Source organism: Oryctolagus cuniculus, chromosome 17, assembly GCF_051225735.1.
Source record: "Oryctolagus cuniculus isolate XC-2025 breed Fujian yellow rabbit chromosome 17, ASM5122573v1, whole genome shotgun sequence".
Lineage (NCBI taxonomy): Eukaryota > Metazoa > Chordata > Mammalia > Lagomorpha > Leporidae > Oryctolagus > Oryctolagus cuniculus.
This window is the reverse complement of record NC_142883.1, coordinates 69,070,382-69,142,470: the sequence shown is the minus strand read 5'-3', so window position 1 is coordinate 69,142,470 and position 72,089 is coordinate 69,070,382. Positions and strand designations below refer to the sequence as shown.

At 42.0% G+C, this 72,089-nt stretch overlaps 1 long non-coding RNA gene and 1 pseudogene across 4 annotated transcripts; both read left to right on the top strand.

Moving 5' to 3' along the window:
- Positions 1-349: 349 nt before the first annotated feature.
- Positions 350-2,653, top strand: LOC127486344 (GDNF family receptor alpha-2 pseudogene; annotated as a pseudogene).
- Positions 2,654-20,848: 18,195 nt separating this feature from the next.
- Positions 20,849-44,563, top strand: LOC138847944 (uncharacterized). Of its 4 annotated transcripts, none has more exons than XR_016223948.1 (4): positions 20,849-20,996; positions 30,595-30,772; positions 36,642-36,719; positions 44,294-44,563. It is a non-coding gene; the product is annotated as an uncharacterized LOC138847944 (long non-coding RNA). The 4 variants fall into 4 exon arrangements; XR_016223947.1 differs by having other exon boundaries at positions 36,655-36,719; positions 44,298-44,562; XR_016223946.1 differs by having other exon boundaries at positions 36,655-36,719; positions 44,294-44,561.
- The last annotated feature ends 27,526 nt before the right edge of the window (positions 44,564-72,089 follow it).

Below are 72,089 nucleotides of genomic sequence, written 5' to 3'. Positions count from 1 at the left end.
GGACAAGATTTTAAAAACTGGGTACTTAAAATTGGTAACAAAATAGAAATTGTCATTTTGTTGATGATATCATATTGTTGTAATTGGCTGTCCCTAGGATACTGATGATTCACACAAGTGATAACAGTAAATTAAAACAAAATAGAACAAAATAAAGGCATCTGCTGCCACGGGGCAGGGTGGGGACCGGGAGGAGGAGGAGGGTGCAGAGGCTCGGGTGGGTGGGTTTGCGCCCCAGCAGGATGGGTGGGGGGGAGCCAGTGAGTTTCCCGCCCAGGCACCAGGGAGAAAGCCAAAAAAAAAAAAAAAAAAAAAACCCAAAAACAAAAAACCTGTGGGATTTATTTAACGTGATCTTGGCAAACGCCTTCTGCCTCTTCTTAGCCAAGACCCTCCACTCTTCGGCCAGCCCTTTCTCCCTGCAGGGCCCGAGCTCCACCGCTGGCGCCCTGGTGACTGTGTCCAGGCGACTGAGCTGTGCGGAGCGGAATCCGACTGCAGCTCCAGCTACCGCACACTGTGGCAGTGCCTGGCGGGCCGCGACCGCAACCCCGGGCTGGCCCACAAGGAGTGCCAGGCGGCCCCGGAGGCGCTGCAGGAGAGCCCGCTGTGAGACGGCCGCTGCAAGTGGGGCATGAAGGAGCTGCAGTGCCTGCAGATCTACTGGAGCCTCCACCCGGGGCTGACCGAGGGGGAGGAGTTTTAGGAGGCCTCTCCCTGCCAGCCGGTCACCTCTCACCTCTCCGACGTCTTCAGGCTTGCCTCCTCTTCTCAGGGACAGGGGCAGACCCGGCGGTCAGCGCCAAGAGCAACCAGGCCAGCAACCTGAACGGCAACTGCAAGAAGCTGCGCTCCTCCTACATCTCCATCCTCAACCCAGGAGCTCGCACACGGAGCTCTGCAGCTGTTGCCAGTGCCACAAGGCCCTGTGCCTGTTCTTCAACTGCGTGCCCAGCAAGTACACCTACCACATGCTCCTCTGCTCCTGCCGAGACCAGGCGTGTGCGAGCGCCGCCACCAGACCATCCTGCCCAGCTGCTCCTACGAGGACAAGGAGTGCCTACCTGTCTGGACCTGCGTGCCCTGAGCCGCACCGACCACCTGTGCCAGTCCAGGCTGGCCAACTTCCACACCAACTGTCGAGCCTGCTACCGGACACTCACCTGCTGCCCAGGGGACAGTTAACAAGTGTGTCTGGGCTCCTACGCGGGCATGGTTGGCTAAGACATGACACCCCACTACATGGACTCCAGCCCCACTGGTGTGGTGCAGCTGCCGCAGCGGGGGAACACAGAGGAAGACTGTGAGAGGTTCCTGAGGGACTTCACTGAGAACCTGCACCTCTGGAATGCCATCCAGGCCTTCAGCAATGGCACAGATGTGAGCATGTCCCCAAAGGGCCCCTCTTTCCTGGCCACGTAGGCCCTCGGGTGGAGAAGATGCCTTCTCTGCCGGATGACCTGGGTGACAGCACTGGCCTGGGCATGAGTGCCATGACCACCTGCCCTTCTGTCCAGGAGCAGGGGCTGAAGGCCAGGAGCTCCAGAGTTGGGCCTGTCCTTCACGGAGCTGATGACAGACATCATCCCAGGAAGCAGCAAGGTGATCAAACCCAACTCAGGCCTCAGCCGAGCCAGGCCGTCAGCTGCCTTGACCGCACTCCCCCTCCTCATGCTCACCTGGTCCTTGTAGACCCCACCCCGGGGAACTGTGTCCACAAGGCTTCTGGAAGCACCTCTGACAAGAACTCCTGCCTGACACAGCAGACACAGAAACACACGAGACAACCACACACACCTTGCAAACAAAACAAAACAAAATAGGACAAAAGCGAGTCTTGTCTCTGAGCCTGTCTCCTCCCAGGTTTCTTCTCTGGAGAAGTTTTTCTAAGCTGGACAGACAAGCAGGGTGGCAGCCTCCATCATCGGCTGGAGTTTTCTTCTCTGGACCCCTTTGAAGCAAGAGACCAAGACCCCTGCTGCCAGGGGGACTGTGACTGTGCCTGCTGCAGTCTGAGGCAGGGCAGCCCATGCTGGACACCTGCCAGGGGCAATGGGCACTGGGAACCTGTGGGTCCCATCTGCCCCTCCTCTTAGCTTCAGGAGTGTTGACTGCTTCTGTGCCCTCAGCAGGATGGTGGGCCAGAGTCTGGCATGGGTAGGGGACCCCTGCAGAAGGGGTGATGTACCCTGAGCTCCCTGGGAGGCACGGATGGCAGAGAGCCCAGCCCAGCTCACCTGGGGCACCAGCTCCAGGGTGGAGGTGGGGGCTTCTTCCTCCTTGGTGGCAAGAGTTTTAGGGTCAGAGAGAAATGAGGCTTTGTTGGTGCTGGGTGGGTGGGTGTGGTCTCGCTGGAGAGGGGCAGCAGGATCCGGCGGTGGGTGCAGGTCTCCAGCAGTTGTCTGCATGCCCCTCTCATGCCCATGCCCCCCTCCATCTCTGAGACCTAAGTCAGCTGTACATACAGTCTTTCCAAATGTGTGTATATGCACATCACATCCGTGTGTCCTGTGGTTCCCTGTTTTTTTCCTTTTTTTTAAGAAATGGACCTATCGAAATAATACCCCTTCCACTCCTCCCTCCCAAGATGAATGAAAAGGTGTTATTCTAAAGTTTACTTTTTAATAACGTTGTCTACAATGGGAACAGACAGCCCCTGGCCACTCCACTCCCTCTGAGTGCCTGGCTGCTGTCAGCCCAGCTGGGGCTGGGGCCCCTGGTCTGCATTTGTGGTTAATTAAGCAAAAGGCGCCAATAAAAAAAAGAATACATGTGTTACAATTATATGCTAATTACTGTAATTAGTGCAGGAGCAATGGTAGAGTAAGAGCCAATAAAAGCAATTTGCTACACAATGTTCCGTTACAATTAAATAATAATTAGATAATTACAAAAAGCTAAAAAAGTTAAACCAAGTAAACATCAGGGCAGTTACCAGGATAATATCTGTGGTATTCTCTTGTGTTGACTGATGCTACCAAAAATCTCAGTACCAGTGATAAATTCGGAGTTCCCTAAAACCACAAAATAGTTTAAAAATGTGTGATTCTCATAGCATGAACAAATACTTTGGTGATAAACCATTCAGAAATACTGTGTACATGAAGGATTCCAAGACAACTTAGACATTTTTCAGAGGGCTAATAATCTTACAATGAGAAAGCCAATGCAGCTGTCTATGGGCTCTTGATGCTAGATCAAGATACACTAAGAAAATGAAATTATAGAAATTATATGTAGGTAATATCTTTGAATTCAAAGACAGAAATGGATGGGTGTAATTTTTATAATAAAATGATGTTGTGATAACCATGAGTGATTAAAGTATTTTGGCAGAAACAATAAATGCCTAGAAATATAATCAAAATCATATAAAAAATTGCAGAAACTAAAATCCAGAACAGGTCTTGCCCTTTCCAGAGTGATCTTAAAGGAACAACATGAGCACTATTAAATTTCAATATCAGTAGGAAAGTAATCCCATAAAAAATCCAAAAAGGGTGAAAAGCATCCTTGAAACAAAGAGTACTCTGGCCTAGATGTCTCTGAGAAGTTTTGAAGATAGAAATTGCTTGTTCCAGAATCTGGAGTGAATTGACAGCACAATGAAAAAGCTAACAAACATGGTCACATGCTCAGGGTGCTAGCACTGGTATGCACTATGATTTGATGATATAATTGGGAAATATTCAGAAACTCAAATACAGGGCCAGCGCCACAGCTCACTAGACTAATCCTCCACCTGCAGCGCCAGCACCCCGTGTTCTAGTCCTGGTTGGGGCACTGGATTCTGTCCTGGTTGTTCCTCTTCCAGTCCAACTCTCTTCTGTGGCCCGGGAGTGCAGTGGAGGATGGCTCAGGTCCTTGGGCCCTGCACCCACATAGGAGACCATGAGGAAGCACCTGGCTCCTGGCTTTGGATCGGCACAGCGGACCAGCCTTAGTGGCTACTTGGGGGTTGAACCAAAGGAAAAAGGAAGACCTTTCTTTCTGTCTCTCCCCCCCCTCTCTCTCACTGTCTAACTCTGCCTGTAAAAAAAAAAATAATAAATAAAAAATAAACTCAAATACAAAGTAAAACTTAAAAACCTTTTACTTATTAGATATAAATTACATTGTGGTTACTGAGGGTAGAAATGCTATTTTGTAGGAGTAATAATAAAGTGATAAACACATAAAAGAGAATTTGTTAAAAAATAGTTCATTCAATTACCTTTAAAGTGGAAAATAAGGGGACAAAGTGAATGGAAATAAAGCAAAGGTCTTGGAAATTACCTGGAGCTTCATAGAAAGCAATATTCATATTTACAGCTACACTTTGAGCATTCAACATGGCAGTTTAATTTATAATTCTCTAGAATTTCAGCCAAACTAAAATAATATAACCTCTGGGAACTAAGAAATATTGAATGGGTCAAGATGACTCTAAGAATCTGGGGACATGAAATAATTGCAAAGACACTTTAGATTATTTCCATCAAGTCCATGTGACAAAGATAAAGCCCCCCAATAAGTCCTGGGATTAATAATAGCAGTTCTGATTCACAATCAGATACTAATGAAAAAAATAGGTCACACAAGTGCATTAAAAACAATGATAAAGCCGGCGCCGCGGCTCACTAGACTAATCCTCCGCCTAGCGGCGCCGGCACACCGGGTTCTAGTCCCGGTCGGGGCGCCGGATTCTGTCCCGGTTGCCCCTCTTCCAGGCCAGCTCTCTGCTGTGGCCCGGGAGTGCAGTGGAGGATGGCCCAGGTGCTTGGGCCCTGCACCCCATGGGAGACCTGGAAAAGCACCTGGCTCCTGGCTCCTGCCATCGGATCAGCGTGGTGCACCGGCCGCAGCGCGCCGGCCGCGGCGGCCATTGGAGGGTGAACCAACGGCAAAGGAAGACCTTTCTCTCTGTCTCTCTCTCTCACTGTCCACTCTACCTGTCAAAAATAATAAATAAATAAAAATAAAAAAATAAAAACAATGATAAGTAAAATAATGCATATTTAATAATATATAGGTTAAATAATAGTATGATCAGCAGATATGAAGATCCTTGTGGATTAAGAGTCTCAAATTATTTTACTCCCAGAAAATTTTTAAAATCATAGATTTTTGAAAATTTAAGTTTTCATGAAATTGATTAAGCCACAATAAAAGTTTACCATGGTTATCTATGGTTCTATGTACTAGGATTGACTTATACTACACATCATTGATGTATACATATTATAGAAATAAAAGTGACCTTTCTACTTTTTACTTGTTAAACCTTATGATAGTGGTGCATTATACTTGTAATTATACAGTAAATTTAAAGTATTTTATTGCAAAAGTTAAAGAAAAAAGGAAAAGAAAGCGAGAGGATTAAGGGAGGGAGGGTGAAGTATGGTGGTCTTCTTAGAACTGTATCTATGAAATACATTAGATCTATTTTTAAGGGTTTATTTATTTATTTGAAAGTCAGAGTTACACAGAGAGAGGAGAGGCAGAGAGAGAGAGATAGAGATAGATAGATAGAGAGAGAGGTCTCCCATCTGATGGTTCACGCCCCAGTTGGCTACAACTGCCAGAGCTGTGCTGATCTGAAATCAGGAGCCAGGATCTTCCTCTGGGTCTCCCATGTGGGTGCAGGGGCCCAAGGACTTGCACCCTCTTCTACTGCTTTCCCAGGCCATAGCAGAGAGCCAGATAAAAGTGGAGCAGCCGGGTCTTGAACCAGCACCCACATGGGATGCCAGCGCTTCAGGCCAGGAAGTTAACCCGCTGCGCCACAACATCAGTCCCTGAAATCTATTTTCTAATATTAATAAAACATAAAAAATTAAAAAGGAATATGCATGTGAGTATATAACCTATATTCTGATGATGGGAAATAGCAGTAAGCAACAATGTAGCAGCAATAATAGCAAGACAAACACAAGAGAATTGGGTGAAGCAATATGTATTAGATAAACATAAAACTTGAGAAATAACAGAAAAAAGTCAACAATAAGTAAAGAAAATACCATGTCAGTTACCAGAAAAGAGTCAAAAGTTTATCACCATGAAAGGGAGAATGATAATATGTGCCCATATATATATATGTATATACACACACACACACATGTGGAGAATCATTACCCTTGACTAAGGTGGCTCTGAGGCACTGTGAATGTGAAGGTTTCCAGGATAGCTTATAAAATGTTGGAGCTGATGATGACCTCACAATAAAAATTTATGTTGTCATGACTACAGGTTCACAGGGCTGGAATTGGTCTAGATTAGAATATTTTGAAGAAAAGTGAGCTCAATGATTTTGAAGATCAAACAAAATCCTACATTTCTACACTGAAATTGTATTTCAATTTACATGAATGTCCATAAGGCTAAAATGCAATCTCCTCCTAATGAGGGAGATGAAATCAGCCATAGATTGTGCTCAGATACTATGAACATATTTGATTGGACACCTTCCTAATTTATAGAACTGATGGCCTAAAACTGATACAGAAAACTAAGGTAGCCTGAAGCTTCTGTGCAAAGACTGACATAAATTAGTTTATTGACAATTTACTCAGGTAGTAGTTACAAATTCAAATATAATATGAAAAACAGACAAATGTGTAATTTCAACACACATTGTATTTTGATAATTGTGTTTATCAATGAAAATTTCAGTAGAAGCAGAAATAGGATCACAAAGAGATGTAATGGATATAGATAAATAGTTTTTAAACACCTTTAAAAATACAGAAAATTTGCAGTCTCTTAAGTCACGGAAATGCTAAGCAGTTTAATTCAATAATATTTTGAAAATTGTATTAGTATAAATGGATTTTTCATGTATTTCATAGCTACAAATCTGATGATAACCATATTTCCCTTCCCCCTCCCTCCATCCATTCACTTCCTTCTTTGTTTTCTTTAATTTTTTCAAAGACAAAATTTAATTCCACTCTTTAATCACAGGTTAAATTCACTACTGACTTTACTATTCAACAAGTAAAAAGTGAAAGACTAAAGTTCCACAGGAGTATAAAAAAGGAATAAAAACAATAATTATATACTAAGATGTCAGTTTCATTTCTGTACATTTTTGGTATTCTATGTTAATTGACACATATCAGAAAATATATGATATTTGTCTTTTCTGGACTGGCTTATTTCACTAAGCATAATGATTTCCAATTGCAACCATTTTGCTGCGTAAGACAGAATTTCATTCTTTTTTTGCTGAGTAGTATTCCATATTGTGTGTGTGTGTGTGTGTGTGTGTGTGTGTATCACATTTTCTTTATCCAGTTATCAGCTGGTGGTCTGAAACCTAAGATAAAACAATGTCTTAATCTAGTGATTGGGAATTTTAAAGTGATTGGCCAATTATGAGTCTTTAGAAATAAAGAAAATGTAAAACCAGTGTGCCCCACGAATGTCAAAGATCTCCATGATGAGAATTACAAAACATTAAAGAATAAAATAGAAGAATATACAAAAAATGGACAAATCTTCCATGTTCCTGGATTGGAAGAATCAATATCATCAACACATCAATACTTCTGAAAGGAATTTACAGGTTCAATGGGATATCAATCAAAATACAAAGAAAATTCTTCTTAGATAAAGGAAAAATGATGCTAGGGCTGGTGCTGTGGTGCACCATGTGGGCTCAGGTTTGGGTCCTGGCTGCTCCACTTCTGGTCCAGCTCTATGCTGTGGCCTGGGAAAGCAGTGAAGGATGTCCCTGGTTCTTGGGCTCCTGAACTCATATAGGAGACTTGGAGGTGGCTCCTGGGAGTCCTGGCTTTGTATCGGCATGGCTCTGGCCATTGCAGCCATCTGGGGAATGGGACAGTGGATGGAGGGCCTCTCTCTCTCTCTCTCTCTCTGCCTCTGCCTGTCATTCTTTCAAATAAATAAGTAGGCCGGCGCCGCAGCTCACTAGGCTAATCCTCTGCCTTGCAGCGCCGGCACACCGGGTTCTAGTCCTGGTCAGGGCACTGGATTCTGTCCCGGTTGCCCCTCTTCCAGGCCAGCTCTCTGCTGTGGCCAGGGAGTGCAGTGGAGGATGGCCCAGGTGCTTGGGCCCTGCACCCCATGGGAGACCAGGAAAAGCACCTGGCTCCTGGCTTCAGATCAGCGCGGTGCGCTGGCCGCGGCAGCCATTGGAGGGTGAACTAACGGCAAAGGAAGACCTTTTTCTCTGTCTCTCTCTCTCACTGTCCACTCTGCCTGTAAATAAATAAATAAATAAGTAAGTAAATAATTTAAAAATTATGCTGACATTCAAATGGAAACACAGGAGACCCCAAATAGCTAAAGCAATCTTATACAAGAAAAACAAAGCCAGAGGCATCACAACACAGATTTCAAGACATACTACAGGGCAGTTATTTTCAAAACAGCCTGATATTGGTACAAAAACATATGCATAGACCAGTGGAACAGAATAGAAATGCCACAAATCAATCCAAACATCTACAACCAACCTATCTTTGACAAAGGAGCTAAAATCAACCCTGGAGGAAGGACAGTATCATCAACAAATGGTGCTGGGAAAACTGAATTTTCACATGCAGAAGTATGAAGCAATACCCCTACTGTGTGGAGCAACTCGAACTAGACTAAGTTACTCGAATTAAGACTTATTCTATGCATCTGCTCTCCCACAATATGGCGCTGGGAGAGGAGTAAACAACTTCTACGCAGCTGCCTCTCGCCAACTTGAGTGATGAGCTTCAGGAGCTGATCCTGCTCCTGATTGGAGGAGAGCAGCGTACTCGGCGTGTGGGTAGCAGAGTTGGGATTGGTGGAAGAGGACTATAAAGGAGGAGAGAGACAACATGCACCAGGAACATCTAACGGGAACATCCGGATAACATCTGAGCAGCCCCCGAGAGAGCCGGCTGGCTGTGTGCCGCTACCCCGCGGAAGTGGGGAAAGTGGCAGGGGAGCCCGCCCCTCCACGGAGGTGGAGGGATGGCAGCCAACCCGGGAAGAACCAGCAGCAAACCCAGGGAGGGCCAAGCAGACAAAAGAACAGCGCAGGGTTTAGTGTCATTCCTCCACGAAGAGGGGGAGCGACACCCTACCTTACAATTTATGCAAAAATCCACTCAAAATTGGTTAAATTCCTAAATCTAAGACATAAAACCATCAAATTATTTGAGAACATTGGGGAAATCCAGCAAGACATTAGCATAGGCAAAGAGTTCATGGAAAAGATCTCAGAGGCATAGGTGATCCAAGCTAAAATTGACAAATGGGATTCTATCAAATTGAGAAGCCTCTGTACTGCAAAACGAATAATCAGCAAAGTGAAGAGGCAACCAACAGAATGAGAGGAATTATTTGCAAGCCATGCAACTGATAAAGGATTAATAACCAGACTATATGAAGAGATCAAGAAACTCCACAACAATAAAACAGACAACCCATTTAAGAAATGAGCAAGGGACTAAACAGAGATTTTTCAAAACAGGAAACCTAAATAGCCAACAAGCACATGAAAAAATGCTCAGGATTACTAGCCCTCAAAGAAATGCAAATCAAAACCACAATGAGGTTTACCTCACTCCACTTAGAATGACTTTCACACAAAAATCATCAAACTTCAAATGCTGGCAAGGATGTGGGGAAAAGGCACCCTAATCCATTGTTGGTGGGCATGCAAGACAGTATGGAGAACCCTCAGAAATCTAAATAGTCCTATCATAAGTCAAAGCCATCCCACTCCTGGGAATTTACCAAAGAGAAATGAAATCAGCATATGAAAAAGTTATCTGCACCCCCATGTTTATTGCAGTTCAATAGCTAAGACATGGAAACAACCCAAATGCCCATCAACTGAAGACTGGATAAAGAAATTATGGAATATGTATGCCATGGATACTACACAACAGTAAAAAAAAGTGAAATCCAGTCATTCACAACAAAATGGATGAGTCTGGAAAACATCAAACTTAGTGAAATAAGCCAGTCCCAAAGGGACAAATACCATATGTTCTCCCTGAACTGTGATATCTAATAGAGAACCTGAAAGGCTCTCTCTCGAGTGAAATTGACGCTTTGAGAAGCAGTGACTTGAACAGCCCTTATCTCGACTGTTTAGGAACAGTGTTTATTTTTCATGCTATTTGTCAAACTCTTTACTTAGCACAGAGTTAAACTGTGTGTATAAAGTCAATTGAAAATAGATCTCGGCCAGTCGGGGCTGCAGCTGAGGTGGAAGCTGAGGAGGAGGGCGATCCCCCAGCAGCAGGTACCGCCCAGAGGCTCTGCCCGGTCCCGGTCTTGGCGCGGCCTGCACTCCCTCCCTCGGGGATCGCCATGCCTGTGGCGTTTCTGGCAGCGCTCAAGGCAACGCGGGCGCCCGGTCAGGAGCCACCTGTGCGGCTGCGTCCACTGGTGCTCGCGCGCCCGGCGTCCCTGCGACCCACGGCGGGTGGCGTGGCCGGCGTGGCCCCGGCCACAGCGACGGGTGTGGTTCCTCTGGCGGCGGGGCGTCCCTCGTGGCCAGCGCGTGAGGGGGGCATGGACCGGCGCCGGGCCGGCGTCTCTGGGGCCGCAGGGGAGTGGCGGCGAGGCACCCAGGGGAGTGTCCGGCGGGGCGGGCTCGCGGAGCCGCGGCGCGGTGGCCTCTCCGTGCGGCGTGCGGCGGTGTGGGGGTCCCAGTGCTGTGTTCCGGAGGTCACGTGTGGGAGCCGGGCCTCTGGAGCGGTGGGGGTGCCTTTGCGGGGTGACCGACAGCGGTCGGGGCTCCGAGATCCTCGGGGAGCTCCCCCGCGTTTGACCTCACCTGGCGCTCTTGCAGGTGGCTGGCCCGACTCGGGGACGCTGGGGACTTGTGTCAGGCGTGCCCGTGATGTCTGCTGGCGTGGGGAACCCCGCAGTGGGAGGGTTTGTGGACTCCTGGGACGCAGCCTGTCGCCTCGTGGCCGGCCCGGAGGTGCAGTGCCATAACGAACCGTGTTCGGGGAAACCGAACCCGTGCGGCAGGTGCCTGCCGCAGGCCGTGCCTCGGGAGAGCGTGCGTGCCCAGAGGGCTGGATTCAGGCAGAGGTGGAGCGGGCGTCTTGCAGGAGTAGCCTGGCTGCTCCCAGGAGCACGCTGGATTCCCAGCTCCCTGACTATTGGCCAGAGCCCACCGGAAGTGTTCCAGGGGGCCGGGCGGGACCCAGGGGTCCCTTTCTTTGTTGGTGCCTCTGGGATTGCCATAAAGGACGCCCTCCAGGAGCTTGAGGGTAAGGTTGCGCAGGCCCTGAGTCTGTGAGAGTTTGCTGGGGCAGGGAGGCACCGTGAATTCTCTACAGGGTAACCCCCTGTCCGGTATGTGCTGCGTGGACGAGCATCTTTTCTTAACGTGGGGCGGGTGTTAAGCTCCAGCCTGACCCTGCTTGCAGTCCCCACCTCCTCCTGCAGCAGGCGACCGGGGTTAGCAGCTTGGCTTGGGTCCCCTCCGTTCTGTTTTCACGTGCCATTCACGCGTGTGCCCAGGACAGGTGGGTCTCCCGGCGCTCTCCTGCCTGCGTTTCCACGGGCTCAGTTTTCTATCGCTGTGGGCAGGTCTGTGCTGAGCAGAGCCTTTTGCTGCCTTTGCTCTGGTTCTCCTCTCCCTTTGAAAGCTTCACATGAAAAACAAAAACAAAAACAACTGTTGCAGATAATGTCAGATAGCGCTCTCGCTTTTAAAAAAGACTTATTCATGTGAAAGGCCCAGTGACAGAAAGAAAGGAAGATCCTACCCTCTGGTTCGCTCCCCAAATTGCTGCAACAGCCAGATCTGGGCCAGGCTGAAGTCAGGATCTTCCATGCAGGTCTCCTCCGTGGGAGGCAGGGGCCCAAGCACTTGGGCCATCACCTGCTGCCTCCCAGGATGCATTAGCAGGGAGCTGGGGCTCTCACCTGGGCACTCCCATATGGGATGCGGGTAGGGTATTCCAGGTGGTGGCTTACTCCAGAGCTGTTCCTATGGCTTCACTTCTGAGTGCCCACCCGAGCTGTCCTCAATAATCTTTTCATGTGGGGTTGTCTTTTTTTCTTATTGGTTAATAGCAGTGTTTTTTCTTTTTATGCATTTGAGAGTCTAAGCCTTTGTGAATTAAAAATCAAAATTATTATATATATATATTAGAGGGAGAGGGAGGAAGGTAAGAAAGGAGAGGAGAGGAGGAGAGAGAGAGAGGGAAAAAGAGAGAGAAATTTCTCAGCCGCTGCTCCGCTGTCCAGATGCCCACAACAGCCTGGGCTGGGCCAGGCTGAAGCCAGGAGGATCTGGGAACTCAGTCCAAGTCTCCCACGTGGATGGCAGGGACTCAGGTCCTCCACCTCCCATGGTGCACAGCAGCAGGGAGCTGGAATTTGAACTGCAGTGTGGGAAGTGGGTGTCCCCAGTGGTGTCTTACCTGTTGGGCCACACGCTGCCCCTCCCCCCACCTGCTGTGGAATTTGTGTTGATTGTAGCTATCTGATGGCCTAGGACATCCTGTTCCTTGGCTGTGCAGGATACCAATTTATGTTAGTGCCTGTCCAGCTCAGTGATTGTGACCTCGGAAAAGAAATGGAAGGGGCCGGCGTGGCTTCGGTAAAGCCTCCGCCTGTAGTGCCAGCATCCCATATGGGCGCCGGCTGCTCTACTTCCAATCCAGCTCTCTGCTATGGCCTGGGAAAGCAGTAGAAGATGGCCCAAGTCCTTGGGCCCCTGCACCCATGGGGGAGACCCAGAAGAAGCTCCTGGCTTCAGATGGGTCCAGCCCTGGCCATTGTGGCCATTTGGGGAGTGAACCAACAGATGAAAGCTGGATCTCTCTCCCTGCCTCTACCTCTCTGTAATTCTGCCTTCCAAATAAATAATCTATTAAAAAAAGAAAATAAAAGGAAAGAAAAAGAGAAAGAATAGCAGAAAAAAATAGATCGCAGTAAAAAATAACAATAGGAATAGGAGAGGGAGGACGAAGAGGGGTGGGTAGGAAGGGTCACCATATTCCTAAAGTTGTAATTATGAAGTGTATTAAGTTTGTAACTATAAAGTAGTTCTACATACTTTCCATAGACTTACTTATAATGGTACAGTTTAAAAACTCACTATGAGACCACAAATCTCCTTAAGCTGGGAGGTAAAAATACTATCTTAAGTGTTAACGTGATCATACAGATAGGATTAAGCATCTGGTAACAATCATAGATAGAATTAAAAAGGAGAGTGCTCCAACATGGGAAGCAGTCCACACAGCAGACTAATAGAATGACAGTTGCTTTAAGTAGCACTCAAACTTCAGAATCAGACCTTAAAGCATTCTGGTCAGGCTGAAAAGTCCACAAGAGCATTTCAGGCACAGAAAGACACAATACTGTGGCAAAAAATGTCCTATATGAAGGATCTCCGTGGGTGAGACCCCAGTGGAAAGAAGTGGTCATCAAAGAACTAAGTACTTTTCTCTGAATGGAGGAGGGAACTTCCACTTTGCTTTTGCCCCTGTCTAAATATTGATAATATTCTTGTAATTTTATGTTTTTAACTACATGGCATCTGTTCTTTTAATATTAATAAAATAAATTATTAAAAATATATACTTCATTCTGTTGAGTTTGACTAGGTATCTCATTGAGGTTTTAATTTGCATTTCACTGATGACCAATTATGGTGAGCATTTTTATGTGTTTTATTTTTAAGATGTTTATTGTTATTTATTTGAAAGCAAGAGTTAGGTTTTCCAGCTGCTGGTTCTATCCTCAGATGGCCAAAATGACCAGGGCTGGTCTAGGTCAAAACTAGGATCCAGGAGCCAGCAGCCAGGAGCCAGGAACCTTATCTGGGATTCCCATGTAGGTGGCAGAGTGAAAGGACTTGGACATTTTTTAGCTGCTTTTCCCAAGCCATTAGTAGGGAGCTGCATTGGAAGTGGAGCAGCCAGGTCATGAATTGGTGCTCATATGAGATGCTCCATTATTGGCAAAGACGTTACCTGCTGTGTCACAATGCTGGCCCCTGATGTGCTCTTATTTGTATGTGTTCTTTTATGAAGTGCGTTCAAAAAATTTTTTATTGGCTTGTTTTATTGTTGAGTTATAAACATCTGTATGTAAGTTGTATGAAGATGTATGCATTGCAAATTTCTGCTCTGTGTGACTTTACTGTTTTTTCCTAAGAAAGTATTTATTATCATGTTGTGCTCAACATTAGATAATATGTAAAAATGCAACTGAGAAAGGAATATCAAAGAACTGTGCTTTCTCTTTGAACCAGACATGAGTAATAATGAGATGGTAAATTCTAAGCAGAGAAGTATTTGGTTCATTGTGTTTTTTATATATTTTCCTTTGTTTCAGTTTGCTGTAATAAACTTCATATCTGTTTCTTTGTATACTATCATTCAATTTAATTATCACATATCATTAGGCAGCCTTTAAAAATTTTTCTATTAACTATAAAGAATATACTCAATAAAGAATTCTTTATCATTTTGTTTTAGAAGAAAAGCATCACATATTAGGAAACTTTATTGTTAAATCAAATAGACATAGTTTTCATTTACCCACCCATGAATATCAAATGCACTCAATTGGTAAATCACACAGAGATCACAAAGGGAATACAATTTTCATGTAAAATGGTTGCTAGCTATAGCTATCATAATTCCGCAGTAATAGTTATCAAGACAACGTACATTAAGAAAACAAAAACTCAGAGCTAATTATCTATAGTGAACCAAAAGAAATTTTGAAATGGAATTATTTGATTTAAAGTAAATGCACCTGCTATGAATTTATAAAAATAACTTTAATTTTAAATGGAATAAAATAGAATTAGTTAACCGTGACTTGTTTCAAAGGGGAAACAAATACAGGGATTGATTTACTTGGTGAGAAAGGCACATAACAATTCAATTAAAAATCTGATCCAACATCAGCTGATTCCTTTCTGACTCCAGAGTAGTTAATTCCTATATATCCTAACCACTGCAGTTTTCTCCTCTCCTCTCCTCCATATCTGAGGTTATGAGTTTTGCAGTTTATATAGACTAGGTAGGAAATTTCTCTTCTGTTCCTCTTAAAAATGCTTATTTAAAAAGATAACCTGAGGTAATTAACAAGCAAACATAAGCAGTTTTTATCCACTCCATTAAAACATAGACACTGCTCACACTTTTGTCACCAAATTATGGTGAAGTGCATAGATAGCCAATACATTCAATTTTCAACAGTACTCAAAATCCCAACAATATGCCTTATGACAAACTGTTAACATTAGTAAAAATAAAATTTCAGCAATTATAACCTATAAAATCAAACAATAATGGGAAGAGTAATGAATTAATTCCAGATACTGTCCTTGTTTGATGTGCCTGGTACCCTAAGAGCATTTTAATCACAGATCTAGAAAAGCCATTTCTAAACTAAGTGTCAAATTTTACATTGTTTTGGTATTAAATATGCTATTAACATGCTGTCTTTAGCACATTGGATTGAACAGTATATCCTGATTAGGCTGCCATTTTTGATGCTATTTTTTCTAAGGTTTTGTCCAGTATAGTAAATTATTTTGAGACATTAAAATAATTCTGCTGAAAATAATGTAACATAACAAAAATTCTTTTTTTAAAAAAAATTTATTTGACAGGTAGAGTTATAGACAGTGAGAGAGAGAGAGACAGTGAGAAAAGTCTTCCTTCCATTAGTTCACCCCCCAAATGGCTGCTAGGGCTGGCGCTGTGCCTACCTGAAGCCAGGAGGTAGGTGTTTCTTCCTGGTCTCCCATGTGAGCGCAGGCACTGAAGCACTTGAGCCATCCTCCACTGTCCTCCCAGGCCACAGCAGAGAGCTGGACTGGAAGAGGAGCAACCGGGACTAGAACCCGGTACCCATATGGGATGCCGGCATTGCAAGGTGGAGGATTAACTAAGTGAGCCACGGGCTGGACCCCAAAACTTCTCTGACCTTGCTCCACCGTGATAGATTTTAGTGAAACTGCAGTGACCGAGTTAAAAAATGTTCAACCAAGTTGTTTTTATGAGAATTATGTTCGCATATTCACTCATGCAAAAATTCAAGATAGTGTAATAGAAACAATAGTTAAACATAAACATTGTGGCTGTATGCATCTCCCTTTATATTATGTATTTAGAAACTGTTAAAAAAAATCTTAGGTACTAGCAGTTGTGACAAAACTAGGCAAACTGTGTAGTTGAACCATTGAAAAGGCCCTTATTACAAGATAGTTACATGACCTTTTCAGGAGTGTGCTTTTATTTAAAGAGATTAATAAAGTGAATAGCTGTTAAAAAAAAATCCAGAAAAGCCCAAATTTTACATTGTGCCTAATTGCATTTATACATCAGGGTTAATGAAATCTAGTTCCTGTCTACACAGATTTAATCTAATCATCCATATTACATATTGTTTTAATAGTCATGTTAAAAAACTACTCTTTATGAAGTAGGGTCAATTATTGAAACTTAAATATTATTTTTTTAGAGGCTGGTGCTATGGCATAGTGGGCTAAGCCTCTGCCTGCAGCACTGGAATCCCTTTTGGGTGCCGGTTCAAGTCCTGACTGTTCTACTTCTGATCCAGCTCTCTGCTATGGCCTGGGAAAGCAGTGGAAGATGGCCCAAATCCTTGGGCTCCTGCACCCACATGGGAGACCCGGAAGAAGCTCCTGGATCCTGGCTTTGGATTGGCATTGCAGCCAGTTGGGGAGTGAACCAGCAGAATTGCAGACCTCTCTCTCTGCATCTTCTTTTCTCTCTGTGTAACTCTGCCTTTCAAATAAGCAAATCTTTTTTTTTTTTTTTGTAAGGGAAAGGGTTTATTGGGGAAAACCCAGCAGACCAGAGGGAAGGGGTGAAGAAGGAAAAAGAGAGTAAGAGAGAGAGAAGAGAGAGGAGCAAGAAAGAGGAGAGAGAGTGGGAGAGAGACAGTGAGGACAAGAGGAGCTGAGAGAGGAAGAGGAGAGAGTGTGAGAGAGAGAAAGGAGAAGAGAGCAATAAACATATCTTAAAAATTATTTTTTAAAATTTATTAATTTATTTGAAAGGCAGAGTTACAGAGAGTTATAGGCATAGAGAGAGAAACAATGGTCTTCCAGTTCACTCCCCAAATGTCTGTAACAGCTGAAGTTGGGCCAATCTGAAATCAGGATCCAGGAGTTTCTTCTGGGTCTCCCATGCAGATGCAGGGGCATGCACTTGGTCCATCTTTGACTGCTTTCCCAGGCCATAGCAGAGAGCTAGATCAGAAGAGGAGCAGCAGGACTTGAACCACCACCAATATTGGATTCTGACACTGCAGGAGGAGGCTTACTGAATTGTTTTAACAAGGGTATCAAACATCAGGGATGAGTTCAAGTTAAAATTCACTGAAGAATGGAAGCATCTAAAAGGCTAGTCACTTCACATGCCCATCAAGATACTTGAATAATTTGGAGAGTTGCACAGCAACAAACAAGAAAATGAAGAGCACCAATAACCAGTCCTACAGATTCCTTCTCTTTGAGCTCATTTTTTGAGGTCTTGGCAAAGCTGCTACCCCTGATGACATTCTTGCTATGCTTCTCTTTGACCATAGGGATCCACTTTCCATGGACTGTCTTCATGGAGTTAGCACCTGCCTCGACCAGCCATTGCATTGTGTTGCTTGCTCCCCCTATAAAGCCTCTGTGAGACTCTGCTTCAAGTGGCCCTGCCACCAGAGCTGGAGGTTCTTGGGCAGTGTGCTAGCTATGCCATCAGGGTCTGGCAGCCTACTCAGCAGCAGTGCAAAGCAGCACCTAGGGGGAAGACACAGTGGTGGGAACGTTCTCAGGTGACGCTGTCTTTCTGACTGTTGCCTGAAGCATGGATGAAGAAGGAAGGCATTGCAATGCAAGAACATAAAAGTGCAACCTGTTGCCTGCAACTTGCCTGTTTGTTTTTAAAGTATTTGAAATAAAAGAAAATTAAATTCTGATGAATGTAAAACAAAAACCAAGTAAACCAGAATACATCCAGATTCCTCATAGGAGATTTGGTAAACATTATTGAAAATATAAACAAGTGGCAATAATCAATGACAAGACAAAACAAAATAAAATTGGTTTAAGTATAATGCTATATATTATGTTATGATTATTAAGGGTAGAAATGGATAACTTAGCCCTTGATTGTTAGAGAACAATGGTTTTCTTTTTTGTTTTTGTCCTTTACTTCTTTTTTTCTTCATACTAATCAGTAAACTCTCTGCTCGGTGTAGGGTTAACTTTATGAGTCTACAAATTAACTAAAAATTTATCTCTAAAAAGTAAGAATAGGAAAGGAAGAGGGTGAAGGAAGAAAGGCAGGAGTCTGGGTGGGGAGGGACAAGTATTGTATTCCCAAATCTGTATGTATTAAATGTATTAAGTTGTATTCCTCAAACAAAATAAATGAAAAATTAAACAAGAAATGGTAACTTAGTAGTTTTGATTATAAAGTTCCAAGAAGATAGAGATCATGTTTGAAAAATACTCCTAAGTAATCTCTTCCAATACAATTTGGAAATATTACAGTATCTTAAGTCTGTACAAGTTCAAGCTATTTGTAGAAAAACTGTAAAACAGTATTATCAGAGTTTCAATCTAATGTATGGAAAATTTTGACATCAACATGATTTTGAGAAATATATGTACATCAAAGTTACTCTGAGTAAGATGAGTCTGCAATAATGACAAATATGGCCACATAGTTTAAAGGTAAACATTCTCTTGCTTGCATATATGTATGCAATATGCATTTTAAAAGTTAAAAATACAAGATAAAAAAAGTATTCCACCAGAATATGCAGGAGATTGATGACTGCATAACAACAATAGCAACAAAATGAAAACCAGGATGGCCATGTTAGAGTCTGAAAAAGCCCACTGCCCGAGGAACGACTCCAAGAGACTTTTCTCTCATGCAACCAGCAAAGGGTTAAAGATTTATTGATTATCCAGCATGCTGGGGCTGTCTGATCATACATGAACAGAGCAGCCCCGAATAACCAAAGATTTGGGTTTATAAAGGCAAAAACCGCAAAACTGGGAAGGGGGGGAATACATGGTTGCTATGCATGGTTGCTATACACAGTTGCTAAAATCAAAAGAGAGTACATAAAATCAAAAGAGAGTATATGGTTACTGGGGTCAACATAACCTAAAACCTAAGTGAAATTAATATTTATCATAATCTTGACAATATCAGTTACAATATTACAATTAGCAATTAGGACTTGACATTAATGTAAGACACAGACAAATCACATCTTTATTATTAGCCCAGGTAACCCAGGTGCAACCTTTCTACTTTTAAGCTTGAGCAATCATGCTAGGGGGTTTTTGTGCTCTGCCAAGGGTGATGTAGTGCACTGCTATTGTCCGACTATTTGAGATCATGGTTGCAAACCAGAGTCTCACGGTGGGGGGGTGCTTTCTCAGAATGGAGTCTCAAGTGCTCCAAAATGGAGTCCCTACTGTCAAGGTGCTACTTCACTCTGTCATATTTTTACAGCTGTACCAGGAAGGTTTAAACCTGTAAGCTTAAGCTTAACTTTTTACACCTGCACATATACAATTTTAACTCTTCAGCCACAGTTTACCCATGGTAGGATATTAAGAAAAGAAAGATTACTAATTATATACACATATGACAGTGACAAACTCAGAATCAAAATGGAAAATAAATAAGGGACATTAATTTTATTATTCACATTGTAGTTTGATTACCATAGGTGAGATGAATAATATGGTATGAATATTAACAGACAGACACAAATATACACGGAAATATTTGAAAAGTATGCCTAACATTACAGGCACTAACATACAAGAAAATGGTAATGGTGAGGAACTAAATGAAAATATTGTGGCTATTACTAGAATAATGTAAAAGATGATACCAGTGTTTCAATGTAAATAACAAAATTTCAAGTCAATAATTAATTTTGAATAATGTAAGAATAAAGTAAAATTAATATGTGCCTATAAAAAGATCCTCATATACCTGGTTATAGGGAGCTGTGTACAATAAAATCACTATAGCAAACGACAGAATTTTGAGTTACTTGATGATGTCACAATGATAGTGCCTAACAATAAATCAACAGGTTGCTTATAGTGTTGGCATAAACTAGGTTAGTGATGATATACCTAGGTAATAGTAATAATTCAAAGACAAAGTGAAATTTGAAAAGGGATGAACTCGTAAGGTATTTATTTTTTAAAAAAAAGATTTATTTATTTATTTGAAAGAGTTACACAGAAAGAGGAGAGGCAGAAAGAGAGAGAGAGGTCTTCCATCCGATGGTTCACTCCCCAATTGGCCACAATGGCTGGAGCTGTACTGACCCGAAGCCAGGAGCTAGGAGCTTCTTCCAGGTCTCCAACGTGGGTGCAGGGGCCCAACAACTTGGGCCATCTTCTACTGCTTTCCCAGGCCGTAGTAGAGAGCTGGATTGGAAGAGAAGCAGCTGGGACTCAAACCGACACCCATAAGGGAGGCAAGCGCTTCAGGCCAGGGTGTTAACCTGCTGCACCAGGTCGCTCCCCGTCTTCGTGGAGGAACGACACAGGACCCTGCGCTGTTCTTTCGTCTGCTCGGCCTTCCCCGGGTTTGCTGCTGGTTCTTCCCGGGTTGGCTACTATCCCTTCCACCTCCGTGGAAGGGCAGTTCCCCCTGGCCACATTCCCCACTTCCGCAGGGGAGCGGCACACCGCCGGCCGGCTTTCTCGGGGGCTGCACAGGTTCCCTTAGATGTTCCCCATAGATGTTCCTGGTGCATGCCGTCTCTCTCCTCCTTTATAGTCCTCCTCCGCCAATCCTAACTCGGCTGCCCACACGCCGAGTACGCTGCTCTCCTCCAATCAGGAGCAAGTCCTACAGTTTATTAGTTGAACTGGAGGCAGCTGTGCAGAAGCTGTTTACTTCTCTCCCAGCGCCATATTGTGGGAGAGCAGATGCATAGAATAAGTCCTAATTCGAGTAACTTAGTCTAGTCCGGATTGCTCCCCACAGCACCACAGTGCCAGCCCCAAGGTATTTATTTTAATTGTTTTTTTTAAAAGAGTTATTTTATTTTCTTGAAAAGCTGAGTGGGAGGGAGGGAGGGAGAGAGAAAGACAGAGGAGAGAGAGCAATATCTTTAATTTCTTGGTTCACTCCCCAAAATGAGCACAAAGCCTCTATTGGGTCAGGGGGAAGTCAAGAGCCTGGAACTCTCTCTGGGTTTCCCACATGGGTGGCAGGGTCCCAAGCGCTTGGGCCACCTTCCATAGGAGTGAAATGGATTGGAAGTGGAACAGCCAAGAATCAACGTGTGCTCAGATGGGATGCTGGCATCACAGAGAGCAGTTTAACTTTCTGCCCCACAGCACTAGCCACTGTATTTTGATTAAAATGAATGAGTGATTTGACATAATCACTTATGAGGTGAGAAGCACAAATACAGGTTTCCAGTGAAAAAGAGTCCATGTAATTTTCACTTAAAGAGAATATAAAGATAATGCCAGACTTAGATGTAAAATCTAAGGCATTCATTCTCACAGAAGTGGTACAGTTGATATATAAGAATGAGGGCCTCTTCCTGTTTTGCACCCTACATGCCTTACTTGGCTCATGTTAGTCTGAGTCTTCATCATAAAAATTATTCTGCCAGTGAGTCATAGCTGTGCCCTAACCAACAGATATCAACAGATATGAACCTTAACCCTGGGAAAGACTCTTTCTTGGGTATTCTACCTCAGTCATCCTTATATCTGCCAATCTAATGACATTTAAATGACCTGTCTTTATTAGTCAGCAATTGTTTGTAAGTGTATTTGTATTACAGATAATTTTATATAAAACTTTCTCAGTTCAAGTTACTAGTGTTTTCTCTCTCTTCATTAGATATTGATTGTTACAGAATTCATCCAAGGAACTAGGCCTATATAGATGGAATATAGGGATTAGTTTGGCCCTGTATTTTAACCATCCCTTAATTCTTTGTTGCAAAGATCTGTTCCATTCTTTTTACTAATCCTTTGGACTTAACTATAGTGCAGAGTCTGTGACAATGGGATTTTGGTATTAGAAGTCTGTGACCTGCAGTGACATAAAAATGAAACAAGTTGTGGTAGATTCTGATGTAGTGGCAAGTAAAACACATGACTTGGAAGCCAAATAGTGGCTATGTTTGATTATGGCCATAATGATCATTCACAAGGACTCTTGTATAGGTGGATTCATTTGCCTGTTGGGCACATACAAAAAAATATTGACAGGGGCTGGCACTGTGACATAGTAAGGTCACTGCCTGTAGCGCCAGCATCCTTCACGGGTGCCAGTTTGAGTCCCAGCTGCTCTACTTACAATACAGCACTCTGCTATACCCTGGAAAATTTGTAGAAGATGGACTAAGACCATGGGCCCCTGCACCTACACGGGAGACCAGGAAAAAGCCCTTGGCTTCTGCCTTTGGATTGGCTCTGTTCCTGCTATTGTGACCATTTGGGAAATGAACCAGCAGGGAGAAGACTCTCTCTCTCTCTCCCTCTCCCTCTATCTCTCTCTCTTTTTTTTTCTCTGCCTCTGCTGCTCTGTAACTCAGACTTTCAAGTAAATAAATCTTTAAAAATATAAAACAAACATTGACAAGTTCACACTCTAAACTCAGCTTAAGCCACAGCCTGAGAAACAGAAATTTTTCATTAAAATTTTAGAAGAGTCTCCCATTTTCTGTAGTCACTGGATTGAAATTGCTACACACACACACACACACACACACACAAAATTAACAGGTTTCTGAATTATGATGACAGTTGAATTCCCAACCTTCCATGTTTTGCATTTGAAATTTATGGAGACTGTTGGTAAAGAGTGAGATATTGGCATTTGTAAATAGCACATCTTGTTTGGACCCGGATGATACTCACCGTATAAAACCATCCAATCACTTAGGGATCCTCTTACCAGAAGTAATTTACAGTCCAGAGTCCAAGAGAATAGCTTTCCTCTGAAAACTCAAGCATCATCTGGAGTGGTATCTTCAAAAAGGGATTATCATTGGCTTTCTGGCCCAATAGAACCATTCTGTTGCAACTAGATCTATTGGTGTGCAATGTAGCATAATACAGGATGCAGGCACATATTGTGACCCAGGATGAAGTAACTTCTTTACTATAGTTGTTATCCAGGGAAATCATAAAAGTGCACACTGGCTGGCTTACATAATAGAAATCTGTTTTTTCACAGTACTGGTAGTTAGAAGTCCAAGATAAAAGTATCAACAGGTCTGGTTCCTTCCAAGGCCTCCTTCTTTGATTTGAAGATGGTCACATTCTTGCTGTATGTTCACTTGTTCTTTCCTTTGTGTGTGAACATACCTGTTCCTTTTGTCCAAATATCTTTCTTTTGTAAAAACATCAGTCCTTGGAGGAGAGTTCACTGAAATAGGCTCACGTATATCATTCATTCCTTTAATGGTCTTATTACCAAATAAATTTATATTCAAGGTACTAGGGTTTAGCTTCTTCAAATTATGAATTTTTAGGGTATACTTTCTCCCCTAACACACACAAAGAAGAACTGTGGGAGCAGAGTGATAACTGTTGTAATTGAACATTTTTGTGCTATTTAACTTTTACAAATGTGTTGATGGAATCAAACAGGAATTGAGTGATAATATCAGAGAGTATAAAACAGGAACAAACAAACTTAAATGAAATTCCAATGAAAAACAACCACACTGAATGGGGGAAAACATATCCAAGTAAACTTTTATATGTTATTGTGATTATGATACCTCAGTATAAAGACAGATAAAACTATAAATAGACAATGAGTTCTACTATGTTTAATTTCCACAGAAGTATGGATTAGCATCCTGCTACTACATGTGTATATATTCTAGAATTGATGAAATTATAAGATTAAGATTAAAATATGATTTAGACTAAAATAAGTGCTGTAATCCTTTCACCTACATCTTATTTTCTGGATATTCTTCATTGCAAGGAAACAGGTTTATAGTGCAATGATTTCTTCCAGACTGGAAGAAAGAGACTAGTATTTAGAAGTGACATTGGAACATTTAATCATGCCAATAAAATGGAAATGATTAGATTAATGGAGAGAATTCAAAAGGATACAGAAAGCAGCTTGAATGGCTACCACTGGTCAAATACAGGGGTCGAGTATTTAAATAGTAGCACATTTTAATTTGTTAAGTAAAATAAAATTCTATGAGCTTCTATTGTTATAAAAGTGAATAAATAGGTGTGGGAGAAGGGATCACTTTTATTAAAGTTGGACTACTACTGTTATCAGGTTAAGCTGCTGCCCGCAATGCAGCATCCCATATGGGTACAGATGGGAATCTTGGCTGCTCTACTTCTAATCAAGCTCCCTAATGATGTGCGTAGGAATACAGTAGAATGGCCATGTACCTGGGCCCCTGCACTCATATGACAGACCCATATGAGGCTCCTGGCTTCTGGTTATGGCCTCACTCAGCCCTGGCTTTTGTGTCCATTTGAAGAGTGAACCAGCAGTTGGAAGTCTCCTCTTACTCTCCCCTCTATGTAACTGTGCCTTTCAGATAAAGTAAATCAATCTTTTAAAAAATAAATTATAATAACAACCAGTTAATACTAACAAAATAATGGGATTTGTAAAAACAGTCATTTAGAAAACATGCTGGTAATAACAGAGCCAAACAATAATTATCAATAAATACTAAAATGGGTGGATGAAATTTTCCTCATAATTTAATTACAGTTTCAAAGTATCTCACCACAATTTATTACAAATAGACAACTACCAATTTCACAGTAGAGAAACATGGTAGATATCACCTTAAGAAATTATGAAATTAACATCTCCAAAGATAGAGCAAGTCAGCATCATGTATCTCCTGACCCAATGTGCTGAGAAGGACACAATATCACTTCTGGGGTGGTTTTGCCACAAAATCACAACCTGAATGTGGTGTAGAGAATCACAAGGCAAATCAAAGTTAACTGGCTTATCCAGTTAATGAAAGAAAAAGAAAGACAACAATTCTTCCAGGTTGAAAAAGGTTAGAAATATGGTAAATAAATTCAATGTGTGATGCTAAACGGGAACAGGTGTGGTACATAGAAGAGAGTAAACTGCTGTAAAGGACATTACTGGGATGAGTGGAAAACTCAAATATAGAGTTTGGGGATAAGTAACACTAGTATCAAACTGTTATAGTTTCTTAATTACTGTATTATGAATTAAGAGAATACTCTTGTTCTTAGAAAATGTTATATAGTGAACTGTTTAAGGGGAAAGTTTGCAATTTATTTCCAAACAATAGAGATACAACAAGTATAGTATGTGTTTGTGTGTGATGTGCATGTAGAGAGAACAAGCAATTTCAGGGATTAACTTGTAAATCTGAGTAAAGAGTATCTAAGAACACTTGATACTATTCTTATAATTTATTAAAGTTTCATTAAAATTTTAAAGTTACAGAAACAATGCACACTCTTAAATCATTCTCATGTTAAATTTTATGAAACTAAATGGGAATACATACTAGATAAAAATGAATTGAAAATGAGAACAATATATATCAAAAATTGAAAAAAGAAATGATTGATAAAAGAATAATAAAATTAAACACCTCTAAATAAAGAAAACCAGGGCCAGTGCTGTGGCATAAAAGGTTTCACTGCCACCTGAAGTGTGAGCATCCCTAATGAGTGCTGATTCATGACCTGGCTGCTTCACTTCTGATCCAGCTCCTTGATAATGTGCCTGAGAAGGCAGCTGATGGCCCAAGTCCTTGGGCCACTGCCCCCAAGTAGCAAACCTGTGAGAAGCTTGCCTGGCCTGGCCATAGCCATTGCAGCCATTTGGGGAATGAACCAGCAAGATGAAAGATCTCTTAATTCCTCCCTCCCTTTCTCTCTCTCTCAACTCTGCCTTTGAAATAAATATTTAAAAAAATAAGATTAATAAATCCAATTTGAATATGATTCTGCGATGAAAGTATCAAAAAAGTGGAAAATTAGCTAAGATAAAAAAGTAGAAAATAAAAAAGTAAGGCTCAGTAACCCAAAGCTAGCTTTTGAGAAGAAAGAATACCACTGAAGAACCTGTAAAATATATGCAAACACATGGAGACAGAACAGCACACTCCTGAAGGAACATGAGTCACAGAAGAAATCAAAAGGGAAATAAACAATTCTGGAGACCAAGACAAAAATACAACATATCAAAACCTATGGATGTAGCAAAAGCAGTGTTTAAAGGGAAGTTCATAGCAATTAAAGCCTACATCAAGAATTTAGAAAGGCATCAAATAAAAAATCTATCAAAAAACAATAACAAAGCAAACCCCAAATTAGGAGGAGGAAAGAAATAATTAAAATTACAGGAGAAATCAGCACATGTGAAACAAAAAGAAAACCCTAAAAAACTCAGTCAAAATTTTTTTTAACAGGCAGAGTGGACAGAGATAGAGAGAGACAGGGAGAAAAGTCTTTCTTTACCATTGGTTCACCCTCCAATGGCTGCTGAGGTCAGCATTCTGATCCAAAGCCAGGAGCCAGGTGCTTCTCCTGGTCTCCCATGCGGGTGCAGGGTCTGAGGACTTGGGCCATCCTCCACTGCACTCCCGGGCCACAGCGGAGAGCTGGACTGGAAGAGGGGCAACTGGGACAGAGTCCAGCACCCCGACCGGGACTAGAACCCAGTGTGCCTGTGCCACATGCAGAGGATTAGCCTATTGAGCCACGGTGCTGGACGTCAAATATTTTTTGAAAATAAAAAAAATTGATACACCATTGGCAGAACTAACCAAAAAAGAGGGGTAAGATTCAAATCTATAAAATCGGAGATGAAAAAGAAGTAAGAATGGACATCAGTGAAATAAAAAGAATCATCAGGAGATACAAATATATGTCAACACACTGAGAAATCTAAAAGAAATGACTGGACTCCTGGACATATAAAACCTACCAAAATTGAGATATGAAATCATGGGAACCTAAACAGAATAACAATCAAGACAGAGATTGAATTTTTTAATCACTGTTGATTTTTTCTTTGATTTCTCAAGTTTAGTGCACATGAAATACACATTAGTTTGTCCAGTTCCCTTGTATATATTTGTCAGGCTATTATTGCTCCTACATGATTGTGCACTGCTAATTCCAGTAATCAAGATATAGGTTATATATTAAGCATATTTCTTTTCAATGCTTATCTTTTTTATATAAAGATTTATTTATTTACTTGAAAGTCAGATTTACACAGAGAGAGAAGGAGAGGCAGAGAGAGAGAGAGAGAGAGGGGTCTTCCATCTGCTGGTTCACTCTCCAGATGGCCACAACAGCCAGAGCTGCACTGATCTGAATCCAGGAGCCAGAAGCCTCTTCCAGGTCTTCCATATGGGTGCAGGGGCCCAAGCACTTGGGCAATCCTCTACTGATTTCTTAGGTCATAGCAGAGAGCCAGATTGGAAGTGCAGCAGCCAGGACCTGAACCGGCACCCATATGGGAAGCCAGCACTGCAGGTCGTGGCTTTACCCCCTATGCCACAGTGACAGCCTTCCATTGTTTATCTTTTATTTCTATGTCATGTATACATCAATGATGTTGTAGTGTAAGCCAATCTTAGTACAGAGAACAAAAGCCCAATATAGTTAACTTTTTCATTGTGTCTTCATCAATTGGATTAAAATTCTGTAAATTTTCTTTTTTAAAAATATTTTATTTATTTATTTGAGAGGTAGAGTTACAGACAGTCAGAGGGAGTGAGAGATAAAAGTCTTCCATCCACTGGTTCACTCCCTAAATGGCCACAAAGGCTGGAGTTGAGCTGATCCAAAGCCAGGAACCAGGAGCTTCTTCCAGGTCTCTTATGTGGGTGCAGGGTCCCAAGCACTTGGGCCATCTTCTACTGCTTTCCCAAGCCATCAGTAGGGAGCTGGGTTGGAAGTAGAGCAGCTGGAACTCAAATTGGTACTGATACAGGATGCCAGCACCTCAGGCCTAGCACCAAACCCTAGAGTCTGATTTTTAAAAGGTGAGAGAAGCTGGTGTGTAAGGGTACCCACTACATAATATCAACCATAGCACATGTGGAACAGGCAAAGCCATGGAGATACGAAAAGACCAGGAGTTCCCAGGGTTGCACTGGCAGAGCCCGGGGGTGCCCAGATCAGTGATGCCATCATCCTGTGTGGTCCTGTATGGGTACACCTGTTGCTGTTTGCTTTTCAAAGCCCATAGAGCATGCAGCACCAAGCAGGATGTGCAGATGGACCATGGACATGGCCATTATCAGGTTTGGGTGCTGGCTTAGCAGCAGCAGCAAGCATACACTCTTAATCATGACAACTGGGAAACTGGGCAGTGCAAACACCCCTTTTTACGCAATTTTTAAGCCTCTGGAAGTTGCTGGGGAAGTTTGTTAATTTAAAAGACCAACATAATGAAGCCTGTTGAGTCTGTTGAGCCCAGGGTGTCAGGTGCACATTGCTGGTGATGCTGCCATTCTACATGAGCTCCTTCTGGATGAAACAGCCTCCAGCAGTTCCTATTGGTGCTGCTGTTCCAGGGCTCTCCATGTGGCCAGCTCACCCCATGGAGCTCATATTTCCTCCACTCGGAGTGTCCATTTCCCTCTACACCATCCCCAGTTCTGGCAGTCTCATCAATCCACAGACTCCCTGTTCTCTGCAGGTGTCTCAATCAGAGGACAGCATGGCTCACTGTCCTGCGTTAGGTGTGGTCTAGGCCTGCATCCACACTTGAACAAGTTCATGTCCTTAGAGGAGATTGTGTCCTTCCCTGTGTTGTGTGTGTGTGTGGTGCAGGGGAGGCTGAGTGATGACCGCAGCAGACAGCAGACATCACTGAATACGAGGACGACTCCTGTGGGCAAGGCAGCTGAGAACAGCACAGGCAGTGAGGAGAGGCCTCAGGACACTGGTGCATTTACAGATCAAAGACAGACGAGAACCAAATGCTCCCTGGTGCAGCATGCAAGATGCTTTCTCATTGGGCTTTAGGTGTCCACAGGTCACCTGTGCTCATTGTGCCTTTAACACACAGTCACCCTGTGACTGGCATTGAGTTATGGGATCTCACACTCCATGGGTGTGGTGGGCTGTGTGCCCTCACACACAAAGCTTAGTTTACTGACTCAAAATCATTGATAAAGTCACTCAATCCACATCCACTGAAGATTGGACAAGCTTTCCTTCCCTTTCATTTGCCGTAAGTGATGGCTGTCTCACTATAGTTCCAGCACAGTGGCCCCAGTCTCCTGTAAAATGTTCTTGGGACCCATGCCCCTCACCGTGACAGGGAGCTCTGGGGAGGGTCTGAGACCTGGCACCAGAACTCACTGGGGAATCTCTGCCTGGAGCTCAGTCCCTGCTGCTGAAAACATGTAAGGAAGGCAGGGCTCCCTGGAGATGAGAGCTGAGACTCCATGCCTGCCAGTTTCTCCAAAAATCCCATGGGCTCTAATTACTTAAAGCCTAGCACATCAATTCCTCTAATAAGAGGAATAAAGCAAGAGACATTCTAACATTATTGTCACCATTGTACATCTTTTTTTTTTAACTCTGGGTGAAAGTTAAATCTCCTCTTGTCCATGGATGTTTCTGAAATTGTGGAAACTGACAATGTAAAATCACAGGTCACTCTTGTAAGGAGACCAGGACAGGAAGCTGCTCCACATTCCCCCCACCTGGCCTGGGTCAGAGGGAGGTGGCCTAATTCCCTACAGTCAGAGGGAGGTGGCCCAACACCTGCATCTGAGCAGGGACTGACCAGCCTCTCCAGCCTGAGCCCTGCTCCATGCCTGCCTCTGTCCTGAGAGGAGATTCTGGGTCAGTCACAATTAGTTTTCATTGAAAGATCCCTTTCTTCCAACATCACCGTGCCAAGGGATTCTTATTTTTGTTTTGTTTTGTTTCATTTGTTTGAAAAGTAGAGTAACAGAGAGAAAGAGTTCTTCCATCTGCTGATTCACTCCCCAAATGGCTACACCAGTTGAGTCTAAGCCAGGAACCTGGAACTCCATCTGGGTCTCCTATGTGAGTTCCAGGTTCCCAAATACTTGGGCCATCTTCTGCTGCCTTCCCATGTGCACTAGCAGAGAGCTGCCTCAGAAGTACAGCGTCCTGGACTCCAACTGGCACTCCCATATGGGATACCAGTGTTTCAGGTGATGGCTCAACACGCTGTCTACAACACTAGCCCCAAGATTTTTTGCTCCTAAAATTCCCTTTCTTCTCCAGTTATCATAGATGTGAAGCTTTGGGCAGAACATGAACTGGCAGAGGTATAGTGAGAAAAACAGCAGAGGATGAGGGAGCAGTTCTGGCAGCCTGGCTTCCCTGCCATCTTTTCTGACAGCCATTGCTGTTTGCTGCATCGACACCGGAGGAGATGGCTGCAAGTCTATAGAAAAGGCAATCAAAAGATGGGTTTACCTGGGTGCAGAAAATGTTTGAAATCCAAGCTTAGAGGGCGTCAAACCATCCATGGAAATGTGTTATGAAGAACCGTGTCTGCAACAAGACCTATGTGAGGGTCAGTGACAGTGACCACAACTGACCCTGCTGGTTGTGTCCTCTCAACCTTGTCCGTGTCTCTTTCCTTGCAGGGCAGCAGGCTTCCTCTCCCTGAACACACTCTGCAAGGGGGCGGCTGTGCCAGGGAACCTGGTCTTTGGCTCCCTAGTGGGCATTGCCAAGGATTCCCCATCCTGCTGGTGTCCACTGCAACCATCTGAGGGGACTCATGGGACTGCACCTGCTGGACACAGAGAACCAGGTCCTGATGTGAGTGGAAAGCTGCATTTCATCACATTTAGTGAGGTGACCCAGTGCCTGACACCACTCTGGCTGTGACCAGAAACCTCACTGCATCTCCTCCTTCCCCTGCCATGTGACCACACAGGTGTCCTCTGTCCTCTTCTCCTTCACTGGCTGCTCCTGCCTCCCAAACACCAGGATGCTCACTGGAGGGTCCTGGCCACTCCACCCCTGAGGCTCTGCTCAGACATGGCAGAGTCAGCCCTGGGTCAATTTAGCACAGTATATAAGCTAGCCACTTATTCATTACTATGTTTGTGCTGAGAGGGTTATTTTCCCCCAACAGAATGATGTTTCCTGTCTACTGCCAGGACAGCCAGCAATTCCTGTTGTGACAGCAGGGCTCTTCAGAGAAAGCCACTTGGGCCCAACCGAGGCTGGGTGGGGCTTTTTCAGGCAAGCTGGTTCAGAGGAAGGTCAGGCTTAGCCAGAATCTGCAGGAGCTGCCTTAGCCGGGTGTGTCAGAACATCCAAGGAAGCTTCTGAGAAGTGGGAGGAATGAGGGCTGTGCAGTCATCCGGGGCCAGGACCTGTCATTCAGACAGCTGGAAAATCAGATCATCGAGAGAGGCCTGCCTTGATTTCCCGACCTCACTGCAGCCAGGGTCTCCCCAGAGGGCAGTCAGGGAAGGACGCTGCCTCACAAAGCTGAGTGCCTCTCCCAAAAGCCTGGGTCCCCAAGCCAACTCTGGGCCAGAGGCTGTGGTGCAGATGGGAGAAGCTCACACCCAGAGTCTTGTGGAAATACAGAATGGCACCCAGCCCCCACCCAACCCTGTTTTGGTGAAAGTCACCTGTAGCCTCTCGGCCAGTGTCCCCAGACACATCCTGTCCCTGTAGCTTCCTCTGGGCTGGCACCCCCATCCCTGTGCTCCCAGCTCTGTGCAGCCACAGCCCCCAGGGGGACAGACAGGAGCAGAGACAGCATCTCTGCTCAGCCCCCAGCTGCTCTGCTTACCTCTGGAGTCTGCCTGGAGCACATGACCTCCTACTGCCAGATCTGGCTTGTGTGCACACTGTTGAATCTGAAGCTCCCTCTGCCACTTGCAGAATGAACAGGAGTAGGGGAGGGGTGGGGTGGAGAACTGCTATTTAAACCTTAGTCCTGGGGCTGGCACTGTGGCATAGTGGGTAAAGTTGCTGCCTACAGTGCTGGCATTCCACATGGGCACCAGCTCGAGACCGGCTGCTCTACTTCCAATCCAGCTCTCTGCTGTGGCCTAGGAAAGCAGTCCTTGGGCTCCTGCACCTGCGTGGGAGACTTGGAGGAAGCTCCTGGCTCCTGGTTCCAGATCAGCCCAGTCCAGGCATTGTAGTCATTTGGGGAGTGAACCAGTAGATGGAAGACTTCTCTCTCTCTCTAGGGCTCTACCTCTCTGTGTAACTCTGTCTTTCAAAGAAATAAAAAAAAACCTTTAAAACAGCAAAAGCTTTAGTCCTCTCTAAGCCTTTGGAGGTGACCCTTTCTGCTTAGTGTAACTTGGTTACAGCCAGGGCCTCTACTACCACCCACACTGTCACAGAGGCCCCACCCCTTCCTTCAGGCCATGCAGGTACCCAGACCCTATGGGAAGCCTCTTCCACCACTATGAGTCATCAGTCACCTTCTTCCCTAATGCAGGCCTGGAGGGGAGGGGAGGTGAAGAAAGTGTGGGGAGGTGAGGCTCCCAGTGCAGGACATCAGGAAATTGAAACCAAGAACTGAGAAAATGACAGGAAAGAGGGACACCTGTCATGACTGGACAGGATCTATGAAGACAGCAATGAGCAGCTTAAGAAACCAGCCTTTCACTCCCCCTCCTCCTGTCATTGCTGACCAGAGGCTGCCGTGAAGGGACCCAAGAATGTACCCTCTCTGGGCTCATTCCTAGTCACACAGTAAAGTATTTTGCATCAATAAGGGTATTTCTACCTGCATGTGTCAATAGTGACAACGTTTCAGGATTGTACTAGAGAACCAAAGCACAGGCACAGTATGACTTTCAAAGTAAAAGGCAGGTAACAATAACACCTGGCCTCTCACATGTATACCTTCATTCAGCCTCATTAAGTTGCTTACTGCTGCCTCTGTCTCATCTGACTTGTTCTCTTACAGGGAGACAAAGGCCATTCATTGTTTCTTTTTTTTTTAATTTTTTGACAGGCAGAGTGGACAGAGAGAGAGAGAGAGACAAAGGTCTTCCTTTGTGTACATCATTGATGTATACATGACATGGAAATAAAAGATAAACAATGGAGGGTTGGTGCCGTGGCATAGCGGGTAAAGCTGCCTTCTGCAGTGCTGGCTTCCCATATGAGTGCCGGTTCAGGTCCAGGCTGTTCCACTTCCAATCTGGCTCTCTGTAATGGCCTAAAAAAGCAGTAGAGGATGGCCCAAGTGCTTGGGCCTCTGCACCCACATGGAAGACCTGGAAGAGGCTTCTGGCTCCTGGCTTCAGATCAGTGCAGCTCTGGCTGTTGCAGCCATCTGGAGAGTAAACCATTGGATGGAAGACACCCCCCACCCTGCCTCTCTTTCTCTCTCTGTGTAACTCTGATTTTCAAGTAAATAAATAAATCTTTATATAAAAAGATAAACAATGAAAAGAAATATACTTAATATATAGCCTATATCTTGATTACTGGAACTAATAGTGCACAATAATGTAGGAGCAATAATACCATGACAAATATATACAAATAATTGGACAAACTAATGTGTATTTCATGTGTACTAAACTTGAGAAATCAAAGAAAAATCAACAATGATTAAAAAGTTCAATATCTGTCTTGATTATTGATCTGTTTAGGTTCCCATGACTTCATAATTCACTTTTGGTAGATTTTATATGTCCAAGAATCCAGTCATTTCTTCTAGATTTTCGAGTGTGTTGACATATAGTTGTATTCCCTGATGATTTTTGTTATTTTTCTGATGTCCATTATTACTTCTTCTTTTTCAATTCTGATTTTATGGATTTGAATCTTACCGCTCTTTTTCGGTTCTGCCAATGGTGTATCAATTTTCTTTATTTTCAAAATATATTCACTGAGTTTTTGAGGGTTTTCTTTTGTTTCATATGTGCTTATTTTTCCTGTAATTTTAATTATTTCTTTCCTCCTCCTAATTTGGGGGTTGTTTTGCTGTTTTTTGAGGTACTTGGGTGCATTGATAGATTTTTTATTTGATGCCTTTCTAAATTCTTGATGTAGGCTTTAATTGCTATGAACTTCCCTTTAAACACTGCTTTTGCTACATCCATAGGTTTTGATATGTTGTATTTTTGTCTTGGTCTCCAGAATTGTTTATTTCCCTTTCGATTTCTTCTGTGACTCACATTCTTTCAGGAGTGTGCTGTTCTGTCTCCATGTGTTCGCATACATTCTACAGGTTCTTCAGTGGTATTCTTTCTTTTCAAAAGCTAGCTTTGGGTTACTGAGCCTTACTTTTTTTATTTTCTACTTTTTTATCTTAGCTAACTTTCCACTTTTTATATATTCTTTCATTGCAGAATAAAATTCAAATTGGATTTATTAATTTTATTTTTTAAAATATTTATTTGAACGGCAGAGTTGAGAGAGAGAGAGAGAAAGGGGGAGAGGGATTGAGCGATCTTTCATCTTGCTGGTTCATTCCCCAAATGGCTGCAATGGCTATGGCCAGGCCAGGCCAGCTTCTTGCAGGTCTGCTACTTGGGTGGCAGTGGCCCAAGGACTTGGGCCATCAGCTGCCTTCTCAGGCACATTATCAAGGAGCTGGATCAGAAGTGAAGCAGCCAGGTCATGAATCAGCACTCATTAGGGATGCTCACACTTCAGGTGGCAGTGAAACCTTTTATGCCACAGCACTGGCCCTGGTTTTCTTTATTTAGAGGTGTTTAATTTTATTATTCTTTTATCAATCATTTCTTTTTTCAATTTTTGATATATATTGTTCTCATTTTCAATTCATTTTATCTAGTATGTATTCCCATTTAGTTTCATAAAATTTAACATGAGAATGATTTAAGAGTGTGCATTGTTTCTGTAACTTTAAAATTTTAATGAAACTTTAAGAAATTATAAAATAGAATCAAGTGTTCTTAGATACTCTTTACTCAGATTTACAAGTTAATCCCTGAAATTGCTTGTTCTCTCTACATGCACATCACACACAAACACATACTATACTTGTTGTATCTCTATTGTTTGGAAGTGAATTGCAAACTTTTTGCCACTTTCGCCTTAAACAGTTCACTATATAACATTTTCTAAGCATGAGAGTATTCCCTTAATTCATAATACAGTAATTAAGAAACTATAACAGTTTGATACTAGTGTTACTTACCCCCAAACTCTATATTTGAATTTTCCACTCATCCCAGTAACGTTCTTTACAGCAGTTTACTCTCTTCTATGTACCACTCCTATTCCTGTTTAGCATCACACATTGAATTTATTTACCATATTTCTAACCTTTTTCAACCTGGAAGAATTGTTGCCTTTCTTTTTCTTTCATTAAATGGATAAGCCAGTTAACTTTGATTTGCCTTGTGATTCTCTACACCACATTCAGGTTGTGATTTTTGTGGCAAAACCACCCCAGAAGTGATATTGTGTCCTTCTCAGCACATTGGGTCAGGAGATACATGATGCTGACTTGCTCTATCTTTGGAGATGTTAATTTCATAATTTCTTAAGGTGATATCTACCATGTTTCTCTACTGTGAAATTGGTAGTTATCTATTTGTAATAAATTGTGGTGAGATACTTTGAAATGGTAATTAAATTATTAGGAAAATTTCATCCACCATTTTAGTATTTATTGATAATTATTGTTTGGTTCTGTTATTACTAGCATGTTTTCTTTTTTTTTTTTTTTTTTTTTTTGACAGGCAGAGTGGACAGTGAGAGAGAGAGACAGAGAGAAAGGTCTTCCTTTGCCGTTGGTTCACCCTCCAATGGCCGCCGCGGCCGGCGCGCTGCGGCCGGCGCACCGCGCTGATCCGATGGCAGGAGCCAGGAGCCAGGTGCTTTTCCTGGTCTCCCATGGGGTGCAGGGCCCAAGCACTTGGGCCATCCTCCACTGCACTCCCTGGCCACAGCAGAGGGCTGGCCTGGAAGAGGGGCAACCGGGACAGAATCCGGCGCCCCGACCAGGACTAGAACCCGGTGTGCCGGCGCCGCTAGGCGGAGGATTAGCCTAGTGAGCCGCGGCGCCGGCCTAGCATGTTTTCTAAATGGTTGTTTTTACAATTGCCATTATTTTGTTTTAATTAGTTGTTATTTTAATTTATTTTTTAATTTTATTTTTTAAAAGATTGATTTACTTTATCCAAAAGGCACAGTTACAGAGAGAGATAGGGGGAGAGTAAGAGGAGTCTTCCAACTGCTGGTTCACTCTTCAAATGGACACAAAAGCCAGGGCTGAGTGAGGCCATAACCAGAAGCCAGGAGCCTCAGCTGGGTCTGTCACATGAGTGCAGGGGCCCAGGTACATGGCCATTCCACTGCATTCCTAGGCACATCATTAGGGAGTTTGATTAGAAGTGGAGCAGCCAAGATTCCCATCTGTACCCATATGGGATGCTGGCATTGCAGACAGCAGTTTCACCTGATAACAGTGGTTGTCCTACTTTATTAAAAGTGATCCCTTCTCCCACACCTATTTATCCACTTTTATAACAAGAGGTGCTCATAGAATTTTATTTTACTTAACAAATTAAAATGTGCTACTATTTAGATACTCAACTCCTGTATTTGACCAGTGGTAGCCATTCAAGCTGCTTTCTGTATCCTTTTGAATTCTCTCCATTAATCTAATCATTTCCATTTTATTGGCATGATGAAATGTTCCAATGTCATTTCTAAATACTAGTCTCTTTCTTCAGTCTGGAAGAAGCCATTGCACTATAAACCTGTTTCCTTGCAATGAAGAATACGCAGAAAATAAGATGTAAGTGAAAGGATTACAGCACTTATTTGTTTAAATAATATTTTAATCTTAATCTTATAATTTCATCAATTCTAGAATATATAAACATGTAGTTTTAGGATGCTAATCCATACTGCAGTAAAAATCAAGCATAGTAGAACTCATTATCTATTCACGGTTTTATCTGTCTTTATACTGAGGTATCATAATCAAAATAATGTATACAAGTTTACTTGGATATGTTTTACCCCATTCAGTGTGGTTGTTTTTCATTTGAAGTTCATTTAAGTTTGTTTGTTCCTGTTTTATACTCTCTGACATTATCACTCGATTCCTGTTTGATTGCATGTGTAATACATCAAGACGTTTGTAAAAGTTAAATAGTACAAAAATGTACAATTATAACAGTTACCACTCTGCTCCCACATTTCTTGTTGGTGTGTGTTAGGGGAGAAAGTGTGTACCCTAAAAATTCATAATTTGAAGAAGCTAAACCCTAGTACCTTAGAATATAAATTTATTTGGAAATTGGACCATTAAATAAATAACTGATATACAGTGAGCCTTTTGGGATGAACTCTCATCCAAGGACTGATGTTCTTACAAAAGAAAGATATTTGGACAAAAGGAACAGGTATGTTCACACACAAAGGAAAGAACAGGTGAACATACAGCAAGAATGTGACCATCTTCAAATCAAAGAAGGAGGCATTGGAAGGAACCATACCTGTTGATACTTTCATCTTGGACTTCTAACTTTCAGTACTATGAACAAAAAGATTTATATTATGTAAGCCAGCCAGTGTGCACTTTTATGATTTGCCTAGACAACAACAGTAAAGATGTTACTTCTTCCTGGGTCACAATATGTGCTTGCACCCGAGTACATCTAGTTGCAACAGAACAGTTCTAGTGGGCCAAGAAGCGAATGATCATCCCTTTTTGAAGATTCCACTCCATATGATGCTTTGGTTTTCAGAGGAAAGCTAGTCTCTTGGACACTGGACTGTAAATTACTTCTGGTAAGAGGATCCCAAAATGACTAAATGGTTTCATATGGTGAGTTTCATTGGGGTCCAAATAAGATGTGCTGATTCCAAATGTCAGTATCTCACTCGTTACCAATAATCCCCATAAATTTCACATGAAAAAAACATAGAAGGTTGAGAATTCAACTGGCATCCTAATTCAGCAACCTAAATAATTGTGTGTGTGTGTGTGTTTGTGTGTGTGTGTGTGTTTAGCAATTTCAATCCAGTGACTACAGGAAATGGGAGACTCTTCTAGAATTTTCAAGAAAATGTTCTTTTCAAAGATGGTGGAATAGGAAGGGAGCACACTGATAGTCCAGGGAGAGACAGTTTAATAAAAGTGGAGATACTGCAGATTCAAGGAAGAGTAGGGGAAGAAACAGCAGAAGAAACTCTTCCAGAACTAGTGATTCACAGTGCACCTTCGTGGAGAGCATGGGAGCCCACAGCTCAGGACACCAGCGGCAGACTCAACACACCATCACTGGAACACGAGGTGAGCCGAACCTCAATAGCCCAAGACACCGGCAGGCAAGTGGAAAGAGGAGACTAGAGGGAACGACCCCGTGGGGAAAAGTTCACCAGGCTAACTAGAAGAGAGAGAGAGAGAAAAAAAAGTGACTGATACGGACACGGGTTTCTCTCTCTCTGCTCACCTCTCAAAGGCGAGCAAGACAAAGAGCAGGCACCATATTGGACATACGTCATAAGCAGAGTGACCTCTGGTCTGCACCAGCCCTGAACCTAGCAGAAAAACCTGACTCTGGGGGGAGGGGGTGAATTAACAGGAGATTAGGACCTAGTGAATTCTCCCAAAAGCAATTTATACATTCAATGCAATACCAATCAATATACCGAAGACCTTCTTCTCAGATCTGGAAAAAATGGTGCTGAAATTCATATGGAGACACAGGAGACCTCGAATAGCTAAAGCAATCTTGTACAACAAAAACAAAGCTGGAGGCATCACAATACCAGATTTCAGGACATACTACAGGGCAGTTGTAATCAAAACAGCATGGTACTGGTACAAAAACAGATGCATAGACCAATGGAGCAGAATTGAAACACCAGAAATTAATCCAAACATCTACAGCCAACTTATATTTGATCAAGGATCCAAAACCAATCCCTGGAGTAAGGACAGTCTATTCAATAAATGGTGCTGGGAAAACTGGATTTCCATGTGCAGAATCATGAAGCAAGACCCCTACCTTTCACCTTACACAAAAATTCACTCAACATGGATTAAAGACTTAAATTTATGACCTGACACCATCAAATTATTAGAGAGCATTGGAAAAACCCTGCAAGATATAGGTATCGGCAATGACTTCTTGGAAAACACCCCAGAAGCACAGGCAGTCAAAGCCAAAATTAACATTTGGGATTGCATCAGATTGAGAAGTTTCTGTACAAAAAGACAAAAGAAGCAGTCAGGAAAGTGAAGAGACAACCAACAGAATGGAAAATATATTTGCAAACTATGCAACTGATAAAGGGTTGATAACCAGAATCTACAAAGAGATCAAGAAACTCCACAACATCAAAACAAACAACCCACTTAAGAGATGGGCCAAGGACCTCAATAGATATTTTTCAAAAGAGGAAATCCAAATGGCCAACAGACACATGAAAAAATGTTCAAGATCACTAGCAATCAGGGAAATGCAAATCAAAACCACAATGAAGTTTCACCTCACCCCGGTTAGAATGGCTCACATTCAGAAATCTACCAACAAGAGATGCTGGTGAGGATGTGGGGAAAGAAGGACACTAACCCACTGTTGGTGGGAAGGCAAACTGGTCAAGCCACTATGGAAGTCAGTCTGGAGATTCCTCAGAAACCTGAATATAACCCTACCATTCAACCCAGCCATCCCACTCCTTGGAATTTACCCAAAGGAAATGAAATTGGCAAACAACCTGTCTGCGCATTAATGTTTATTGCAGCTCAAGTCACAATAGCTAAGACCTGGAACCAACCTAAATGCCCATCAACAGTAGACTGGATAAAGAAATTATGGGACATACACTCTATAGAATACTATACAGCAGTCAAAAACAACGAAACCGAGTCATTTGCAACAAGATGGAGGAATTTGGAAAACATCATGCTGAGTGAATTAAGCCAGTCCCAAAGGGACAAATATCATATGTTCTCCCTGATCAGCGACAACTAACTGAGCACCAAAGGGGAACCTTGTTGAAGTGAAATGGACACTATGAGAAACAATCACTTGATCGGCTTTTTGTTCTGACGGTTGATGTACAATGTAATACTTTATCCATTTTAGTATTTTTTTTTGTTCTAGTACCATTGGTTGAACTCTGTAATTAACACACAATTATTCTTAGGTGTTTAAATTTTAACTGAAAAGTGATCCCTGTTAGGAATTTGGAAAACATTTTGCTGAGTGAAATAAGCCAATCCCAAAGGGACAAACACCACTTGTTCTCCCTGATCGGTGACAACTAACTGAGCACCAAAAAGGAAACCTGTTAAAGTGAAATGAACACTAGGAGAAACAGTGACTTGATCAGCCCTCACCCTGACTGTTGATGAGCAACTTATTATGTTACCCCTCTTAGTATTTTTTGTTTGTTTGTTCTACTTAATACTTTTGGTTGAATACTGTAATCAATACACAATTCTTCTTAAGTGCTGAAACCTAACTGAAATGTGATCACTGTTAAATATAAGAGTGCAAATAAGAGAGGGAAGAGATGTGCAATTCGGGACATGCTCAAGCTGACTTACCTCAAACAGTAGAGTTAGAAACATACCAGGGGATTCCAATTCAATCCCATCAAGGTGGCATGTACCAATGCCATCTCACTAGTCCCAGTGATCAATTTCTGTTCACAATTGATAATAATGATAGGCCTAAGAACCAAAAGGATCACATAAACAAGACTAGTGTCTGCAAATACTAGCTGATAGAATCAAAAAGGGAGAGAACGATCCAACATGGGAAGTGAGATACACAGCAGACCCATAGAATGGCAGATGTCCTAAACAGCACTCTGGCCTCAGAATCAGCCCTTAAGGCATGCGGATCTGGCTGAAAACCCCATGAGAGTATTTCAGGCATGGAAAGCCAAGACACTCTGGGGAAAAAAAAAACTAAATGAAAGATCTCCACGAGTGAGATCCCAGTGGAAAGAACGGGTCATCAAAGAAGGAGGTACCTTTCTCTGAAGGGAGGAGAGAACTTCCACTTTGACCATGACCTTTTCTAAATATGATCAGAGTCGGTGAACTCAAGGGGCTTCCATAGCCTTGGCAGCTCATGACAAGAGCCTAGGGTGATTACTGATGCCATAAACAAGAGTGTCAATTTGTTAAGTCAACAACAGGAGTCACTGTGCACTTACTCCTCATGTAGGATCTTTGTCCTTAGTGTGCTGTACATTGAGATTTAATGCTATAACTAGTACTCAAACAGTATTTTTCACTTTATGTTTCTGTGTGGGAGCAAACTGTTGAAATCTTTACTTAATGTATGCTAAACTGATCTTCTGTATATAAAGAGAATTGAAAATGAATCTTGACATGAATGGAAGGGGAGAGGGAGTGGGAAAGGGGAGGGTTGCGGGTGGGAGGGATGTTATGGGGGGGAAGCCATTGTAATCCATAAGCTGTACTTTGGAAATTTATATTCATTAAATAAAAGTAAAAAAATCTAAAAAAAAGATAACCTGAAGCAATTAACAAAGAAAACATAAGCAGTTTTTATCCAATCCATTAACACTTAGATACTGCTCACACTTTTGTAACCAAATTATGGTTAAGTGCATAAGTAGCCAATATATTCAATTTTCAACAGTAATAAAAATCTCAACAATGTGCCTTATGGCACACTCTTTTAATTTATTTGACAAGTAGAGTTATAGACAGAGAGACAGAGAGAAAGGTCTTCCTTCCATTGGTTCACCCCCAAGTGGCCACAATGGCCAGTGCTGCACCAGTCCGAAGCCAGGAGCCAGATGCTTCTTCCTGTTCTCCCATGGGGGTGCAGGGACCCAAGCACTTGGGCCATCCTCCACTGCCCTCCAGGGCCACGGCAGAGAGTTGGACTGGATGAGGAGCCACCGGGACTAGAACCCAGTGCTGATATGGGATGCTGGCACCACAGGTGAGGATTAACCAAGTGAGCCATGGCACCGGCCCCCCACCACACTCTTAACAGTAGTAAAAATAAAATTTCAGCAATCATAACCTATAAAATCAAACAATAAGGGGAAGAGTAAAGATTGACCCTGATCAATAAATCAATTTAATTTCAGATGCCATCCTAGTTCAATGTACCTGGTGTTCTAAGAGCATTTCAATCACAGATCTAGAAAACCCATTTCCTTTTTTTAATTATTATTATTTTATTTGACAAAGTTAGACCATGAGAGAGAGAGAGACAGAGAGAAAGGCCTTAATTCCATTGGTTGATCCCCCAAAATGGCTGTTATGGCTGGAGCTGTGCTGATCTGAAGCCAGGAGCCAGGTGCTTCCTCCCGGTCTCCCATGCAGGTACAGGGCCTCACTGCCCTCCTGGGCCACAGCAGGGAGCTGGACTGGAAGAGAAGCAACCAGGACTAGAATCTGGCACCCATACAGGATGCCAGCGCCACAGGCAGAGAATTAACTGAGTGAGCCACAGCGCCAGTCCCATAGAAAAGCCATCTCCAAACTAAGTGTAAAATTTTACATTGTTTTGGTATTACACATGCTATTAACATGCTGTCTTTGGCACATTGGATTCAACGGTATATCCTGATTAGGCTGCCATTTTTGATGCTATTTTTCTTTAAAGTTTTGTCTAGCATAGTAAATTATTTTGAGACATTAAAATAATTCTGCTGAAAATAATGTAATGTAACAAAACTTCTCTGACCTTGCTCCACTGTGATAGATTTTAGTGAAACTGCAGTGACCAAGTTACAAAATGTTCAACCAAGTTGTTTTTGTGAGAATTATGATCGCATATTAACTCATACAAAAATTCAAGATAGTGTAATAGAAACAATAGTTGAACATTGTGGCTGTATGCATCTCCCTTTATACTATGTATTTAGAAACTGTTAAAAAATCTAAGGTACTAGCAGTTGTGGCAAAACTAGGCAAACTTTGTAGTTGAACCATTGAAAAGGCCCTTCTTACAAGATAGTTACATGACCTTTTCAGGAGTGTGCTTTTAATTAAAGAGATTAATAAAGTGAATAGCTGTTAAAAAATCCAGAAAAGCCCAAATTTTACATTGTGGCTAACTGCATTTATACATCAAGGTTAATGATATCTAGTCCCTGTCTGCATAGATTTAATTTAATTATCCATACTGCATATTGCTTTAATAGCCATGTTAAAAAAAAAACCTACTCTTTACTAAGTAGGGTCAGTTATTGTAACTTAAAAATTAATTTTTAGGGGCTGGTGTTGTGGCATAGTGGGCTAAGCCTCTGCCTGTAGCACTGGAATCCCATTTGGGCACCAGTTTAAATCCTGGCTATTTTACTTCTGATCCAGCTCTCTGCTATGGCCTGGGAAAGCAGTAGAAGATGGCCCAAATCCTTGGGCTCCTGCACCCATATGGGAGACCCAGAAGAAGCTCATGGATCCTGGCTTTGGATTGACATTGCAGCCAGTTGGGGAGTGAACCAGAAGAATTGCAGACCTCTCTCTCTGCCTCTCCTTTTCTCTCTGAGTAACTCTGTCTTTCAAATAAATAAACAAATCTTTTTTTTTTTCCTAAGGGTAAGGGTTTATTGGGGAAAACCCAGGAGACTAGAGGGAAGGGGTGAAGAAGGACAAAGAAAGTAATAGAGAGAAGAGAGGGGAGCAGGAGAGAGGAGAGAGAGAGGGAGAGAGACAGCAGGGATGAGAAGAGCTGAGAGAGAGAGAGAAAGAGAGAGAGAGAGGAAAGAGTGAGAGAGAGAGAGAAGGGAGAAGAGAGCAATAAGCAAATCTGGAAAAAAAAAAAGAAGAAGAAGATGATGATGACAGAAGTATTTCGATACTGCCACCCACATGGGAGTCCCAGATGGAATTTGTTGGTCTTGGGTTTAGACTAGCACAGCCCTGGCTGTTGCAAGCTTTTGGGAAATGATCCAGAGGATGGAAGACAGCTCTCTTTGTTGCTCTGACTTTCAAATAAACAAATAAAAAATATTTTTTAAGGGTTCATAAATAAAATTAAATATATGATTTTATTTTGGTGCAGTAAATATTTGGAATTCATAAAATGCATTTTTAGCTTACACACTTTGCATATATTAAAAAAATGTCTTTTTTGCCAAAAAACTATACCAAAGTAAACTCATACTTTTAAGTCTCTTTCCATGTACTTTCCAAATCTCCCCATGTTTCACCCACTGCAATGTAGGGCAGCCACAACTGATGTTCCCATCCAGGCAGTAGACTTACATTCTGAGTATTTATGGAGCCTGAAAATAAATTTTGATGCAATTTTAATTTAGAACCAGAGTGAAAAGTTTGGAATACAGTGAGAGTGGACATGAGTTTTAAGTACTCTTTTTCTTTAGTTTTCTTTTCTTTTTTTTTTTTGACAGGCAGAGTGGACAGAGAGTGCTTCCTCCTGGTCTCCCATGTGGGTGCGGGGCCCAAGCACTTGGGCCATCCTCCACTGAACACCCGGGCCATAGCAGAGAGCTGGCCTAGAAGAGGGGCAACCGGGACAGAATCTGGCACCCCGACCAGGACTAGAACGTGGTGTGCTGGCACCGCAGGTGGAGGATTAGCCTATTGAGCCACGGTGCTGGCTTCTTCAGGGTTTTAAGCTAGTTGACTGAATAATAAAAACGTATTTAGACAAATATTTCTTCTTAAGTGTTTTTATTGAGTTTTAGAAATCCTGATTAAAACCACTTGCTAGTTAAATATCTTCATTGTCCCAACTTGGAGAAATGAATGTCTAGGTTATACTCCCATGCAGTGTTGGTTAATAGTTTCTGTAATGCCTTTCAAAAAGATTATTGACTACATTTTGCCCTATTTGAAAAATTAAATCAATGAAAATGAAAGATAAATTATGTATGTGGGGATTATCCATAAGAACACCTGTAAAATTTATGATCTGCAATCTCAGTGTGCAAAGTTTTCCTCATTTAGACTGTTTAGCCTTGGCTTTCTTTCCCCTTTATTATGATACATCAGTGTGAATCTTAGAGATTGTCATGCTTTCTCTTGTCCAATGAAAGCTGGGTTAGATTAGCACTTCTCTACATAAGATTCTAGATTCCTGAGTGCTTATTAAGCTAGTTATGGGGGTCTGTGTGCTTGAGTCACAATTTGAAAGAAAATAATTGGTAACTAAAATGTTAACATTATTGTCATTAGCAGTATTACTAAGTATTTTCTTTTTATCTTATTGTTCATTTTATTCTTATTGGCTTTTGATGTTTTGAAAATTTACAGCATAAAACTGGGAAACTATGGACTGTTGTGCATTTGAAGGTCTATATATTTATTTTAAATTTTATGTCAGTGAACAGTGCTAGTATTTCCTTTGCTTTGTTTTTAAGTACAATCAAATCACACAGGGAAGTGACAGCTCGCAATACATGTACCTGAGTGTAGACAGGCAATCTAAACAGTAAAGTTGGGCACTCTGGGTTTATTGGTAAACAGTGCCAAGTCTATGAGGGAATGGATAACAAACATCTTTAGCTTCCAATCAGTGAAATTTCTGTTTAAAAGTCCAAAATTTGGGGATTGGCATAGCGGTGTGGTGGTTAATGTTGCTGCTTGTAATGCTGGCATCCCATATGGGCACTGGGTTGAATCCCAGCTGCTCCACTTCTGATCCAGCTCCCTGCTAATAGACCTAGGAAAGTGGTGGAAGATTGCTTAAGTACTTGATCCCCTGCATCCACATGGGAGACCCAGAAGCCCCTGGCTCCTGGCTTCAGATTAGCCCATTTCCAGCCATTATGACCATTTGGGAGTGAACCAGTAGATGGAAGATATCTCTCTCTCTCTTCTTCTCTACCTTTGCCTTTCAAATAAATAAATACATCTTTAGGGAAAAAAGTCTGGAAATGAACAAGTGCAGATGTGTTGTGTTATTTATTTTTAGTCATAATGTACAACCTTAAAATAAGTAAGAAAGGACTCTGAATCCTGGATGGTACAGAAAGAACATGGGATTCATAGGAGATTGCTTAGCCTGAACAAGGGCACATTGAGAAGATTTTGGAAATATGGAATTAAAAGATAAGTATTCTTGCAAAAATATTTAAATCCAGGTATAGTTTTTACAGTCCATATTTTCTATCAATTTTTAAGACTCATCATGTCATCCTAGAGCTCCTCATGAAAACACAGTATTATATTTTTCTAATATAAGAATATTCTATGAGCATCACAGTTACCTGATTTCATGAATATTTATTGTAATTTTTCCACATGTCAGACATGTCCTAGAAACAAAGTGGGGAAGTGACTGGGTCTTTTCTTTGCCCATTCCTTTCATTTAGTCTTGCGCACTCCCTTTAATATTTCATTGACCTACTGGAAACAAAGGCCAGTTGCCCCAAACTCACCTCATTGTCATCTTTTTCTCTGGATTCTCTTATGTTGTCCTTGAATGTTTTACTCTAGAGCCTGAAAATCCTTCAGAAATGTAGTTTTAAAGCTAAGTTTTACAGGCTTCAGTTAAACATGTTTCACTGGAAGATAATATATCTATGCAGTATGTGAATCACATACTGCATTGCTAGAAGAGTGGGTCTGGCAGATAAAATGCAAGACACACTAATACTGTGTGGAACATCATCAAACCAAAAATAACATTGCTTAGCAGAAATTCAAATTTAACTATGGGCTTCATCTTTCTAAATCTGACCACTTTGTTCAAATGACTTATAAAAGCTTTTCAAATTAACTAATGAATTGATGACAAACTGCTACTTATATTGTATCATGGTTAGTCCCCTTTTAACCTATGGTGTGAGGTTATTTTTATATTTGCACTTCCATCAACCAGTTATCTATCAGTCCAATTAGTTATACTTACTATTGTGAAGTCTATATATGTATAGGCTTCACAAAATACTTTTTAAATACAGTTCTATCTGTATTACAGTAACATTTTAGGGAAGAGAAAAACTTCCCTTGTCAGCTGTGGCTATTAGTAATTTCAAACTATAGTTTCTAGTTGAAAGACAGGCTCAATGCTTCTATAACTATAATCACTTCTTTATCTTTTCTTGAGTGGCCACAGCTCAAGCACCATGATTCCAAAGGGTAGGATTCCTTGTGTGATGAGACTAGATTGATCACACTATTTGACAAAGTAATTTCATTTCTAGAAGTTTATTCTAAGGAAACAAAAGGAATAGACCACAAAGACATCTACACAGGGTGTTATTTACAGTGTTTCTTGTAATAGCAATCAATCAACAAATAAATAGAAAAACAGAGGACAACATTCACAATGCCATCAGAAATGATTAGCTAAGTCAGTGATGGCCCATCCAACCAGATTTGTCTCCTAACTAGATCTTACCATTTATTCTTATGCAGCTACTATCCAGTCTCAACAAGATAAATGAACTTTCTAAAACAGCAGAGACTAACAAGAGACCTTAGGGCTTAAAAAAATAGTATAGAATTATGTAATATGTGGAAACATTCTTATTATCAGTATTAAAAACCCCACAGAGAAATGAGTCAGAAATGTGAAGAAAATGTAAAACACCAAAGCCAATAAATAGCCATTACACTCTCCCTCATCCTAAGCAGGTGGCTGCAGCCTCCAGGTGGGATTCTCCCAAGAAGACCCGTGGGGAGGCAGGAGGGTCCCAGCAGGTGGCAGGATCCCACTGGTGAAAGGGTGCAGCCCTGGAGGAGGCCCTTGGCACCTGTACCCAGACCTCACCTCTCTGCCTATCTGGAGCAGCCTGGAGTTCCGTCCCTGCTGTAAAGATGCTGATTTGTTGCGTCTTCTGGGTCCTGTGTGCTGACGGCTATGTGAGCTGTCCAATCAGGCGCGGTGACATCACTGCCACATAATCACACTGGATTGTGACACCACAGAGTTCCAAATTCCTGGAGGAGAGAGGTTCAAGGAGGAGCCTCTGCCACTTGGAGACTCAGGAGCTAGTGTGGCATCCATTGTTCTCTGACCTTTTCCACCCAACACAGCCCATCTCATATGCCTGGGAATGGTGAGTGTGTGGGGCCAGGTGTCCAGAGTGGGGGAAGGGGAAGCTGGTGGTACCTGCTGGCAGGATGTGGGCTCCAAGAGGGCATCCCTGGAACCAGTGGGCCCGATCTCGCTGTACCCATAGCACACTCCTGGGTTCCTTGTGGTCTAGAAGATGCAGTCTGCCCTGGTAGGCTCCTTCCCTGTTCAAAGAGATGTCTAAGCCTCAGAGCCCTCTGTGAGGAGCTGTTTCATGGCAGCCCCACGTCTCCCCCAATCATGCAACGGGGGCAGGGCGTAACCATGGAGAAACAGTGCTGTGTGTATGGTGTGCATGCAGTTGAGGAGTTGTCATTTATAGGATTGTCAGTTCCTCTGTTCTTTGTGTGTGGGAAGCAGGATCTCAGTTTCTAGGACCCAGCCTTCTTGCGTAGCTTTCCAGGAAATACCCCATTAGTGTAAATATGTGGTTTTACTAAGGAGAAACAGTGTAGTGGGGGCGGGGCTGTGGTGTAGAGGGTAAGCTGCACCTGCAGTGCCGGTATCCAATATGGGTGCCAGTGTGAGTCCTGCTGCTCCACTTCTGATCCTGCCCTCTGCTATGGCCTGGGAAAGCAGAAGATGGCCCAAGTTCTTGGGCCCCTGCACCTGTGTGGGAGACCTGGAAGAATCTCCTGGCTTCTGGCTTCGGATCTACCAAGTTCAGTCCATTGCAGCCCTTTGGGGAGTGAACCAGTGGATGGAAGACCTCTGTCTCTCCCTCTCTGCCTTTGCCTCTCTGTAACTCTGCCAACATTGTAGAATGCCTAATGATTTCTAAAATTTACAAGGAGGTGGAAACTCTTTCAGTTTGTTAAAAGCTTTCCTGTGAGACTGTCAATAAATCTTGAGAAAAGTTCCACTTCATTACATAAAATTAATCCATTTTAAGGATTATATAAATTGGTTGTTATATATTTCAAGTAAGTAGCAAACATAGTAGAAAAATGTCTTGAAAAAAATTTACTCAGCTCATGAACAAGTGTACAAAGAAATTCTCCTCTGTCACAAAACAGCAAGTACTAATTTTCCAACCTTAATTTTTCAGAAAGTATAATCTTTAACCCTAGAAGGAGTATAACAATCAGGATGCCTAACTCTATATAGAATTACCACTGTGACATGACCTAAAACAACTCACTTTACTTCTCTGGGACTTAACACTTAGCATCCTCATGTGCAGAATGAGATTGGATAAGACAAGTTGTACTCAAGATAGACATGAAGGATCTCTCAGATTCAATAGACATCAAGGCTCCCTCAGGCTCCAAAGTGGCACTTTAAGGTATCGGTGAAAATGTAAATCAAAGCTTGCATTCTTATACACACATATATTTTAAACTATTTCTGCAAATTCAAATGTGTACCATACCACTGTTCAACACTTGGGGATAATTAATGCATTAACTCATGATGCTAAGTTGAGTTTGGTGCAGCCTTCTTTTCTTAACAGGTCCAGTAATTCACGCTTTTAGCAAATCTATACCAGATTAAAATGGTTAGGTTTATACAAACCTTTGTTTTAATGCAAGCAATACCTAAATGTTCATGAAAAATTGAGAGTAGATACATCATGAGAGCAGGTGCTAGTCAAATGACTCAGTTGAAAAACTTAGCAAAACCTAGTAGTTAAGCAGTGGTACTATTACATATTTTCCCAATATCATGCTGTAGATAAGATTGGTACTTCTTTGAATTTGTGGTTTATTCTTCTCTGACAACCTGAGTGAGTTTAATTTGTCAGTAGAGAAGTGAAACTGTTGTAAACAGAATTATTGAAGTAATATTAATAATTAGATGAATTTAATTTATCACAGTTTGATACCAAAATATCAGTCTTTTTATAATGGCATTATTAATATCATGTCAATTTCCATTTAAAAGCATTTTTTTGTAAACTAACGATGGATTTCTTAAAAAATAATTTATTTGAGAAGTAGAATCATTGAGAGAGAGAGAGAGAGAAAGATCCTCCATCTACTGGTCCACTGCCCAAATGGTTGCAGGTGCCTGGTCCCAGCCAGGGCAAAGCCAAGAGCATGAGGCTCCATCAGATTCTCTTGTGTAGGTGGCTCAGATCAAGTACTTAGGCCATCACCATCAGGAAGCTGGGCCAGAAGTGGAGCTGCTGGCCTCTAACTGGCTCTGATTGGATACCAGTATCACATGCAGTGGCTTAACCTGCTGAGCCAGAGGCTAGCCCCAAACTACAAGGAATTTTATCTAAATTGAACTTTTTAAATTATAAAGAATCTGTTAATACTGTGTCTCCCTGTCACCCTGAAAAAAAAAATGAGGCCAGTGTTGTAGCACCGAAGTGTAAGCCACCACCTGCAAGTCCCAGATGCTCCATTTCCATTTCAACTCTATGCTACTATACTGGGAAAAGCAGTGGCAGATGGCTCAAGTACCTGGGTCCCCGCCACCACATGGGTGACCCAGGTCATCGAGTTCCTGACTCCTGGATTCAGCCAGGTCCAGCCCTGGCTGTTACAGCCATTTGAGAATATTTAAACCATAAAGATGAGAGACCTTACAGTTCATGGAAAAGAAGTATGCTTGTATTTCAAGAAAATTTTGCACCACAATTAACCTACCATTCATTCAATATTTCTTGTTTGCTATTGCCTAATTCAAACTAACTCCATATACATGTAAAGAAATACTTTCTTTTTCTAATGTGAAACAATTTAAGATATATTACTCATCAATTTATGCAATGGACTGCTTCCTAATAGCTCCACTTGGCATTTCAAAATGTCAATTCAGGTATTTCTGGATTATAGTTGTATTAATAAACTACGTTCAAAGATCATAATATTAGTTGTGATACTAATTTAAATATTTTAATATCCCTTAACCTTATACTACAAGTAAGATGGTGTTTTGAGTTTTTTTTTTATAATTAGATCTATCTATGTATCTATGTATGTATGTATCTATCTATCTATCTATCTATGGATTACAGTGTGAGATTTTAGTCCCTGGCTACAATATGTACCGATCAAATCAGAGTAAACAACATTCTCCCTTCTATGACACCACACTTCATGATCAGAGCCTTGAAACACCTTTCTTCCATTTGCTAATAAAGTATGGAATACATTACTCTGGGGGTATAGTCAACCCATCAAGCTATGTAACATTGAAACTCATTCTCATAATCTAACTCTGATTTTGTAGAATTACTCCAAGTGGATTTGACAGATTTTTAATTAATTACTTTGAATGAAAAGGAGACACACAGAAAGATGGAAAGGAAGGAGAATGTGCCCACCCACTGGTTCACTTCACAAATGCCTAATAAAGGTGTGGCTGAGTCAGACCTCAACAACAGTTTAGACATGACACCCCATGCACAAGTGACAAAAACAGAAATAAGGAAGTAGGGCTGCAAAAAGCTAAATAAACAAATTCTGCATACTAAAGAAAAACTGAAAAGAGAAGGTAAGGAATGGGAGAAAATATTGGCAAACCTACTTTTATTAAGGGAGTAATGCAAAGAACATGCAGAACTCAAAAGCAAATATAATTTAAAAATTGACAAGAATCTGATCATTTTTTTCCAATGAAGATATGCAAGCAGCCAACAGGTATTTGAAAAGGAGTTCAGCACTGCTAAACAAGACCACAATGATTATCACCTCAGATATGTAAAAATGGTTATTAAAAAAAGTAAAAAAAAAGATAACAAGTATAAATTAGATGTGGAAAAAAGAGAACACATAAGTTGTGGAACTGAAAATTGGTATTTGCATTAATGAAAACACTCTGGACAGGCCGGTGTTGTGGCTTAGCTGGTAAAGCCGCTGCCTGCAGTGCTGGTACCCCATTTGGGCATCAATTCTCAACATGTAATCTAACTATTCATGTGATTGTCGTCATCGTCTTCTTCTTCTTCTTCTTCTTCTTCTTCTTCTTCTTCTTCTTCTTCTTCTTCTTCTTCTCCTTTTTTACCAACCTGGATGACTTGTCTGTATATCTTAACCTATCTTACCTGTTTTATTATATCTTGCTGTTATTGATATATTTTCTTTTTTTTAAAGATTTATTTTTTATTTATTTGAAATACAGAGTTACAGAGAGAGGTAGAGACAGAGAGAGAGAGGTCTTCCATCTGCTGGTTCACTCCCCAGAAGGCCACAACAGCTGAAGCTGAGCTAATTTGAAGCCAGGAGCCAGGAGCTTCTTCTGGGTCTCCCACGTGTGTGCAGGGGCCCAAGGACCCGGGCCATCTTCTGCTTTCCCAGGCCATAGCAGAGAGCTGGATTGGAAGAGGAGCAGCCAGGTCTAGAACCAGTGTCCATATGGGATGCCGGCGCTTCAGGCCAGGGCTTTAATCCACTGAGCCACAGCACTGGCCCCATTGATATATTTTCTTAAGAATTTTTTTTTGACAGGCAGAGTGGATAGTGAGAGAGAAAGACACAGAGAAAGGTCTTCCTTTCTGCCATTGGTTCACCCTCCAATGGCTGCCGTGGCTGGCACTCTGCGGCCTGCGCACTGTGCTGATCTGAACGCAGGAGCCAGGTGCTTCCTCCTGGTCTCCCATGGGGTGCAGGGCCCAAGGACTTGGACCATCCTCCACTGCCTTCCCTGGCCACAGCAGAGAGCTGGCCTGGAAGAGAGGCAACCAGGAAAGAATCTGGCGCTCTGACCGGGACTAGAACCCCGTGTGCCAGTGCCGCTAGGTGGAGGATTAGCCTAATGAGCTGCGGTGCCGGCCCCTTATGTAATTTCATTTGTTATATTAAGCCTTACTTGGGATACTTTCATCTCTGCTTATGAATAGGATACTTCTAAAAAACTTAAATTTTTATTTTAAGTCCTTGTCCCCTGTATCATCATCAAAGTAATGCTGATTTTCCAAAAGAAATTTAAAAAGCACTATGTTCCTAAATTTGTATATGTGAAATGCATGAATTATGTATACCTAACATAAACAGTTTCTAGGTAAAAATAAAAAAAAGTTAAAGAATAATAACAATAAAAATGTTCTCTATTTCACTTTAGTAGATCTGATAAACATAGTTTTGCTTTTTATTCCTTAAAATTTGTACCATTCTGTAAATCCAGACCCAAAATTTTGAGTATGTGACTTTCTTCTTGGGTGATTTCTTGGAATTTTTAAAAAGTGATTCAGCTTTTTTGGATTCTATAGGAATTTTCATATTTTATGTTATATTTGTTTTTTGGATACTTAATTTTTAAAACATAGTAGATTTTGTTCTCTATAGTCAAATTTTTATTCCTCAGAATTTCAGGGGTTTGGTAGTGCAGTAGGTTAAAGCTCCAGCCTGCAGAGCTGGGATTCCACATGGGCAACAATTTGTGTCCTGGCTGCTCCACTTCCAGTCCAGCTCTCTGCTATGGCCTGGGAAAGGAGTCAAAGATGGCCCAAGTCCTTGGGTCCCTGCATCCATGTGGGAGACCCGGAAGAAGCTCCTGGCTCCTGGCTTTGGATCAGCTCAGCTCTGGCTGTTGCAGTCATTTGGGGAGTGAACCACAGGTTGGAAGTTCTCTTTCTGGCTCTACCTCTCTCTGTAACCCTAAAAAATAAAATAAATATTAAAAAAATAGAATTTCACACATTTCTCTTAGTATCTTGGTAAAAGCTGTAACATCTACAAAAAAATTAATTCTATTTTTCCCAGAAACCTTTGATTTAAGGAATATAAACTGCATACATTTCATAATTACAACTTTAGGAACATGGTGATTCTTCCCACTGTAACCACCCTCCCACCCACACTCCCTACCTTCTTCCTCCTTCCTCTTCTCTTGACGCGGAATGCCTTATATAGCAAGGGTGAACATTTAACCTGTTTGGCCCTAGCTGGTTTCTGTTCAGACACTTCAACTCTGTGTAATTATTAATATGCCCTTTTTATGATCAAACCTGTGTCAGAACAGCAAATTATATCTTCACCTAATAGTGACAGTCATGAAATAAATTTCTATTTCCTTGTCTCCTCTATTAGGCTGTAGTTGGAGGGTAGAAATATTATTTATTTACTTTGTTTATCCTCATTTACTCATTCAACTAAAAGACTGACTCTGTCAAGATGCTGAGTTTTAGTGTCAAAGCAAATACGTTCCTTGCCCCCATAAAGTTTACAGTCTGGCAAGAAAGAGCAATTTACCCAAAGAATATTGTCTGACATAGTAAATACTGGTGTGAAGTCAGTGGATAAAGATTTAAGCATTCCTAATCCAGCACGAACGCTAATCAGAAACAGAAGTCCATGTTACCCAGTTATCCACTTGCATTTCTGCTTAAAAAATAAAACATACCAAACAACACACAAATACCTAGGAATGCATAATATTTATATGCTATATCTTGATATTAAAAATAAGAAAAATAACCATGAAATAATAGCAACTTTGAATCTCCTTTCTTTTCTAGACACGTTGTAATCCTACGTGTTTTTCTATAGTGTAAATTATTTTTGTAGGTACTCTTTGTCTCTCTCACATTTTTTTCTCTATGAGAAATCTGAGATTTTAGAAACTGAGCCACAAGACAAAAGAACAATTTCTTAAACCAGTATTATATTTTCATTTGTTTTTTATAAAAGATTTATTTATTTATTTGAAAGTCAGAGATACACAGAATAGGAGAGGCAGAGAGAAAGAGAGAGAGATCTTCCATCTTTTGGTTCACTCCCAAATTGGCTGGAAGGGCTGGAGCTGTTCCCATCTGAAGCCAGGAGCCGGAGCTTCTTCCAGGTCTCCCACACAAGTGCAGGGGTCAAAGGACTTGGACATCTTCCACCACTTTCCCAGGCCATAGCAGAGAGCTGGATCAGAAGTAGAGCATCCAGGATTCAAATTGGCACCCAATATGGAGTGCTGGCACTGCAGGCGGTGGTTTTACCTATTATGCCACAGCACTGGCCCCTTGATTTTTTTTTTTTTTTGACAAGCAGAGTGGACAGTGAGAGAGAGAGACAGAGAGAAAGGTCTTCCTTTTTGCCATTGGTTTACCCTCCAATGGCTGCTGTGGCTGGCGCGCTGCAGCCGGTGCACCGTGCTGATCCGAAGGCAGGAGCCAGGTGCTTCTCCTGGTCTCCCATAGGGTGTAGGGCCCAAGGACTTGGGCCATTGTCCACTGCACTCCCAGGCCATAGCAGAGAGCTGGCCTGGAAGAGGGGCAACCAGGATAGAATCCGGCGCCCTGACCGGGACTAGAACCCAGTGTGCGGGCGCTGCTAGGCAGAGGATTAGCCTATTTCTATTGAGCCATGGCACCAGCCTCCTTGATTGGTTTTTAGCTTAGACTTTTAAATGATATTGCTATGGGAAATTTTTCTAAACACTTTGCACCAGTTTTTGCTATGTAAACTCCATACAATACTATTCCCAGAATTAAATAAGGTATAAATGATATGATGTAAGGCATTTAGCCCCTTAACCTGCCTCCCTGAATACTCAGCTCTGTTAGCTCTGTGTCCCATTCCTTTTTTGTCTCTGTACTTGGTGAATTAAAAGACTGTGTAAAGTGATTTGAAAACAACTCAAAGGGGTCAGCACTGTGGCACTGCTGCCAATTGGGGAGTGAACCAGCAGGTGGATGACCTCACTTTCTACCTCTCCTTCTCTGTGTAACTCTAACGTCCAAATAAATAAATAAATATTAAACAAAAGAACTGTAAACATCAATAAAACACAAATAAAAAAGGAATTCTCAAAACTGGATGTTAAACCATGCCTTCTACACCTCTGTTAAAAGTTACATTGTATTCATAGTCATCCATGATTTGGGAGAAGTTTCCAGGAACAAGGCTGTAAATAAGATTTTTCTGGAAGAGACAGAGGTTATGAGGGAGCCAGGATTTGGGGTAGGAAGCAGCAGTGGGTGTCACTCTATAAATTCTAATTCAGGAAAGGAAGAACAGCAACTGATCCTTGAGATTTTGGGGTGGGAAGGACAGGAAGGAGGGACTTAACAAAAGCCAACGCCCTCTGGTGGTGGGCACCCACCCCAGCCTGTAGCCCTTGGGGAGGGCCAGCTGGTGTCTCTGGGATGCTGCGGCCTGGACTCCATTTCCCAGAGTCCCCAGGAGCTCTGACGTAATCTGCGTTCCAAATGCCTGTGCGCATGCGCGTGCTAGTGCCCGCCTGTGGGGCTCTGAGTTGGACCAGAGGGAGTTCATTCCCAAATCAGGGTCAGCCCTGAGGGCTGTGCTGCTCCTTCTCGGGCATTTACTGCATCTCCTGCTCTGCATGTGCGGTCCCAGGCAGTTTCCGAGCGCTCACCCCGAGCCTGCCTCCTGCTGCTGCTTCCCTCTTCATCATCCGCCTGTGAGTCCCACGTGCAGGGACTCTCTGCCCCGCACTCCCCGGTTTGCTCCCCGTGGGTCCAGAAGAAAGGGTACCTGCTCCCAGGACTTGCTGCAGCAGGTTTGGGGTACAGGAAGGGGTGGGGATACGTGTGTAGGAGGATGGGTGCTAGGGCGGCTGGCGACCCCCAGTGAGGCTCACTTCTCAGTGATCATGGCAGCTTTCCCTGAGGTCAGGACTGGAATGCTCTAGGGATGCTGCGGCCTGGACTCCATTTCCCAGAGTCCCCAGGAGATCTGGCGTAATCTGCACTCTGAATGCCTGTGGGCAAGGGTGCACTTGTTCCCGCCAGGGCTGTTCTGTCTCCCACCTCCGCTTCCCAGGCTCCCAGCGCCCAGCCTGTCCCCTGCAGAACATCACTGAAACTGTTCCTAAGGTGCTTTATTTAGTGGTTACAGGAGAGAGAGGGCAGCAGTCTGGAAACCTGCACACCCAGGGCATCTGAGAGCACAGGGAAGCAAGGCAGGGAGACTTCCACTCTCCAGTTAAATAAGCCTGGTTTGTACTGCACTCGGTCTCAGAATGCAGTCTGAGCCGGGCCTCCTGCTGTTTCCTGGGCTGGTTCCTGCGGGGTGGGGCTGCATGGCCTTCAGCTGAGAGCCTGGGGCAGCTGGGGGTGGGGGTGGGAAGGAGGGTCTGACTAGGCTCTGCCCCACTGCTCTCATCCTGCACCTCATCTTCCTGGTGGGGGTCCCTGTGGACACAGCTGCTGGGTGTGGCCCTGAGTGTTCAGCTTTCTCCCAGAGGGAGCTGTGTGAAGTGTGTGCAGTAGCTTTGTGCATTGATCCCATTTCTGTATTTAATTATCAGATTTTCCAATCTGGAATTTGAGGCTGTTACAGAAACCTGGGGTGGGAAACTCCCTTCTTTCAAACAGGCACAAAGAGAGTGGAGGACCCAAGGGGTTTATATTGATGGCCCTGGGCTCAGCTGCAATGATTTCCTGAGAATTAAGCCTAAATTCAACTTTTACAATATTTATAGAATCATCAGCATCATACCTCAGCTGTTACAGCATTGGTGGGTTTAAATGCAGCCTACATGACTTAGGACCACATTTCCAATGGTCGGTGGGTCCAGTATGTTTATAAAAGAGATGCCAGGAACAGATTTATGAGGACAGATTTATGACTGGAGTTTACAGAAGCAGAACTTAGGGTATCTTCCCTCCCTAGACAAGATTTCAGTGGGCAGCTGTTTCACTAGTTAATTGTGAGCATCCACTTTTCAAGGTTTGTGTTGGATGGGGACCACTGCTCTTTCTTTGTCTCAGGTTGTGGCTGTATTTCTTCTAGAAGGCCATGGAATCATAGCTGATGATTTCTTTGGCTGCTTTTCATTTTCTGTCCTCAGCTTTTTTTTTCCCCTGTTAGCAAGGCTGTCAACTGTTTTACCTGCCCAGATCCCTTTGTAAAGTGACGAGTGAACTAAAATTAATGCAAGTCTACTCTGTGGGTCAATAACTGGAGATATGTTTTTAAAGAATTATTTATTCATTTGGAAGTCAGAGTTAAAAAGAGAGAAGAGAGGCAGAGAGAGACATCTTCCATCCAGTGGTTCACTTCCCAGTTGGCAGTAACAGCCGGTGCTGTGCTGATCTGAAACCAGTAGCCAGGAGGTTCTTCTGGGATGGAGCTATTTTTTAAAATAATTATTTATTTGAAAGGTAGAGTTACAGAATAGCAGAAGCAGAGATAGATGGCTGGAGCTGTTTTGATCCAAAACTAGGAGTCAGGAGCTTTGTCCAGGTCCTTTAAGTGGGTGCAGGAGATGAGGGATTTGGGCCATCTTCCCAGGCCACAGCAGAGAGCTGGATGGGAATAGGAGCAGCCAGGATCCCAACTGGCACCCCTGCTGACACTGCAGACAATAGCTTTACCCACTATGCAACAGTGCTGCCCACTAACTGGAGCTCTTTTTTTTTTTTTTTTTGACAGGCAGAGTGGACAGAGAGAGAGAGACAGAGAGAAAGGTCTTCCTTTTGCCGTTGGATCACCCTCCAATGGCCGCTGTGGCTGGCGCGCTGGGGCCAGCGCATCGTGTTGATCCGAAGGTAGGAGCCAGGTGCTTTCTCCTGGTCTCCCATGGGGTGCAGGGCCCAAGGACCTGGGCCATCCTCCACTGCACTCCCTGGCCACAGCAGAGAGCTGGCCTGGAAGAGGGGCAACCGGGATAGAATCTGGCGCCCGGACCGGGACTAGAACCTGGTGTGCTGGCGCTGCTAGGCGGCAGATTAACCTATTGAGCCATGGTGCCAACTTAACTGGAGCTCTTTTAATCTGAGGTTGTATAAAGTGGGGAATTGCAGCATCATGAATACAGATTAGTAACAGTTTTCCTCTGCCCAGTACTTTACAGTTCCCCAGTGATCCACTGAGAATCTTATATTCCACACTGTGTAATTAAGAAGGCCAGTTACTTGTCTTATTTTGGGTTCTGTGTTTAAACCCATGACATTTTTGACATGGGAGGATATTAGTTCTATATTTTCATAGAGACTGGTCTGTGGAAGCATCTATAGAAGTTATAACTGTGAGAGTGGTAAGAAAGAAGAGGGGAAGAAATAAGTACCCCTTACCCCCCACAGAGATGTCCACATAGTAGAGTAGAAGATGTGCCCTTGAAAACTGTTGCTGACTTTATGTGACAAACTGTGTTGGAGTGCTTCACATGTTCTGATAGAAAGGTATTGCCACCAGGCTGCTACTTTATTTATTTATTTTTTGGATTTATTTATTTATATGAAAATCAGATTTACACAGAGAGAGAAGGAGAGGTAGAGAGAGAGAGAGAGAGAGAGAGAGACCTTCCATAGGATTCATTCCCCCAATGGCTTCATTGTTGTAAACTTTGCTCAGTTCCTGGCCTATACCTTTCCTTTAACGTAGTACTTTGCCATATAGTAGCCCATGAAAAGTGCAGACTGCATAAATGAGTGAATATTTTGAGGATGGTGATTTTTTAGAGGAACACCATGAAACAGAAGGAATAAAACAAAACAAAAGTATCCTCAGTATATAGAAGGTATACTGTTTTTGCAAGCCACAGAGAAGAGGGAGAAGAAGGAAAGTAGTGAGACTGGAAAGTTTGTGGCAAAGGTAATAGGCACTGGTCAAGAATTTAACAAGCTCATCAGGAAAACATTAAGGTTTCCTTACTTTCATGTAGACTCTGCCCTCTAGTGGTGAACAGGGTCCTCTAAACCCACTTGTTGCACAAATGAAAACCCAAGGATTGTCTTCTCCCAGAGATGGAGTCTGCTATTGGTTTTGATTTACATTTCCCTAATGGCTAGCAACATTGGGCATATTCACATGTGTCTTGACCATTTAGATTTCTTCTTCTGAGAAACATCTATTCTGATCATTGCCCATTTCTTAACTGTACATTTTGCTTCTTGTTTGGGGATTTTACAGTTCTGTATATGTAAGTTCTGCCTATCAATCTTTTGTCATATTCAGAGTTTTCAATGTTGTCTGCCATTCTGCTCATTGTATCTTCACTCTGATGATTACTTTGTTGTGAAGATGTATCTTAATTTGATAGTCTGTGTAGTTATAAGATTTTCAATTTTCTAAAATTACATAAATATTCTAAAAGAACTGTGAGCAGAAAAAGAAGTCACATCATAGACTGTTTTAAAGTAGGTCTTTCCAAGCTCTAGTTGATATATATTCATATTCTGAGTAAAGTAATGGAACAATTTGGATAGGAAATAGAAGTTGAAAAACAGATGCATTATAAAGTATTCTACTCAGCCGTTAACTCTGTTAGAAAACTTCAAGAATATTGAGCAAATTTACAAAGAATAAAGCTAAATATCTTTCATAACTCATCAGATCCTGTGCTATTTCCCGAGGGCTGCTTTAACGACAGCACAAACTGAGTAACTTCCACAGCAGAAATGTGTTGTCTCATTGTTCGAGAGGCCAGAAGTCCAAATTTGTATGTTTTTATTTTTGTTACTTGTGCTTTTGGAATCTTACCCAAAACTGTTGTCTATGCTAATGCTTTACAGTTTCTCCTATGATTACTTAGTTTTGGTTTTATATTTAGACTTTTAATTCACCTTGAGTTGCTTTTACATAGTGTATGAGGTGTTGGGGTATATTTTCAGGCTTCTACATATGGATAATCACTTTCCTCTAGACCATTTGCTAAAGGGATTCTTCTTTCTCCTGTCTGTTTTATTTCCTTTGTTAAATGTGAGTTGCCTGTAGAAACGTCGGTTTATTTTGGCTACCTATTTTCCATTGAACTATGTGTCTGTTTTTACAACAGTGCTAACACTGCTTCTATTTTTTTAAAATTTATTTATTTATTTGAAAGGCCAGACGCTTCTTCCAAGTCTTTCATGTGGGTGCCAGCACCCAAGAACATGGGCCATCTTCCACCAATTTCCTAGGTGCATTAGTAGGGAGCTGGATTGGAAGTGGAGCACCTGGTCTCCTAGCAGCATCATATGGGATGTATGCACAGCAGGTCAAGGCATTAACCCATTGCACCACAGCACCAGCCCCTTCCTTATTTATTTCTGCAGTGATCTTTCATTATTCATATTTTTCTACTGCCCTGCCCATTCTTGTTTTTTTCTGGGTCCTGGGGAATGATGGTAGGTTGCTTCTGGGATGTTTGTTTACGTTAGTAGATACTTGGTAATCTAAAGTCATAGTTTTTAGTTTCCATATGTCTCTGCTAATCATGAGGACCTTCTAGATGACTGCAGAAAATGCTGGCAGAAATGAGAATGTATTAATTTGCTAACAAAATACCACAGATAATGTGATTTAAATCATGGAATTTTACTTCTGAGGGTTGTGGAGGTTGAAACTACAAAATCAAGGTCCTAATAGCCTTGATTTTTCCAGAAGCCTATAAGCAGATATTAAAAAGAGAATTAGAAAGAATGACAACAAAATCTGCAGGTACCTATATTTATGTATATATGTATGATATTCAATATTAATAGTTGCTAAAAGAATACTGATGTGTGGGAAATAAAAGCTAAACTTTCCCTTACAATATTGCAGCCTAGACTACATGAAAGATGTCTTTCTAAAATCTTTCACTGGCCCACTCTGTGTCATAGTAGATTAAACCTCCACCTGCAGCACCAGCATCCCATGTGGGCACCAGTTTGAGTCCCTGCTTCTGCATTTCCAATCCAGCTCTTTGTGAATGGCCTAGGAAAGCAGTGGAATATGGCCTGAATGCTTGGGCCCCTGAACCCACATGGGAGACCTGGAGGAAGCTGCTGACTCCTGGCTTCTGGCACCTGGCTTCAGATTGGCCCAGCTCCAGCTATTGTGGCCACTTAAGGGGTGAACCAGTGGATAGAAGATGTCTCTTTCTCTTCCTCTCTATATCTGTAACTCTGCCTCACAATAAATTAATAAATTTTTCAAAAACCTTTCACATTTTAAATTTCTTACTTTTAAAATATTTATGTATTTGAGCCGGCGCCGCGGCTCACTAGGCTAATCCTCCGCCTAGCAGCGCCAGCACACCGGGTTCTAGTCCCGGTCGGGCGCCAGATTCTGTCCCGGTTGCCCCTCTTCCAGGCCAGCTCTCTGCTGTGGCCAGGGAGTGCAGTGGAGGATGGCCCAAGTGCTTGGGCCCTGCACCGCATTGGAGACCAGGAAAAGCACCTGGCTCCTGGCTCCTGCCATCAGATTAGCGCGGTGCACCGGCCGCAGCGCGCTGGCCGCGGCGGCCATTGGAGGGTGAACCAACGGCAAAAGGAAGACCTTTCTCTCTGTCTCTCTCTCTCACTGTCCACTCTGCCTGTCAAAAAATAAAAAAGAAATATTTATGTATTTGAAAGTCATAGTTGCACAGAAAGTGGAGAGATTGGTCTTCCATCTGACGTTGACTCCCTAATTGGTCACAACTGCTGGAGCTGTGCCTATCCAAAGCCAGGAGCCAGGAGCTTCTTCTGGGTCTCCCACATGTATTCAGGAACCCAAGGACTTGGGCTACCTTCTATTGCTTTCCCAGGCCCTAGCAGAAAGCTGGGTCAGAAGTGGAGCAGCTGGGACTTGAACTGGCACCCATATGGGTTGCCAGCACTGCAGGCAGCAGCTTTACCTGTTATGCCAAAGTGCCGGTCCCACATTGCATCTTTTTAAGATGATACGGGTGTAAGTTCATGAGAAATTATTAGCATAGTAAGAGCCAACAGATATAGATGATTCAGGATGCCTTATTAGGAATGGTGATGCTAATTTTCTTATAAAATAAATAAATATAAAATCAAATATGGTCAGACATAAATGAAGACTAAATTTTATTAGTGGTGATCCAGAAAACACTGATCAGGTCTTTTCCTTCTAGTGTTAAGTTTATATTTTAAAATTCATGTTAAGTGAACAAATTTCATGTAATTTATATATATAGATTTAAGACCAAAATGATACATCCTACTCTATCTTCCTTTGCCTCATACTTCCAATTCCCTCCTTCTTGTTTTATTTTCTTTTAATTTTTACAACTGCATGCTTTGAGTTTATTTTAGAATCACAAGCTTTAACCTTCTACAAAATAAAAAAATTCAGCAAGTAGTAGCAGAAATATCAATGAGTATATTTTCTATACTCTATCAAAGAGTACAGAAGAGGGCTATGAACAATACTCAAATCTCAAAATATCAATTTAACTCAGATGCTACTTTTTGTTGTCTATATATTACCACTAATCAGAGAAAACATATGGTATTTGTCTTTTGGGGACTGGCTTCTTTCACGAAGCATAATTGTTTCCAGTTGCATCCATTTAGTTGCAAAAGATAGGATTTCATTCTCAATTATGGCTGAATAGTATTTTACACTGTATATATAGCTCATATTCTTTTTCCAGTCACCAGCTGATGGACATCTGGGTTGATTCCATGTTAGCTATTGTGAACTGAGCTGTCATAAACATGAGGGTAAAGATAATGCATGCATATTTGATTTCATTTCATTTGGATAAATTCCCAGGAGTGGGATGGCAGGATCATTATGGTATATCTGTTTTCAGATTTCTGAGGAACTTTTATACTGCCTTCCATAATGTCTGTACTAGCTTCATTCCCACCAACAGTGGGTTAGGGTACTTTTTCTCTACCTCTCCACCAGCCTTTATTGTTTGTTGACTTTTTCAAAAGAATTCTTTATTTGAAAGGTGGAGTTACAGAGAGGGAGAGGCAGAGGCAGAGAGACATATGTATTTTATCTGCTAGTTTATTCTCCATATGGCCCAACAGGTGGTGCTGGTCCAATCTGAAGCCAGAGTTAGAAGCATCTCCCTGGTCACCCAAGTGGGTGCAGGGGCCCAGGCACTTGGGCCATCTTCTGCTGCCTTCCCAAGCACATTAGCAGGGAGCTGGATCAGAAGTGGAGCAGCCAGAACTCAAAATGGCATTCATGTGGGATTCTAGTACTGCAGGCAGCAGCTTAACCTGCTGCACAAAACCTCCCTCCCCTGACTTTTGGTTTCTGTATGAGAGCCATTCTAACTGGGTGAGGCAAAAGGTCATTGTGGCTTTTATTTGCAGTCCTCTGGTGGCTATTGTTCCTGAGCATGTTTTCATGTGTCTGCTTGCTAATTGAAATCCATCCTTGGGAAAATGCCGATTTATATCCTTTGCCTATTTCTTGACTGGATTGTTTGTTGTTGAGTCTTGAGCTCTTTCTAGATTCTAGATATTATTCCTTTTTTCAGTTGCCTAGTTTGCAAATATTTTCTTCCATTCTGTCAGTTGCTTCATCTTGTTGAATGTTTACTTTGCAGTTCAGAAGGTTCTTATCTTGATGTAATGCCATTTGAGTATTTATACTTTTCTTCTGTGCTTCTGGGAGCTTTTTCCAAGAAGGCTTTGGTGATGCCAATATCTTGCAGAGTTTCTCTCTAGGAATTTGATGGTATCACATCATAGATTTAGATCATTGATCCATTTACACTGTATTTTATATAAGTTGTAAGGTAGAGATCTTGTTTCATTTTTCTGCATCAGAAGGTTAAATTTTCCCAGCACCATTTTTGAAGGTTGTTCTTTGTCCAGGGATTTCTTTTAGATCATTTGTCACAAATTAGTTGGTTATGGATTTGTGGATTTATTTCTGGGGATTTTACTCTGCTTCATTCATCTACATGACTTTTTGGTGCCAGTACCAGGCTGTTTTGATTCTAGCTGTCATGTAATAGGTCTTCAAGTTTGGTATTGTGAGGCTTCCAACTTTGTTTTTGTTGTTTAAGATTCCTCTAGCTATTGGGTGTCTCTTGCATTTTCATACCAATTTTAGCATTATTTTCTCTAGATCTCAGAAGAGTGTTGTTGGTATTTTGATTGGGATCATATTGAATCTGTAATTGCTTTTGGGGTCTGGTGCTGTGGTGTACTAGATTGAGCCTCTGCCCCCCACACTGGCATATCACATGGGCATCAGTTTGTATCCTGGCTGCTCCTCTAATGATCCAGCTCTCTGTGAATGGGCTGGGAAGTCAGTGGAAAATGGTTCAAGTACTTTGGCCTCTGCACCCACATGGGAAACCCTGGAGAAACTCCTGGCTCCTTGCTTCAGATCAGCCCAGCTCCAGGTATTGTGGTCATTTGGATTCAATTAGCAATGTTTTTTATGAGGATTTTTGCATCTATGTTCATCAGGGATATTTTTCTTTCTTTTTTTTTAATTTTTTTTATTTGACAGGTAGAGTTACAGACAGTGAGAGAGAGAGAGACAGGGAGAAAGGTCCTCCCTTTGCTGGCTCACTCTCCAAATGGCCACAGTGGCCAGAGCTATGTTGATCTGAAGCCAGGAGCCAGATGCTTCTTTCTGGTCTCCTATGCGGGTGCAGGGGCCCAGGCACTTGGGCCATCCTCTACTGCCTCCCAGGCCAGAGCAGAGAGCTGGACTGAACGAGGAGCAACCAGGACCAGAACCAGCACCCACATGGGTTGCCAGCTCTGCAGGTGGAGGATCAACTCAGTGTGCCACAGCACCAGTCCCCATCAGGGATATTTTTCTATAGTTCTCTTTCTCCACTGTATCTTTTTCTAGTTTAAGAATTAAAATGATGCAGGCTTAATAGAAGGAATTTGAGAGGATTGCCTCGCTTTGAATTGTTTTTGAATAGTTTGAGAAGAATTGGAAGTAGTTCTTTAAATGTGCAGTAGAATTCAATAGTGAGGCTGTCTGATCCTGGACTTTTCTTTGTTGGGAGGGTCTTTATTACTCATCCAATCTCTGTCTTGGTTTTTGATCTGTTTAGCTTTTCTTTGTGTCTTCATGACTCAATTTTGGTATACTGTGTGTGTCCAGGAATCTGTTGATTTCTTCTAGGTTTTCCAATTTGTTAGCCATCACAACAGATGCCCACATCCTATTTTGCAGTGCTAATCTGAGTTGGGTACTCCACTTCCAAATGAGTTTCATGTTAAAATCCCTGGGAAACAATGGATGATGGCTCAAATTCTTTGATTCCTGTCATCTAATTTGGAGAACTGTAACCTAAATGGTGACTTGAGAACCTGGTCTCGCACAGTTGTAGCCATGTATAAAGTGAACCAGCAGATGGGAGATCTCTATGCTTCTCTTTCCTTCTTTCTTTGTCTCTGTGTCTCTCTGCCTTTTTTTTTTATCATATTAAAATATTTATTTATTTGAAAGCATTACAGAGAAAGGAAGAGACAGAAATCTTCCACCACCTAATTCATTTTTGAGATGACTTCTATAGCCAGAGTGTGGCCAGGTTGAAACCAGGAGCTTCTCGTCTGATGTGTGTGACAGCAGCCCAGGCACTTGGGCCATCTTCCGCTGCTTTTAAGTCCATTGGCAGGGCACTGGATCAGAAGTGGCATAGCTGGTACTTGAACTGGTGCACATACAGGATGCCAATGTAACAGATAGCAGCTTTGTCCACTGCACCACAACACCAGCTCCTCTTTCTGCCTTTCGAATAAATAATTTTTTTGAAAAAGAGCTCAAGGTAGTAAAAGGCATCATGACTGAGCAATGGCAAATATATTGATGCAATCTACTTTTTAAAAGATCTATTTATGCATTTGAAAGAAGTACTAGAAAGAGAGAATGGGAGAGGTTGATCTTCCTCCTGGTTTGTTCACTCCTCAAATGGCTGCTATGACTGTGGCTAAACCAGACTGATATCAGGAGCCAGGGGCTTTTTCCAGGTCTCTCACATGGGTGCAGGAGCCCCAATATTTGAGTCATCCTGTGCTGCTTTCCCAGACATGTTAGCAGGAAACTGGATCAGTTTGGACCATTAATGTCTATGATAGTCTCCTTGCAGTTAAAGGATTTAGAATATATCTTGATTATGGGTGGGCCAAGTACAACAGCTTCCAGTTGTCCAAGGTTTGGACTAGATGGGTTCTAAGAAATTTTGTTAAAATAGTTATTAATCATAACTCTCAGTTTAAGCTTTTCTTACCAAATTTTCATGTTTGCTGCTGTTAATATCTAAGGGAAAATTGGGTCTCTGGATTACAATGGATGAAAGCATCCAGACTAACAGAAATAAGGTCAACAGGCAGCAGAATGGTGTCCTCTGAACCTAAATAGCTTTTCTTGTTTGGTAGAGGGGTTACCTCCTGCATTATACTGACATACTGACATAGATAGTAGATATTGGAGCCCATTCTTCTGCCAAATGGAGAATGCCACATTTTGGTCCATCATATATTACATACATATATATATATCATATATATATATATATATAAAGATTTACTTATTTATTTGACAGATATAGTTACAGACAGTGAGAGAAAGAGACAGAGAGAAAGGTCTTCCATATGCTCGTTTACTCCCCTAATGACTGCAATGGCTGGAGCTGGGCCAATCTGAGCCAGGAGCTTCCAGGTCTCTCACATTTTTGCAGGGACCAAGGCACTTACCATCTTCTACTGCTTTCCCAGGCTATTGCAGAGAGCTGGCTGGGAAGAGGAGCAGTGGGGACTAGAACTAGTGCACATATGGGATGCTGGCACTGCAGGTGGAGGATTACACCAGTGCACCACAGTGCCAGCCCCAGTCCACCCTTTATTAAGGAGACCTCAGTAACCATGCTCAGGTTTTACTGTCCTATATTCACGGCCAAAGTCCTAGCAGACAACATGGTTTGGAGAATCCTAAGCACAAGGTGTGTAGGAACTTCATTTCCCATATGGCACATTTAATAACAAAGATCCAAGAGGGAAATTACTTGCATCATAGTCTTTGAGAACTAATGGGCATCACAGGTGATCTAGAGAATTTAGGAGTTTTGTGAGCGCCTAGAGAGAAAAAGTCACTGGGAGCACAAGGACAGTGCCTAGAGTTTATTTTGATGGATTTTAGCCCCTTTCATCAGAGGGAGGCCCATATAAGCTGGACTGATTTGTAGCAAAGGTGACAATTAATTTTGTAAATAAGGTATGCATTGCACTAAAACCCAAGTAGGATGATTAGGCTTGTATGTACTTGAGAAGTATGTCAGATCATCTCATTCATGGAGCTTGTCATCTATGTGTTGCATGCTTGTGTTCCTGATAAGTGGTGGGTGTGGTTAATTTTTTTTGCAAAAATTGTGTTTGATGGCAAAGTCAATGAGGTGCCCATGTATACCTCAGAAGAAGTATCTTTTCAAGGTGAAGGCAAACTTAGACTGAGGGGCTTTTGGAAAAACTTTGAACAAAACACATTTGCCACACTTGTAATAGTTAAGACACATCATTTATCTATTGAGATGCATCAGATATGTTAACATTAGGTATTAGGTACAATGGACATGGTGGATGACATACAGCAATATGATTTTAGTAATCTATCATGAGGTGCTATTTTTTTTTAAACTGGATTTAGCAGATTAAATTGGGATGCCTAATGGGGAATAGCTGGAGTAATCACCTTTTTGTTAATTAAACATGAGATAATAAATGTTAGTGTATGAAGACATTGAGTTTCCTTTTATTGGGCCATCTTTGTTATTTTAATCTGGGATCTGTGAATTCTCATTCTCCCTAGCCAAGTTGTATCTTAAAAACTTGATTTTATTCCTCATCATGTTAACTCTGCTGCTTCTGGGATTTTTTTAGTACATCTGACAATCAGAAATGTAGACAATAGTATAGTTAAAATGAGATATACCAAGTAAAGTATTTATTTTTCTTCTGATACATATTTTGGAATTCTTCTAAAATTCCTATTGAGTGCCCTTGTTAAATTTAGTTGAGTCCCTGGTTAAGACTCATTGGAGCCACTCTACTGATTGCACCTATGAAACTTTGTTCATAAATGCATATAGAACCTGGGAAAGTTGATGTATATCTTATGCTGTAGAGACATAGATGGACATCCTTTTTATCCTTTTTCATTATATAATTTAAAAACAAATTTTAGGTTTTCAATAGGATCAAATTATGTACTTTTCAGAAATGTACACATGCAGACCACTATAATTTATGATTTTACGTTTTCCTTCTTCAGATTTTTAAAAAGCTTTATTGACATTAGTGCTGTGATATAGCAGGTCAAGCCCAGCTCTGGTCATTGTGGCCAGTTGGGAGTGAACCAGTGGGTGGAAGTTGTCTCTGTCTCTGCTTCTCCCTATCTGTAACTCTTCCTCTCAGATACATAGGTAGATTGATCGATAGATAGACAAATAAATAAATCCTGTAAATATTTAAAAATAAAAAATAAAGAAGACTGACCTCCCTCAATTTGCAGAATAAAGTCACTGAGTTCAGAGATGATACAGGAATTTGAACAGCACAATTCAGACATTATATCTAGTAAAAACTGACCAAAAGCTGTGGGTCAAGTGTCAGTGCCCATTTACAGTAACACTCAAATCCTCAAGAACTTGATCATATGAAACTTCTCTGGAGACACATGGAGCCCCAGCCATGAGCTCCCCTCCCACCTTTGTCACAACACTTGCCCTCCCTGCCATTGTGGCAAATTCACACACACAGTGAGTGGCAGGCACTGTGCTGACAGCCAGGACTCTTCATGCAGCCCTCACAGTGCTGCCCCTCCTGCCTCTGACTACCATCTCCCTGGTCCCATTTCAGACAATGCTGTCATTTCTGGGCTCTGCTACCCCTGAGATCTGACCTTAACCCAATATTCTTACCTGACACTGGCGTGGCATTCACAAATGATGTAGGAGAATCTCTTGTGCACCTACATCCTTTCTCACATGGTTTTGTAGTTGTCTATGTCTTGTCATCTGTCCCCCAGGACTGGAAGTGCTGTTAGGGTAAGCATTATATTCCCACCATTCATGTTCTATCACTTACACCCAAGAAAGTACCAGGCATGATTCAGACAAGTCATTCCTGTCTCCCTCCCTTCTCTGCTCCACACTCCCACAGTGCTAAGGGCCCTCAATCTTCTCCTCCTCCACCCCTCCCTCTGCACAGCTACCACCACCATGAGACCCCCATGCACCATTCTCCTCCACCCTCTATGACCCCATGTGCTCTTCAGTTCCAGTGGCTCCAAACAGAAAGATGCAGCAAGCTTAGTTCTGTCCATGAAGCCAAGATACTGTGATCCATCATCACTCAGTGAGTTGTGGATGTTGGCCTTGAATGCTCTGATGGTGCTCAGTTCTCCTAGAGCATTGTAATCTCCCAGAAATCAAATGCCTGCCTGCATATTACATTCAGCTAGGGCCACAGAGCTCCACAGCACTCTTGTTGGAACCCTTTCAACTTATTCACAGTTCACATCTATTGTTCTCCTCTTCTCTGTGTGCCCAGCCACTCCTGCCAGAGCAGTCAAGACAGAGTGAGTTTATTTAAGAATCACTATGCTGAGCCTGTGGCAGGACACCTCACTTGAACCTTATAATGCATATTTTGGCTATTCTGGGAAAAATTTTTACTCATGTTCTCCTTTATTGTACTTTGAGTACCTGAGGTTGGTGGACACATGAACTCTGAATTTGTGAGGTATTCCAAATTCAGCTTTGAATTAAATAATTCTTTGGGCTTTAAATTTAACTTTTTAAAGACTGTTCTTACAGCCTCTCATTATGCCTTCTGGTTTCAAAGTAACTGCATCATAATGAGGACCATTGTATACAGTAGCAGTTAAAAATGTTTGGCTTGATGATAGAAATAGGGATTACAGATCACATATTCCTATGAGATTGTGTCCTGGATTTATGGGCATTTTGTAAGTGGATTGGAGGAAGTATGTAGTACTGATGAACATTAATGTGCTGAGAACCCCTTGTCCTTTAATAATACAATCCAAATTCAGATTTACACATGACTTTTCTCCTGCTTTCATCTGCCCTAGTAAAGCATTGAACTCCTGTTGATTCTACCTTTTAGATCTCACTGTAATCTGTTGCTTCTTCTGCATTCCCACTGCCACAGTTCCTTGGTTCAGGTCCTTCTAAATTACCTTTAATAGACTTTTTCATTATCCTCCCTACCTTTTGTATCCTTACTTTTGTGTCCAAAGCTTTTTGTCATTCAGCGTACTCTCCCTGCCTACATCTTGCTGCTGAGTATCTCTTACTCCAATTTCTAGGGAAATCAAGTGGCTGCTAATTCTTTCAACATACCACACAAAGGAATGTTTGATAAATGCTTATTAAAGGGACTGGTGCTGTGGCTAGCCAGATAAAGCCACCGCCTGCAGTGCTGGCATCCCATATGAGTGCTGGTTCAAGCCCTGGGCTCTCCACTTCCAATCCATCTCTCACTGTGGCCTGTGGCTTGGGAAAGCAGTAGAAGATGGCCCAAGCCCTTCAGCCCCTGCACCCATGTGGGAGACCCAGAAGAGGCTCCTACCTCCTGGCTTCAGATTGGTACATTTCTGGCCATTGTGGCCAATTGAGGAGTGAACCAGTGGATGGAAGACCCCTCTCTCTCTGTCTCTCTCTCTCTGCCTCTCCTTCACTCTGTGTAACTCTGACTTTCAAATAAATATTTAAAGAAATGCTTATTAAATAAAGAAATGGAATGCCGTCCATAGGTAGGGTGAACATTTAACTTGTTTGGCCCAAGATGATTCTGGTTTATACATATCAACAGTGTATAATTATTAATATGCCCTTTTTATGATCAAACTTGTGTCAGAACAACAATTACATATTCACTTAAATGTGGCAGTCATCAAATAGATCTCTATTTCCTAGGCCCATCTATTAAGTATTTCTTGGAGCTCAGAAATCTTATGTATTTATTTTGTATATCTTCAAATATTCATTTAACTAAAATACTATCTCTGTCAGATGCTGAATTTTAATTTCACATCAGATATGTTTCTTGCCCCATGAAGTTTTCCATCTGGCAAGAAAGAACAATCTACCCAAGGAATATTGCCTGACCTTGAAAATACTAGTGTGAAGTCAGTGGATAAAGATTTAACCACTCCTAATCCAGCAACAAATTTAATTCCATGAACTCTAATTCAGAGAAGTAATCATAAGCAAAGAACTTGATGTCACCCAGTTATCCATTTGAACATCTACTTAAAAAATAAAACAATCTAAAAAACATACAAATACCTAAGAATTCATAATACATACATTCCATTTTGATATTAAACATAAGAAAAAATGACCATGGAATAATAGCAATTTTGAATCTCCTCCCTTTTTCAGACAAGTAATAATTATATGTGGTTTTCTACAGTGTAAATTATTGTAGGCACTCTTCTCTCTCATTTTTTTTTTTTGCCCTATGAGACATTTAAGGTGTTAGAAACTGAGCCCCAAAAGAATGATTTTTTAAAACCAGTATTATATTTCATTGGCTTTTAGCTTAGACTTTTTAATGATGTTGTCATGGGCTTTTTCTGAACTCTTTCCACTCA